The following is a 52,998-nucleotide window of genomic DNA, read 5'->3' on the forward strand; positions in this document are numbered from 1 at the left end:
AATTTGCAAGTTTCTTCCATTCGGCCTGTCTAACTTAACATGGGGAAAGAAACTAGATAGACCCATAAGTACTTCTGAAGATCCTCATAGAATCAACTTCTGAGTCGAGGATGTACGGCCGCATATATTGTCCGATTGACTTGAATTTTTCTACAAATTCTTTGTTTTTCCTAAGGGCCTCCATATATATTGGTTAGAATCGGTCCAAATTAAGATATTGCTCCCACATATATCATAGTCCGATTTAATTTTTTTCGACTTTTCTTTAGGTTCCGAAGAAGTTTGCAAATATTGTCCATTTCGAATCTGACCTAAGTCTTATATAAATATTACAAGGTGACAGATTTGGACTATATTTATGGGTATTTTCGAAAATGTTGGATGAGGTACCAGATATGGTGGACCGAGGTAATCAACTTCATCTTACTCTGATACATATAATGGAATGCAAATTAAAAGAAAAGCGAACGTTTGATTCCGATTTTATGGGAATAATTGTTAAGCAAAAGCTCAACCTTTTGTGGGGAAAGTACAAGAAGTGGGCCAAAAGATCCTTATATTGAGTCTATTGCCGGTTAAAAAAATTGGTTAGGAATAAATTCCGTAATATCGCCTCTAATATTGATAATACATTCATACAGAACAATACTTACAAAACCTTTTGGAAAAGAGTATATTGTGCAATATAGTAGATCCCTATAACGGCTTTTCGGGCTTGTAAAGTTAAAAAAAAAAACAAATTAATATAAATTAATATTCAAATGAAATAAACTATTCAAAATTAAAATTGTAATATTTCAACAAATACAACAGAAAACACTGTTCCGTTTGTTTTTTTAGAAATTGGAACACAGTATCAATATTGAATTATTATTAATTTTATTAATAATTTTAATATATATAATAATATACCATTATTATCTATAAAATTGCCATTTAATCCCCTGGAGCTATATTTTTGTATTTGCTTTACCCCAATGTTTTTGCAAACAATTTCATTAGTTTATATCTCAACAAGAAGATGATGCGGCAAATATGAAAACACAAAACGAATTTATGATTGCTGATTTTGTTTTCGGATTTGATGAAAGGTATTTGTTGAAAACGCCAAAGCAGATCAATCAATTTTACATAGAATTTTTTTTTTTCGGAGTTTTCTGAGTTTTATAAATTGTACGGCGTTCCTCAGCGTGGAACAGTATTGTTTTATTATCGGTTCAGGCAAGTAAGATTTAAGCGATTGAAAAAAAGGAAGCAGCGGATCAAAGTTGCCCGAGAACTTATCGATACCGAATGCATGAAGTAGCTTCGATGTGACGTAATTATGATATCTTAATAATTTCGGATAAGAATAAATGTATGGGAGATATAACTCAATCAAGTTTGATTAACTGCCATGGAATTTATGCCTGAGAACCAAAAGTAGCAGTCGTAAATCTTAGCAAAATTGTTCTTTGGATATAAGAATAAATACTCAATAAATATAAGAATCCAGGATAATGAGCAAAGAGTTTTCGAGATATCGAAATTAAATTTGGACAGATTAAACAGATAATCCTGAAGTACAACTATGTTTCAAGATTGCGTCAAATGAGAGTTATAGTTCTTGGCATCCGGGACGGCAAATTTCCTTAAACTGTTATTTCCAAGAGTCACATTTTTGAACGTATGAAACTATATAATCTGTGTATCCTAATATGTAGAGGGTACAGCCAGTTAGGACCCAGCAGTCGGATTACCGACAGCTATATAATCTGCTCTCATGACCGTTAACAAAAATACAGTATATAATATAATCAGTTAGTTAAGATACCATTTAATACACCTTAAAACATTTTTTTCCAATACAAGATTTCAAACGGATTCCTCTACGACTTGTGGTTTGGACTAAAATAGTCCGTCTGTCCATGTTAATTTGTAATCACTCTACAGGTCGCAATTATGGCCCGATCCTCACGAAACTAAAAATGGAGGTGGGGTTAAGGTCAGAATAGAACTGTATTTCTTTTGGAGATGATCGCATAATATTTGGGTTGAAATGGACCAAAAACTGAAAAATTTCTTGATTTTAGAGCTGCTCTACAGGTCGCAATTATGGACCAATCGACACGGAAGTTAGCATGGGGCTACAGCTCAGGACTGGGCAGAAGTCTTCCAATTTTGATGGTGATCGGGTAATATTTATTTGGTGAAATAGACCATAACATTTGTATTAAATAAAAGTCACATTTTTCATTAAACCGCGAATATTTTTAATATCGGCGAAATCACAAATAGACGAACAGGTCAATTCTGACCGTTATGTAGACGCCGATATTAAATATATTATATATAAAATATATTATATATATATATATATTTTCACTGCAAATTTCAGATCATTAAGCTCGTCTCGAAAGAGAAAACAAACACTTAAATCATAAAACATATGATCTTCGCCTTAATAAGGCAAAACTCAAAAATTCAGCCGAGCCTGGCTGTGGGACTTGAACCGCGGACCTCTGTGTGCAGCCAACTAGAAGTTGCCGTCTCTACGTTCAGAGCCATTAACCCGTCTTCCTAAAGCAGCACTAAAACAAGTGTATGCATTGGAAGCAATGTAGTTGTTGTGGACAAAAAATCCATCACTACAAAAACAAAAACGTTGCTGTGAAAAAAGATCTGCCAATAGAACTTGAGTCGAACCTGGAGAGTTTCTAGTGTATAATTCGCATATGCTAATTTGCAATAAGTTCGAAATATATACTACTTTCCAGAGAACGGCCCTTGTAAGCCATCATCCACATCAAATATGCCTGATGAGCCGCTTAACCAACGGCGAAACGCGTCGCATAGTGGTGAGTGTGTGATAGTGTCTATCTGGCTTTCCTTTTCACTGCAAATTTCAGATCATTAAGCTCGTCTCGAAAGAGAAAACAAACACTTAAATCATAAAACATATGATCTTCGCCTTAATAAGGCAAAACTCAAAAATTCAGCCGAGCCTGGCTGTGGGATTTGAACCGCGGACCTCTGTGTGCAGCCAACTAGAAGTTGCCGTCTCTACGTTCAGAGCCATTAACCCGTCTTCCTAAAGCAGCACTAAAACAAGTGTATGCATTGGAAGCAATGTAGTTGTTGTGGACAAAAAATCCATCACTACAAAAACAAAAACGTTGCTGTGAAAAAAGATCTGCCAATAGAACTTGAGTCGAACCTGGAGAGTTTCTAGTGTATAATTCGCATATGCTAATTTGCAATAAGTTCGAAATATATACTACTTTCCAGAGAACGGCCCTTGTAAGCCATCATCCACATCAAATATGCCTGATGAGCCGCTTAACCAACGGCGAAACGCGTCGCATAGTGGTGAGTGTGTGATAGTGTCTATCTGGCTTTCCTTTTCACTGCAAATTTCAGATCATTAAGCTCGTCTCGAAAGAGAAAACAAACACTTAAATTATATTGGATATATTTAGCGAAATATGTACAATGTGTGTATACAAAGGAAGGGGGTGTTAGCAAGAATGCTTATATCTCAAGAATGGCTAGACAGATTTCGACAAATTTTGTCAATTCAGAATGGCCTCTTGGCATAAAAGAATAAAATCTAAAAAAATCGCATGAAAGGATGCTAATAATGATGTTAATATGGATTTTGTAGAATTTTTGACATTTTCTTATTTTTTCATTTATTTTATCGCATGCGATTTTTTCAATTTGACTTAGTATTGAAATATATATTTTGTAATATTTTTCACCTTACAACACAGGTTGGGGTTGTTATATACAGCAAGGCTAGGCAAAGAGTATCCCTTGGGATATCTGTGTGTTCACCAACAATTGTGAAAAATAAATTGTTTTGAAATTTCTGTCAAATTGGTTTTGAGAGAATATTTAGTTTTGTTCGAGCAGTCGATGAAATATTGGACGATATAAATATATCTTACTACATATTTGAAACAAATATTTCCGAAATTATAAAAATTACAACTGTTAAGATGTATATATTTGATAGATTTATTTTTGACAGAATTTGTAAAAGGATTCACATATTAGGATAAGGAATTTATTTCATATTGACCGACAAATCAATTGTCCTTCTAAATTAATAGACATTTTCATATCCCCCGATTTCTATGAAATGACATGTACAGTCTTAGTCAATATTAGAAAAAATAGCAAGATGCGATGTTTATCATTCTGTTTGTAATTCATACAAATAGTCTTTTAGAACCCAACGCAGGAAATGAGTTTCTGATCAGCATAAAATTCTACGACTATTTGCGTATGCCAGCCTGTATTATTTTAAGAAGGTTAGCATGTTATGTCCGAAATTATTAAATAAAAATAACATCACAATTATATAAAATTTCTGAAATTGAAATAATTCTACAAATAAATCTCCGAATTGTCTGTCACAATATTAATTTTTTACCAACAAAGTTGTTTTGAAAACAGAAAATTTTAAATTGAAAATTTAAAGATAACAAATTATTTCTCACTCTGTAAAGAGAGGCAAAAAACACTTGCAATATTTTGTTATTTCAAAACACATACAATCACAAAAAATTTTTAAGGCTCTCTGCCTTGCCCTGATATACAGTCTGCAATTATCGTCCGATCCTCACGAAAAAGGCACAGAAGGGCTAGGCCTATTGTCTTCAAAGATGTCCGCAATATATTTAGGGGCCGAAATGGAACAAAAACGGAAAAAAATTCCTGATCATACAATTGAAGCAGTCGACACGTCTGAAAAGAGCGTTAAGGACATAACATAATTTCAAAAGCGGAATCTTCAAAATGGATTTGGACAATAAGGGGCTTGTAACATATTGTGGTGTTGTAGGGTATCACATGGTCGGCCCCGCGCGACTATAGCCTTTGCTTACTTGTTTTCATACTAATTTCGGCAAATGTTGGTAATTTGAGAAGAAACCATCATCATCAAAAAAATTAATTCCCATCTTTCGGTAATGGGTATAAAAGAGTAATATCTTTGACTATTCTGAAATCATTTTGCCCTCAATTATGAGGTGGAAATACAAATTCCAAATTACAGCTCATTTTAATGGAAAATATTGCTAAGCTCTTTAAAACACCGAAAATTCAGCTGAGTTTTCACATGAGGCTATTATAGACGTTCTTTATCATATCGGTTTTTAACACTCAAATTAAAGCCTATGGCTGAAAAATAAGAAAAATATGTAGCACCGACGGTAGGTGAACATCTATAATAATTTTGGCCATGAATATTTGTTTCTATTTAGAAATTACTATGCAGTCAATCCTTTTTTTTAGATGAGTCAGATCTGTGATCTATTATGCTTTAAAACCGGACCGGGCCAGCTAGTATTCATATGAAATACTACTTTGGCCCTTAAACGAATACACCCAGAGAAAAAATGACAACATCCGTGTATGAAATGACCACATCCGTGTATGATAGTGTATCAACCACGTTTGGTGTCAAAATGAGCACGCTGTTGTCATTTTGACACCGAGATTTTGGCAACGATTTCAACAACAGATGTGCATGAAATGAGCACATACGTGGTCATTTCGAGCACGCCCCGTTGTCAGATTGTCAACGCTTCGTTGTCAGATCGTCAACGCTTCGTTGTCAGATTGTCAACGCTCCGTTGTCGGATTGTCAACGCCCGTTGTCAGATTGAAATCAATGGTGGTCATTTTTTGATATCCGTTCCTTTTCCATTTTATACCCTTAGTAGAAGAAACGACATTTTTTGAAAAGTATTTTATTGAACGAAACCAATTACATAAATTCAATATAAATACATATTTGATTTAACAAAACAATTCGAATTACATATATTCAATGTATAGAAACAAATTAAATTAACTTAAATCTGAAATAAACTTTTCCATTATTCATAGGATATAAGTGAAATGGGTAAGTAATAAAATCTAAAATTGGTATTAAAAAAATTGTATCCTCATTCAGAGAACCAACTTCATACGATTGTAAATGGTAATCAAAGTTTTTAACTTTTACTTGGTTACATAAAATGTAAACATTTTCATTTTCAATTATTAAATGTTTAATTTTGAAAAGTTCAATTGCGGCATTATTTGTTGCTAAATAATAGTTTTTTTTATACCTAGTTCCCTTAAAAAAAATGTCATCAGACACTTTGCAATTTTGGTAATTTAAAACTGGCTTACTTTTTTTGTAACAATATTCCTCTTTTGCCAAATCTTCGATGGTATGCGTATTAATGATAACATTTGGTTCTAAGTTATCTTCGTGTTTTAATAAAAAATTGGAAAATTTCAATCCAGACTTAATAGATAATGAACGACAGGGATTTACTCTTGATGTAGTATTTCCTAAATAGGCTTTTGCTTCCTTGTGTTTAGCTTCGAATCTCATGCTCCAGAGATATTTAAGGGGACCACATTTTCGGATAGCTGTGGGATAGTGGACAAGAAAGTGGTGTTTCGGTTTTAACGAACCGTATAATGTTATATAAAGTGAATGGTGATCTCTAATTAATTCTTCCAATTTTATTAAATCGTCTTCTATATAACTTGGTCTTAAAAGTAAATCGATTATTTGTAATAATATTATAAAAACTTTCCAGTGATCGTTGGAGAAAGGAATTAAATCGCCTACCATTAAAGGTAAAAAATTAGTAAAACACATAGTTTCACTAGCTGTCATTTTTAAGTTATAGTTTTTCAATCTACATAAATCTAGTGGTCCAGATTTATTTCCCACTTCAATTTCTCCAAATTGGAATAAAGATTTTCTGCTGTTAATACAATCTAACGTAACAATATTTTCTTGAATCAGCCCGAGAATTACATTAGACATATCGTAGACACATATGCCCTCGAAAATGTCATGCATAATATCAAAACAAAAATTTTCAGTGACGTTAAAATTTGGTAAAGATTCGAAGATACACTTGTTTTTAATACCTGTTTCTTGAAAATTATTTTCCAATACATTTGAGTTGTAATTCTCTTGGTTTCTTAAACTATCTAAATGCTGAATTGCGTCGAATTGCATTTGGGACTTTTTTCTTCTACATACCCGGCAAAATCTTTTAGAGTTAAATGATTGCACGTAGCCTAAAATACTATTAACTGCTAAATTATCTCCAATAATTACACCTAAAATAAAATGCACCTTCTGAACACTTTGTTGAACACAAATTTCAACCCCTTCTTCTAGAATTTTTAACTCTTCTACAAGATTGTGAAATGAAACTTCATTTCCACGTTCTTTTAAATCCTTTGATGGTATAAACGCAGCAGTTAATATATAATCAAGTTTTGACAACAAGTGCTGTGGCATTGAAGGAAAGCTAATATAACAACCACATATGGAAAATGTATGGGTTCCAAGAGGATTATTAATTTGAAAATCATCCATGTAAAGGACATAGGGAATAACTAAATTGTACTGATATTTTAATAATTTAGTTTTATATAACTCACCGTTTGTAAAATTTTGTAAAACAGGTGAATTTAGGAATTTTTTGGAGTTTTCTAATGTCAAATCTAAGAGATTTGGAATTTTAAAAAGGGCACTTATCATGAATTTCAGTGGCATTATATAAATATTGGATAACTTTGGACCTAAACTGGGATTTCCGCTGATAACAATTTCCGAGACTTGATTGCTAATTACATAAACCTTTGGATCATCATAAAAGTTTAGTTCTTTTAAAATTTTTAAAAGTCTATATTCCGTTCTAGTTTCTTCGAAAGGATTTTTACAAAAGTTTAGTAAGTACCTTAAGTCTTCATAATTTGGATGATCAGTTATATATTTTTCAATTGTACATGAAATGGATGAAAGCAGAATTGAAACAGAATGTTGTATTTCTATAACATGATTTCTAGGCATATAGCTTTGACCATGTAATTGTAAAGACAGATATAAGGTTTTCTTTTTCAAAACATTTAAATCCTTTTCTATTGTATTGTTGTTAATAACAGTTTCACTGTTTGTATAATCATTTTCTTTTGATGATGACATTTCAACTGGCACATTAATGGCTTTAACCATTGGTGGAGCTTTTGTGTGATTCTTGTGAAGTTTTTCTAAATGAATTCTGAATGACGTAAATTTTGTAAATGTTTGCTTACAGTTGTCCTGAACGCATTGTACTTTTAAAAATTTAGTGGACATTAAATGGTCTGTTTTCAAATGAGCTATTAAAAGATTTGCCTTATCAAAATGCTTACGGCAACGAAAGCAAATATACATTTTGAATTGTACTTTAATTATTGTTGCAGAAATTAATAAGTGAAGTCAAATTAACTGATTTTATATCATATACAGTATTAATTTCATAAAAATATTTTTGGATAAAATCCATGGAATTTGGCAGGCATTTGGATATTTTAAAGAAAGTGCATGAAAAATTTTAAAACATGTATCTAAACATTCGAGGAACGATTGAAATTTTAACAAATTGTGGTTAAAAAAAACATAAAAACCTTTTATATTGAAATCGGACAAACCCTCCACAATTATAAATGGCTGTATAGTTAATCCAGCATTGTAATACTTTTCAGTGACTGTATCAATTTGCCTTTTATAATCGTTAATTGTCGGTAGTCGCAGTACGAAACTTTCCTGCGAATCAGCTATTGTTACTTTTTTTCGTAATTTACCGTTTCCACATTTAAACCTAGCAGGTGATGGTAAAACTGAATTCAACAGTATTGCGTATATATAATCTTGAGCATCTGCAACCGAAATATAAAATAAATATTACTTTTAATGTTTATGATAAATCAGGAATTAAAATTTACCTATGCTGCTTGCCGTCAAAACATTTGCGAAGAGTTGTTTGCAATGTTCGTTATGAATATTTTTCCCATAATAATTGTAAATTTTTTTCTTAAATTGGTCCCATTTAGAAAGTAGAAGATTGCCTTTCTGTGGATACATAATATCGAAATCAATGTTGACCTAAAACGAAACATTAGTATCCATATACAAATAAATAGCTCATGGCTACTTACCAATTCTGAAGCTCTTGCATCGGACAACTTCGTCCATTCAAGGAGAAATGTATGGCTACTTAAATTTTTTATATCTCTTTGCCGTATGTTAAAAGATCTTTTCCATTTTTCGCAGATCGATCCCCAATCATTACATTCTCTTAGTAAGGAAGCTTTCAATGAATTTTCAACTGATTCATCAATTTCGGGAACATCTTTGTTACAAAAATTAGGAGATGTGTGAGTTGCTGCTTTGCTTGTGCTAGGCTCGGAAATCAAAAGCTTTATTCTTTTGGACTTCTTGTTTCTATACTTGGCATAAAGTTTTCCGCTTGCGTTGTTCTTTCCTTTTCTTGAAATGTAATAATAATCCTAAAAATAAAGACATATTATAAGTTAAGAAACTACATAATCAGATACGTTGTTTATATTGTTAATCTTACCCTCATTTCGTTTTCAAGAGGAAAAACGGAACAAATTTCATCCAATATGCGCATATAGTCTTGAGTGTAAAGAGTAACATTGTTGGTTAAAATATCTTCAATAATTATATTAATTATATCATCTCTTTGCTCGTCACTTAATTTCTTATTAACGCTACTACATTCAAGCGCTAGTTTCCCCTTCGAGGTATGTGTTAACAATTCCGTTAGATCCTATAGGGTAAGTGTGCCTATGTTCGGCATGTCCCAGTAGTCGGCACTTTTTATTTTTAAGCCCAAATAAATGAAACTATTATAACTAAATATATTTTGTTTACTTCAAATATATCGTCAGCTATCTTTGTGTACAATTTCGCTAAGAAAAGATTATTTATTCTAATAAAAATTAAATTTTTGTCTGTGAAGGTCCTCAACAATTCATATTCTTAAGAAAAGTACAATAAAGACGTCGAATCAGTTTAACTAAACAAAAATATTATATTTTAATGAATTAATTTATTATTATTATTAATTATTCTTACAAAAAAATTGGTATGCCGATTGTTGGAACATGCCATACCGACAATTGGCAAGTGGTGCCGACTACTGGCAAAAAAGCATTGTTTTAATAAAACTACAAATTTATGAAATTTAATAAAAAGTTATTAAAACTTTATTTATTATTGCAGAAACAATACACAATTTCGAATCTGAATAAATTAACTTTGTAATAATTGGAAAGTTCCACTCAGAATGGTGAGCGATTAAAAACGCGAAAATCCTAAAAGTGCCGACTACTGGTACACTTACCCTATTAAATAAAAAAACTACATTAACTATGCTTACACAAATATTACTCTTACCTTACCTCTGACAAAATTCCTTTGGCTTTTGAGCAGTTCGAACCTGTAGTGTCGGGAGTACCAGGAGTACTTGCAGGTGTCTCGTTGCGTTTCCACCATTCACCTATTTTAGATGGAACTGACATAGTTTCGTCATCAATCCCGAGCTATTGTTATGACAATATTAATACTGAGTTCAACTCTGTAAAACAAATAATACGTACCTTTCGTTTTTTCCAAGCAAAGAGCTTTTCTCTGAATTCAACACGCAGTCCCAATGGTGGCACTGCTTCCTTTAAATCTTCTTTTTTCAAGTACTGCAAGCTGCGAAATGTTACATGTGATGCTAAAAGAACAAAAAAGAAAATTCTTTGTTAATTACACTGATTAACTGAAAAATTCATTTTTATTTACTTACCTTTTAATTGTTCAAAAAGCGACTCCATATTTATTCCTTTTAAGAACTCCCTTAACATATAATCGTCCTCATTGTTTTCCGCATCTTGACTGCTGCAATGGTTTGTATCGCGAACCACAACAATATTGCCATCGATTTCTAACAACTCACCAATGATATTTTGAGGATCTTGCGAATTATTATTCATTTTCAATAAATTTTTTGCACAATGCGTCCTTTCTCTTTCAATAACACGGAAAAAATGGTAAATATGCAGCCGATTGCACACGAGTAAAAAAATGACAACGGTGGTGCATGATTCATACACGGTAGTTGCTAAAATGGCAACGATCGTGTACGATTCATGCACGTCGGTGTACAAAGTAACAACGGTGGTGCATCATTATGCAGGTGGTGGTGCATAATTCATACACGACCGGTGTCATATTGACAACGACCGTGTGTGAATCATGCACCACCGTTGTCATTTTTTACTCGTGTGTAATCGGCTGCAATTACCAATATTACAAATGGACAAATTAAGCACGGCTGTTGTTGGTACCGAAAGTTGACCACGTCTCGGTGTCAATTTGAGCACGTTCGTGCACAATTCACCAACAGCCGTTGTTGAAAAATATAACAACGGGTCGTTGCGAAAATGACAACATACGTGCTTGATTTCGCAACGGGATTTTTCCCTCAGTGTATATATGTATTTCTGGTGTTTAGATAACATATAGACATTTGATTTGGATGCGGGAGGACTTTCCCTCTCTATTTTGGTTCACGATGCGAAGCAAATTTTACTTTTATAATCTGCAGTATTTTCCCTGTAAATATTTGTATACCCTATACCACTCTGTGGTCTGGGCAATATGTGTGCATTTGTTCGTAACATGGAAACGAGTTCACATTGTTTGGCACAAGGATAAACCCTATTCAAATTGGACATAATCGGTCAAAATTTAGAAATAGTTCCCATATATATCATCGTCCGATTTGCTTTTCATTGAACACCAAATGTGTAATATAGAATGGAGTTTGGCACATACGACCAGATTGCACCTAAAAAAGCATATTAAATTTTATCGAAATGGGTTCAGATATAACCTTAGCTCCTAAATATATATTTTTCATACAATTTGTTATTGTTTTCCCATACAGTCGTAATATGCACTCTGTGACAACGATATTTGGAGAAATATGACAAATACAGCTCAGAAATACCTTTGCCAAATTTTATCGAGTTCATATTTAAAACTAAAAAAAAGATTTGCTTCGCTTGGCCGAAAATGGTGAACTGCCGAATTTAGTTTTCTCCGATGAAAAAACATTCGTTGTCCAGCAGTTTGTAAGCAAACAAAATGATCGTGTTCACTTGCCAAAGAGGTCAGCTGAAAATGTGCACCTTCGGTTGGCCACCAGAACTCAAGTGCCGGTCATGGTGATGGCCGCTCGTATTAATCGACAGTGGCATCAGAATAAATGCCGAATATTATCGCGAAAATATTCTGGAGGGTGTATTAAAGCCTTGGGCATGCAAACATTTTGGCCACAGACCTTGGACATTCCAACAGGGCTCATCATCATCGGATTCAGTACGCTCCACCCAAGAATAGTTACAAAATGAGGTTCCTCGCTCCATTTCCATCGCATAATGGCCACCAAAATCTCCGGATACCAATTCGTTGGACTATTGTGCCTGGAATATTTTGGAGAGCAAGGTTGGCACTAAAAATAACAAATTGTCGATCACCTCAAGCAAGCGCTTCGCCGGGAAATGGCCAAAATACCGCAGAGCAAAATTCGGGCAGCGTGTGACGGTTTCATTGGCAGTTTGAAGGCCATAATTCGTGCCGAAGGTGACCAATCCGAACAAATCTAAACTTATTCTAAAATTTGGTGCTATTTCCGACATTTTTATACCCTCCACCATACATAGTATGGAGGGTATATTAAGTTCGTCATTCCGTTTGTAACTCATCGAAATAATCATTTTAGACCCAACAAAGTATATATATTCTTGATCAGCGTAAAATTCTAAGACGATTTAGCCCTGCCCGTCCGTCTCTCCGTCTGTCCGTCCGTCCGTCTGTTGTAATCACGGTACAGTCTACATGAATTAAGATAGGAAGCTAAAATTTTGCACAGATCTCTCTTTTGTCTGCAGGCGGACCACGATATCTTACAGTCCCCATATAACGGTACCCACCGATATTCGGTATTTTGATGATTTTACCCACATTTTTCAACGAAATTGTCTGAAAATCCATATAAGGAGTTCCTTATAGGTACTTTATACCTCGGAATAGAATCATCTATATAGGTCGACGATATCGTATAGCCCCCATAAAACGGTACCCCCCGATATTCGGTATTTTGATGATTATAGCCACATTTTCCAATGGAATGGTCTGAAAATCCACACAAGGAGTTACTTGTGATTACTTCATCCCTTGAAAGAGAATTATCTATATAGGTCGACGATATCGTATAGCCCCCATATAACGGTACCCCCGATATTCGGTATTTTGATGATTTTAGCCACATTTTTCAACGGAATTGTCTGAAATTCCACACAAGGAGTCTCTTATGAGTATTTCACTCCCTGAAAAAGAGTTGTCTATATAGGTCCACGATATCGTATATCCCCCTTATAACGGTACTTTCTGATATTCGGTATTTTGATGATTTCCGCCACATTTCCCAATGGAATTATTTGAAAATCCACACAAGGAGTTCCTTGTGAGTACTTTACCCCCAGACATAGATTTGTCTATATAGGTCGACAATAGCGTATATCCCCCCATATATCGGCACCTTCCAATATTAGGTATTTTAAAGATTTCAACTGAATTTTCAATGGATTTTATTTTTTTGAAAATTTTCTAATTCGTTCCAAATGGTGGAGGGTATTCAAAGTTCGGCCCGGCCGAACTTACTGCTTATTTACTTGTTTGCTTTCATTCAATAAAATTTAAAAAATGTAAATCATAAATCATTTCATAAGTAATTTCATTAATCTATATATATAAAAGAAATTTGTGTTAGTTACTACGCTTATTACTCAAGAACTGCTCTGATTTTAACGATTCAGACAAATTCGGAATTGTCTCTTAGCGGAAAAGGATAATATCCAAAAAATTCGCGTAAAAATGTGAAATTTAAACGTTTTCATTTTGACTTTTGAAATGTACAATAATAATGTTTTATTTTGCATGATAACTTTCATTTTGACTTACTATTTTTGAATGTACATTTGTAGTGTTTTTTTTTTTTTTTTTTTTTTTTTTTTTTTTTTTTTTTTGAATTCTAATATAATGCGTACTCTTTTTAGGGTGTTAAAAGCGGCATCGGACAAAACTGGTATTTATAGATTTTATGTATTTATTGTGTAAGTGAAACTATCTGAATAAAATCATTTCAGAAGAGGATAAACTATGAACAAAAAAAATTAATTTTTAATTGGTACGAACAGATTTTTTAATTCAATAACCTTTGTTTAATTGTCTCGATTTCTTGAGAATTGAATTTGCAGACGGGCTACATAGAATGTAGTACCGAATAATGTGGTGACAAAACTGAATAGATGATGTCGAAATAATTTTACGCGGTCACATAAAGGTCAAAGGATAATTACTTTTTAAAAATCACTAATAAATTAAAAAAGACTACCTAATTGCAAAAATTTTAAAATTGGGAAAAATCGAGAAAAAATTTCAATGGGATCGAATTTCAAAATTATAGTACGTTCTGTTGACAAACTTCGTAAGGACTTTTAGACATTTGCTATAAAAAATCAGTGAACAAGTCTTTTTTTAAAATGAGTGCGCAGTACAATGTTAAATGTCGATCTTTCATGTCTAAAATTGACATCTAGCTTTCAACTCCAGGACCTACATCGTGATTCAGCTGGAAGATGCGAACAGATTTAAACAAACAAAATTGACCGCCAAAGCCTTATGGGTTCATTTCAAAACGTGGGCCTACTTCTTTCATATGACAATAATCTCTCCAATGAGAATTCAAAATGCAAAATTCATTTAGACTGCAATCGGCGAAATGCCGAATATAACGGTTGTAAGTAAGAAAAGGATTTATATCCTTCCAGAAATGCTTCCTAATTTTCAAGATACCTTCAATCGATTTTGCAGGTCAAGATATGGGTCATAACCCCCAGATAAAGGTACAACCATGGTACAATGATATTGTAACTAAAATTGCCTTTATTGAATAATTAAGTAAGCTTTTACAGACAGAAATGCTTTTTTTTAATTATGTGAAATTTGGTTCCCGAGAGGTTTTTTTTATTGGTGTTATTGAGCAGTTTTTGTTTATAAAAGGTGATGGGAATACTCGAGAGTGCAGCAATTGAGAAGTATTGGTAGAATCGGAGGCTAGAGGTATTAGGACGGCAGCAGAGGAAGGTAAGTGATGAAAGAGACCAAAGCTGGTAAATTCCGGGTGATTGCAGAAGTACTTGTTGGACGGACTTCTAGTCATGGGCGACGGAACTTCCTAGCGTTGGAGCGAGACGGTCGCGAAATGGTGAAACTTCCAAGCACACCACTAAACAGCACCTTGTAATCTCCGCGATCCACACTTCTTTCCATTTCAAGCTATCCAATCTTTTTCTTTTTTCATCCAACACACAACTCAACACTCCCTTGTTACGTTCTCCTTTATTTTTCGTCCAACCCAAAAAAAAACATCTTATTTGCTTTACTGACTCATTGTTGTGGTACTAAAGAGAGTGAGATTAGTACCGAGAGATCTTTGTGATAGCGGTTGATTACAGCAACAACATTTTTATCATCTTTCTCTCCTTACCATTACATTGTTCTTTTGTATGACTTTGCATTTTCAAGTTCAAGGTCAATGTTAATTCTCTTTGACTTTTGGGGTTCTTTTTACATAGGGGGTCAATGCATACGTTGAAATAAACATTTTGAAAACACCCGAATTTGAATATTTTCTGAACAATTTTTTTGTTATTGAAAAGAAAACACATACATAAACAAATAAAGATGACATATTAAGCCAAGAAAATAAAAAAATTAAAATCATATGGTATCATAGCCCTACCTTGATATCATTGTACCATGGGTACAACCCGATTTCAAGTATATTTTAAATTCTAACAATATTTATAATACTAATTTCGCAAATGATGGCAATAATATGCCAAGAAACCATCCTTGCAAAAAAAATATCATAGTTTGGTATCAGCATCATATGATTTAAGATATTTTCGAGGTCTTGGCCATTTTTCAGTCAATGGCTGAAAATAAGATCAGGCTTTTCAAAATATCTAAAACCCACGGTAGGTGAACATTAATTATAATTTTTGCATGGATATTTATTTCTATTTTGAAATTACTATGGAGTCATTACTTATAATAAAAATTGTGCCGCTTACATAAGTCAGATGTGTGATTTACTATGCATTAAAAATTGGCATTAAAGATGTAGAATGTTATTATTAATAATAATCTAAACATTTTAATATCGTTGGTGCATTAAGATTCTATTCGCTTCGATTGCCTTTATGTATAAATATGTATATGTATGTCTTTATGTGTATGATCATATATGAAACATTGCTAAATTAAAGCATTGCAAAAAAATTTCTTAATCAATTATTTATCAATTAAAAAATGCTACCGATACAACTTTCAATATCATACAAAATGTCTGAACATGGAATTTCCAATAGATTTCGGGTTCTAGTTTAAAATGTCACGCCTTTCGTCGTGATATGATTATGCTAAGTAAGCAGTCCAACAGCTTTTGAGATAATCGGCAAAAAAAACAATCTTATATTTTCAAAACAAATTTAAACAATATATTTATTTATAGCACATAAATATCAAATTCTATGGCGTATGACGTTTGTCAAAAATGAACAATTAACAATTGGTTTAAAATAATTAAATTCATATTTGTTTATTGCAACAGGAAATCAGCGGATGTCATTTGTTAGCCATTTTTCAATTCTTAGAGACTACAAATTAATTACAGCGGAAAAAGAAGGTGTGTGATAACACTTAACTTGTATCAGTAACACTTACCTTGTATTGGACAATTTTGGAAGACTACAGGCCGCAAAAAATATGCTGCTTAAGAAATCTGCAGCTCCAATCGCAATAGATGAATATCTAGACATAAGTGTAAATAAACTGACTGATATTCTCGTAAACTCATTTGAAGAATGTTGTTTTATTTCCGAAAGAAGAAGTCTGCCTACAAAAACATTTAAAGGACCGGAAACTTGAAAGGTTGTCCGAAGACTTGACAATTGAGATCAACGCTAAAACTTAATCCAGAATACACAGCGACTACAATCCGAATATATTTTCTATATTTGCCATGCCATAAGCCTGATACCATCAAATTTTAGTTACAGCGCTGCAAATACTCATATATCAAATCTCCATTCAAGGAATGTTGAAGTTTTCTTTGGGATTCCGGAGAAAATTAAAGCACAAATGTTCAAAAATTAAATTACAGAAAATGTGTCTTATCTACCATTTTTGTGTTGGGTATTATAGTTAATGGGAGTTAATATTTTTACTCAAAGACATATCATACTTTTTCTTCTAGCTGCAGTAAAATTAAAATGTTTGGTGTTGTCTTTGGCCTTTTGAATTATGCTGCTAAAAAGGTTGAGTTCTACCACATTGGCTATTCCTGGTCCCTTTAAATTTTATTTCATAATACTGAAATCGTGCCCCATCGAAATAGCGTACGTCCATCTGTCTGTCTGACTGGTTGGTGCACACGATAACTCTCGAAAGGAGTATCCGGTTTTATCCTATCTTGACACATCGTAAAATTATTATCAAACTTACATCGAGTTCGATGTTGGCCAATATCCACCCACTCCTCCTGGCAGCTACCCCACTAAAGGTCAACATAATTTACCCAATCGATCAATAAAGGGTCGACCAATTTTGAGCAAACTTGTAGATCCTAATATTTTTGTCAGTGGTAGGGCAGGTAAGAAAATGGCACATCCTAATATTTCCAACAACACAAAATCATGTATGAAGATAGAATACATCCGCCTACTCCTTCTCGTTAATACTCCCCCCCCCCCCCCAAATTGGTCAACATTTTTAATAATTATACCTTTTATAAAATGTGGAATAAGAGACCGATTGTCTTCAAGTTTGGACCATCACAATATTGCGAAGATGAAATATATATGATCTATCAAGTATCTTCCCTACAACCGGTCAAACTATTGAATAATTATATGTCTCAGAAAATACAGTACAAGCACCCTGGAATTTTAACGTTGAATGGACCAAAAAGTTTGTAACACTTCGAAATATTGGTCATGGCTATAGACTGTTATATATGGAGCTTTCTATCTCGCCGAGCTGAGTCGAGTTCATGGCCAGTTTATTTTCCAATTGGTGTACACCGTCAGTCCGGCGAAATTTGGTACTTCTTGTTGTTTTTTCAATGCTAATCTATTTGTGGAGAAAAATAACAAGGTACAAAGAAGGGAAAGTCATGTTTTCCTTATAAAGCTACCAAAACAAATATATAAATACACGGTGAGATGAAAAAACTGCAACCAATTCCAAACTGCTGTCATTTCAAAGCCACTCGTCCGACAGATGTTAAAATTATTCCAGTGACAGCACATTATATCTACAAAAGAGAATTTTCTAGAAAGTTATTCGTGATGGAATTCAAGCATGATAGTGTGATTTTTTTATATTTGGCTGGAAAATCGCAAGTGGCTATCTTTAAAGCACTCCAGCATTTAAATATAAATAAATCGTTTGTGTCTCGTACCATCGCTCGTTACCGTGATGCTGGTAACGTAGTCCGACGTCAAGGAAGTGGGCGCAAGAAAACAGCAACATCAGCAGAAATGGTTCGAAAATAAAGAAGCGATTTAATCAAAACCCGCGTCGCAGTGGCCGAAAAATGGCTCGTGAACTGAGTATATCGCAATATTCCATTCGGCAAATATTGAAAAATAAGTTAGGGGTAAAGCCATTGAAATTCCAAAAAGTGTAAGAACTTAAACCGCAGCAGAAAGGAAATAGACTGAAAAGAGCTAAATATTTGCTTCGCTGGGCCAAAAGTGGTGAACTGCCGAATTTGGTTTTCTCCGATAAATAAACATTCATTGTACAGCAGTTTGTAAACAAACAAAATGATCGTTTTTACTTGCCAAAAAGGTCAGCTAAATATGTGCATCCTAGGTTGGCCACCAGAACTCAAGCGGCCATGGTGATGGCGTGGGCCGCCATAACAGCCGATGGTCGCTCTCCGCTGGTATTAATCGACCGTGGCATCAGAATAAATGCCGAATATTATCGCGAAAATATTTTGGAGTGTGTATTAAAGCCTTTTTGGCTGCAGACCTTGGACATTCCAACAGGACTCAGCAGTATCGCACTCAGCACGCGCCACCCAAGAATGGTTACAAGATGAGGTTCCCCACTTCATTTCCAGCGCACAATCTTCGGATAATGGACCAAAATACCGCAGAGCAACATTCGGGCAGCGTGTGACGGTTTCATTGACCGTTTGAAGGCCATAATTCGTGCCAAAGCTGACCAATTCGAACAAGTCTAAATTTATTCTAAGATGTGATGTTATTTCCGACATTTTTTGCTTCCATTCAATAAAATTAAAAAAAAATAAATAAACAATTATGGCAGTTTTTTTATCTCACCCTGTATGGAACAAGAAAGAGTTGCCCAATTTTGAGCAAACTTCCAAATCCCAATATTTTTATCAATGTTATGTCCACCAACAAAAGATCTTGTATGAAGATAGGATACATCCTCTTAACTCTTCTCATACCTACCCCACAAATGGTCAACATTTTGAAAAATTATACCTCTTACAAAATGTGAAATCAGAGTCGAATTGTCTTCAAGTTTTGCACATCTCTATATTTTTATTACCTAAATATCTGCTGTGAAGATGATATATATGTGTGGAGTGGTCCATCAAGTACCTTCCCTATAACCGGCCAAAATGTTGAATAATTACATGTCTCAGAAAATACCATACAAGCACCCTGGAATTATAACTTTGATTGGGCCACAAAGTCTGTAACACCTCGAAATATTGGTCCTGGGGATCGGGTTCTAATTGCGACCTGTAGCGTAGTTACAATATAACAGGACAGACGGACATACATAGATAGTTAGACTCAGCTCGGCGAGATAGAAGAACCCATATATATTTGTCTTGGACCAATATTTCGAGGTGTTATATTATGTTTGGCCCAATCAAACTTATAATACCCCCAGCACATAGTGTTGTAGGTTATAAAAAAATAAGTTTTATAGATATAGATTTCTTCAATATATTTCTTTGAAGAAAATCCCAAATAAGGCATCGTCGGATCATGCCACAACCCAGATTTTGTATTACAAAAAATAATCGTATAATTTTAAATATTATTTATTTGTTGTCAAAAAGGAGAAAAAACACCAACGAAACTTACATAACTACTCAATAATTATACCAAATTTACTTGTGACGGAGACGAAGACGACGCAAGATGGAAGGTGGCAAATAGCTTTCACTTGGTGTTCCACTGGCAGCGGGAGCCAAATATTGGCTAGATGGAGCAGAACCAGCACCATAAGATCCATGAGAAGCAGAACCAGGACCGTAAGAACCATGAGAAGCTTGAGAGGCAAAGTTCAAGGCAGGAGCAACACCACCGTTGAAGCTCTGAGAAGTACCACCCAAACTGTCGTATTGGCTTTGAATGGCTCTTTGGGCGTTGGCGGCATCTTCAGGGGTGCGGTATTTGACAAAGTGAACTTCGGGTTTGTGATTCACATTGTTGTTGACAGCGTTCAATTTATCAGCCAAACCAGCAAGATCAGGTTGTTTGTTGAGAACATAGATGGCGGTTTTTTGTTCAGCAGCTTGTTTGGCCAAAGCCAAGGCAGCATTTTCCAAACCATTATTTTCGGGACCCTTAATGAAAATAACGCGGAGATTCTGTTTGGCAGCATTGTTGAATTGGTTGGAGGCAGCGGGTTCATTGAAGTCAGCATCGTTGGCAGTGAATGTGTAGAATTCCTTTTCCAAAGCTCCACCTTGAGGAGCAAAAGAGGGAGTCACACTGCTACCGGCACCATAATTTCCAGCATCGCCATACGATGGTCCTGAACTGACACCAGCACCATAGTTATATTGGGCACAAGCGGTGGCCACCAAACACAAAATGATAAAAGAACGCATTTTCTTTCGAATTATTGCTGTCTGTACAAAAGACCGAGATGTGAATGATTTAAAAACTCTTCGGAGATGCCTTTTATACACAAACCTCAGATGGGATGGGAATAGTTTTTGTTTTATCCCGCACAACTATTAGAAATTTTGGCAAAACTACTTTTGCTATTTATTTTCCAAATTTACATAAAAATAGCCTCATATACTTAGCATAATTTTATGCTAGACGGAATTCTTTCGAATAGAACAGGTCTTGCGGGATAGATCGGTGTCCATTCCGCTTACGTTTTAAATATTCTAATAATTGAATTAAAATTCCTTTAAGTTTCTACATTTTTCGAATACCATTCCTCTTGAATTGAAAACTATTTTCAGATTGTTTTAATCGGATTCTTAAAATTTTGATAGATATAACAAATAGAAATCATTTTATAGATGAGGTGTAAAGAAGAATACTTGATTTGTTCTGGTTATAATATATTCATAGAAATTGATTTCTATTTCATATAAAAAGTATAAATATTATTTGATACTATGAAAATGTATCACACTAAAATGTAAACCTAAGACATATCTAAATATGTGATTGTATGACAGGCTTTAACAAAAAAAAAATCATCATAACATTACCTGAACATTATATAAATTTAAGAATAATTTTTGCGTATATAACTGACTAATATAGTGCAATCAACGAACAAATGCTTTAAATGGACCTTAAAAAAATTGACCCGGGAATCCCTTATTGGGATTTTTATCTACCAACCGTAAAATTTCCCAACCCCATGATTGTCTGCAGCGCAGTGTAATTGCTGACGATAGCGCAAAGTCCCCGTATAACGTTACCTGTTATTTAAGGTTGGATTGATTATTTCCATATCTAGTCAATTTTTTGGAGTTTTGGAATTCAGAATCGATAGTCATTTCTAATTATAAAAGTTAGGGACCCCATTAATGAAATGATGTCCTAGAGCATCTCCGTTCAACATTTGCAATTACGATAGAGGTCGCCAAATTTAATATGTGTCCTTGAAACTTTGCACAGGCTTTTATATTATTCTTAGTATGATTGATGTTACAAAAGGTTTATATTTGTTCTCATTTAAAAATTCGTCGACCAAATGTGCCCTAATTTGGCCGATTTGAGGTATTTTGAAGGGCTTAAAACCTTTCCATTTGTCAAAATATTATAACAAAAGTTCACTTTATGATTTATTTTCTCCAGTACCTTTTTCTATTCGTTATATCATCGTATTTAATAAAATGTTCAAACCTCAATTATTATTATAAAGGTAGAATCGCTTAGGTATAATAATACCACTAAAAATTCGTTCTTTTGTATGTTTTTGTTACAATTTCTACCTAATGAACTGTTATTTGACGTTTAAAGTTTTCAGTATTGCGAAATCAATACCGGCAATAACTGTTTATTATTGGTTCCCCTTAATTTAAAAACACATTGAGATTTTAGATGTTTTGATTCTTTGAGAAGTATTTTTTTAATCAGAATTGAAAATCTTGGTATGGCAACCATGGCATGTATAGAAAATATGCAAAATTTCTCGATTTTTTAAGTATTTTGAGTCAAATAGGCCCAGCCTTTCATCTAATCTGTCTTCCAATCAATGGCTGTGAAAATATTTTTTTTTCATTTTCAAAACAATAAATACATACACAAAATTGGCAGAAGTCGGACACACTTAGAAAAAAATTGTAATCAGCTAATAAAATAGCTCTACCTTACCTTTTAATTGTACCATGGATTTAAAGACTCTCAGGCTTGGAGTGAGAGTCAAGATTACGTCGTATACTAACTGTGCAACAGATATCTTCAATAATTTGGCAAATATAAGGATTTTAATTAAATCAAAAAATGGACGTAAAATTGGGCGTGGTCAGGTTTTTGCATAAAAACCTACCTCGGGGTAGGACGAATATTAAAAAAAAAAAAATATATCCAAATCGTTCCAACTCAACTGATTCAGTTACCAACGAACAACAATCGGTTTATATATACAGAGTGAGATAAAAAACTGCAACAAAGTCAAACGCCATAATTTTTACATTACAATGTCGGAAATTTTAGAATAAGTTTAGATTTGTTCGAATTGGCCATCTTTGGCACGAATTATGCCCTACAAACGGCCAATGAAACCGTCACACTCTGCCCGAATGTTGCTCTGTGGTACTTTGGCCCATTCCCGGCGAATGGGTTCTGGTGGCCAACCGAAAGTGCACATTTTCAGCTGACCTCTTTGGCAAGTAAACACGATCATTTTGTTTGTTTACAAACTGCTGGATAACGAATGTTTTCTAATCGGAGAAAACCAAATTCGCCAGTTCACCACTTTCAGCCAAGTGAAGCAACTCTTTAGCTCTTTTGAGTCTGTTTTCCTTTGTTGGGATGTAAGTTCTTGCACTTTTTGGCATTTCAATGGGTTTACTCCGTACTCATTTTTCAATATTTGCCGAATGTAATATTGCGATATGTTCAGCTAACGAGTAATTTTTCGGCCACTGCGACGCGGGATTCGATCAAGTCGCTTCTTTACTTTTCTTTCGACCACTTCCTTGACGTCGGGCTACGCTACCAGTATCACGGAACAAGCGGTGGTACGAGACACAACAGATTTATTCACATTTAAATGCCGGAGTGATCTAACGATAGCCACTTGTGGCTCTCTAACCAAATGTAAAGATATCACACTATCACGCTTGAATTCCATCACGAAAAACTTTTTTTTCTGGAAAACTCTCACCAAAATGCTATTAAACGCTTGTAAACAATATAATGAGCTGTCACTGGAATAATTTTATCAGCTGTCGGACGAGTGGTTTATAAATGACAGCAGTCTGAATTTGGTTGCATTTTTTTCATCTCACCCTGTATATACAGATAAAAAAGATTTTAAGATTTTACATAAATTAAAATAGTGGGCGTAAAAGTAGGCGTGGTTAATATGATTTTCTTAAAAACCCAAACTCGGGGTATGGCGAACGTGTGAAAAAAAAAATATGCAAATCGGTCCAGCCGTTCTCAACCGATTGCATTACCAACAAACAACAATTGATTTTAATAAATAGAAGATTATATTAAAATTGTAAAAATTCATGGCAAATAAAAAATTTACAAAAAATATCAGAAGTATATTTTTATTTATTTATTCATATTATTATTGGTATATTTTTATGATTTTTTTATTTTTCGTTTGCTTAATTTTCAGCCGTTTTTAGTTATAGATTTAGTAAATAACATCCCAGTTGGCTGATATGTCTAATAGGTATTTATGAAAGAAAAATCCTATCCCATCAGAAAATTCAAGAAACAAAAGCATTGGTCTTTGATCATGAAATTTCTTTAAACCTGTTTAACTATTACGCTATGGCCGAAGAATGTCACACTGAATTTTCAAGTAGTTTAGAATAGTGAAATTATCATAAAACTAAACATTAACTTTACCAGTTTATTAATTAAAAACGATTTGCTTTGTTATGCAAAAGTATATCTTGAAGTAAAGCATAAAATTATGCAAAATTGACGCAACTATTTTTTTTTTCTTTTGAAATCCAAGCATAACTCATCGCAGAAAACTAATTCTTAATGAATATTTTCAATTAATGGGATTATGTTGGACACTATTCCCGACTGATAGTAATCCTCAATTATTTTAGTATAAAAGTCTTACTAATAGAATTTCAAAATCATTCCCAATTCGAACAATTGTACACTCAGCAATAACTTCAGCGAAAATGCGTGCTTTTATCATCTTGTGCTTGGTGGCCACCGCTTGTGCCCAATACAACTATGGTGCTGGTGTCAGTACAGGACCATCTTACGGGGATGCTGGAAATTATGGTGCTGGTAGCAGTGTGACTCCCTCTTTTGCTCCTCAAGGTGGAGCTTTGGAAAAGGAATTCTACACATTCACTGCCAACGATGCTGACTTCAATGAACCCGCTGCCTCCAACCAATTCAACAATGCTGCCAAACAGGGTCTTCGTGTCATCTTCATTAAGGGTCCCGAAAATAATGGTTTGGAAAATGCTGCCTTGGCTTTGGCCAAACAAGCTGCTGAACAAAAAACCGCCATCTATGTTCTTAACAAACAACCTGATCTTGCTGGTTTGGCTGATAAATTGAACGCTGTTAACAACAATGTCAACCACAAACCCGAAGTTCACTTTGTCAAATACCGCACCCCTGAAGATGCCGCCAACGCCCAAAGAGCCATTCAAAGCCAATACGACAGTTTGGGTGGTACTTCCCAAAGCTTCAATGGTGGTGTTGCTCCCGCCTTGAACTTTGCCTCTCAAGCTTCTCATGGATCTTATGGTGCTGGTTCTGCTCCATCTAGCCAATATTTGGCTCCCACTGCCAGTGGAACACCAAGTGAAAGCTATTTGCCACCTTCCATCTTGCGTCGTCTTCGCCTCCGTCACAAGTAAATTTGCTGTATATGTTTTACTAGATTGTAAGTCCTATAGTCTTGTTGCTGTTTAAGTGCAAAACGAATAATAAACTAATCTATATCTTATATATATAAAATAAAGTTGTGTTAGTTACTTCGCTTATAACTTAAGAACCGCTGGACTGATTTTAACGATTATAACGATTCAAACAAATTCTGAATTGTCTCCTCTCCGAAAAGGATAATATCTAAAAAATCACGTAAAAATGGGATATATTAACATTTTCATGTTGACTTTTGAAATGTACAATAGTAATGTTTTATTTTGCATGATTTTTTTCAATTTTGACTTACTTTTTTCTAATGTACATTTGTAGTGTTTTGTAAATTTTTAGTTCGAATATCAATACCAATTTATTTAATTGACTTGATTTCTTGATGCATGGAAGTGCAGTACCGAATTATGTGGTGGCGAAACGGAATAGATGATATCGATATAATTTAACCCGATCACACCAAAGTTAAAATATATTGACAAACTTTGTAAGGATCTTTAAACATTTGCTGAAAAACCCAGCGAACAAGTTGAAGATTTTTTCAATTTGTTATGCTTCTTTTGTTAATTTTTTTCAATTTGTATTATCATATTGAATTCAGTGGATTTTTTGTGAACAAAATAAAGAATAATTTTTCACTATATACAATTTTCCACCAAAAAAATGAAATAAGTGCGCTAAGCTATTTTTGTGGTCTGGGCCACTTTTTTCATCTTTTGGCCCTTATTTGGCATATTTGTTTCTAAGGGGGTAGAGAACCTCTTCTCATAAAATTTGAAATTTTCAGAGTAGGGTCCATATTGGTCTTGACCACCTTCATAAATTGATTTGGTTAAAAAATGTTTTTATGCTACCCTGGGGTAGGGAAAAATCATACAGATAATTGCCACATAGGAATTCATTTAAGTAAAGTCCCCACATTTTAGTATCCCCAAGTCCACTTTCACATCTAATGTGTCGTCAGAAAAGAAAATTTTGTATTCTATTGAATTTGTAACCCCCAAGAGAATATTGGTTGGGCCACGTTATATAAATGTATCCCTGATTCCAGCTATGACTGTGGTCTTGGTCATCTTTTCTATTTCGAGTGTCTTTACCACAGTTTCCAATCGATTTTGCTGTATTTAGGCTATTTTCTGAGTAGAGAACCATCTTACAGAAAAATGTCAACATACGTAAATATTTTGGTACAGTCCCCAGGGCCGCCGATCTATAGTGATTTTTACCGATTGGCGGACGACAACACGGGCATTGTTTAATTGTCATTGAATTTTACTATAAACAAGAACATAGACTTTTTGGGAACGCTAATGCGCAATTTGAGGGGCTATGGTAATGAGTGTAAACGCGTAATTAACTTTGACTATTCAGAAATTATTTAGCCCTCCTTTCATAGGTATTTATTTCTATTTAGTCGAATCAATATTTATATTAAAATTTGTTCACCTTTATGAACTAGATTTGTGAAAGATAATGCTATATAAAATTTGCATTACAGACTAAAACTACGGGCCTGCTAGTTTAAAATAATAAAAAGTTTAAGTTTTTTGGTCATTGCATATAAAGGAAGAAAGTAACGGCCGGCTTGAAGAAGTATTTTAATATCAAAAACCATACGCACTGAATACATACTTTTACAATTCGACAAGCTGAACTTTCAAAACTTTTTTGATATTCAGCAAGCAGAATTCAATAAATGTTGATTATTACAAGGTAGGACATATTAACTAAATATAAACAATACAACTATGAAGCTAAGGTTGTCTAACTTTTTCATATAATTTTAATGTGAGAGAAGAATGTGGATAATAAATGGATCGCCACTTCTTTCTCAAAGTATTGAATTTCCAAAAGCTGTTTAAACAACATTTAATTTTTTTAATATTGTATAAAATAATTCATACACAAATACACTCTCAAAATATATGTGTTTTTGACTTTAAGGGACTATATAAATCAAAACAAGTAAAAAAGCAGTAAGTTCGGCAGGGCTGAACTGTGAATATCCTCCAACATTTAGAAGAAATTTGGAAATTTCCAAAAAAATAACACTTCCCAAAAAATTATGTTGAAATTTTAAAAATACCAAATATAGCAGTTATATTGGGGTCTATACGAAGATGTGCACGTGCATAGGCAAATTTTGCCATGAGCCATTACAATATTAAAATACAAACTTGAAAAAAATCCGTGAATAATGTTGCTAAAATCATGAAAATACCGAATATAGGGAGGTACTGATATGTGGGGCTTGTACGAAGGCCTGGACCTGCATTGACAATTTTTTTGACATAGACTACCCATTACGAAATCTAGGTACGCTATTTCAAACAACTCCAGTGAATAAAGTCCCCAAAATCGCCAAATATCTAATATCGGGGGGTACCGTTGTATGCGATATCCTGCATCTATATAAACAATTATCTTCCCGAGGATAAAGTACTCAGAAATAACTTCTTGTGTGGATTTTCAGACAATTCCATTGGAAAATGTGACTGAACTCATCAAAATACAGAATATCGGTGATAACGCGATATGGAGGCTATACGATATCGTGGACCGATATAGCCCATCTTCGAACTTGGCCTGCCTGCAGACAAAAGACTGATCTATGCATAATATTAGCTTCCTATCTTTATTCGCTTTAACTCTAGCGTGATTACAACATAATTATACTACGAACTTAATATACCCTCCACACTATGGTGGAGGGTATAAAAATGTGCATTCAGGTGATGCATATACCCTACTTTGAAAATTATTGTACCATATAGCATTATATTGCTATTTAATTGCTATTTATTTTTAGTTTTACAAATATTTAAATTCAACTAGTTAGAAAAAAAATTTAAAAAAAAAATTCTAAATGGAATACGATGTTAATTTCGCGTTTTATGAGCTTAATGGATATTCAAAATTTCGACCTTTTGTGGGGGAGGTACCAGAAGGGGTGGAACAATATATTCCATCTTAACACCAGAGCTTCTCTTTCCGTGCAGAAAAAAACTTTTTTTTTTTGAAAATTTCGACCGTTTGTGGGGGAGGTACCAGAAGTAGTGGCCGATATGTTCCATCTTAACATCAGATCTTGGGTTTATGAAAATATTGTAATGTGTGAAATTTTAAGACAATCGGGTTCTTATATCAAATTTTATAAGACTTATAATTATTCAAAATGTTTACCCTTTGTGGGGGAGGTACTTGATGGAGTGGGCCGATATTATCCATTTTTACACCTGACGTAGCACTGATAGAAACATTGGGATTTGCAAAGTTGGAGCAAAATCGGATTATCGTTTCTCTTTCTGTGCAAAAAATATATTTTTTAAAATTTCGACCTTTTGTGGGGGAGGTACCAGAAGGAGTGGACCAATATTGTCCATTTTCGCACCAGACCTAGCACTGACGATACTGACCGATATATTCCATCTTAACACCAAAGCTTGGGTTTAAGAAAATATTGGAATATGTCCAATTTCAAGACAATCGGACTCTTACATCACATTTTATGAGAGTGTTAATTATTCCAAATTTTGACCATTTATGGGGGAGGTACTTGATGGAGTGACCGATATTGTCCATATTCACACCTGACCTAGCATTGACGCAAATATTAGGATTTGCAAAGTTGGAGCAAAATCGGATTATCCTTTCTCTTTCTGTGCAAAAAATATATTTTTTGAAAATTTCGACGTTTTGTGGGGGGAGGTACCAGGAGGAGTGGACCGATATTGCCCATCTCCGAACTCGATCTAAGTTTGACAAAAATATTACGATGTACCAAGTTTCGACCATATCAGATGCTCCCTTCGAGAGTTATCGTGCGCACAAGCGAGATAGACGGACGGACGGACGGACATCGCTAGATCGACTCCAAATGTTCTGAAACGGATTTGGTCCAAATAGACTTAGGGTCTAAAACCGTTATTTCGACTAGGTACGTTTTGACCGTATCAAATGATATATACCCTCTGAGGCTGAGGGTATAATCAATGCAACATTTGTTTTGAGAGTAATTCTGACATTACAATCCTCTTTATTTTAAAATTTTTCCAGCTTAGGGCTTTTTCTCTTCACTATACCATGGGCCAACTGGTTATACCAAATTTGGAAATTTTAAATCAATTTTTTGTCAATTAATTTGTTTTATTTGCAATACAACAACAACAAAATTTTATAAACAAACAAGCTGAACCGCTCCACGTTGCTTGCCCACATATTAGTGTTTAATGCATATTTTTAGGAACCTAATATAAGTTCTAAACGTTTAGCTTTTTTTTGAAAAATACTAAACTTTAATTTGCCTGTTTCCTTTGTTTAAGCTTATTGATGTTTATACCCTACACCACAAGGTGGTCAGCGTATTATGTCTTTGTGCATTTGTTTGTAACATGCAAAAGGAAACGAGATAGACCCATAGTTCCTTTTGATGATCTGCATAGAATCACTTTCTGAGTTGATTTATGCATGTCAGTTCGTCTGTCCGTCCGTCTGTCCATGTATTCTTGTGAACAAAATGCAGGTCGCATTTATTATCCGATTGAGATGAAATTTTGCAAACAACATTTGTTTGCCCCAAGGACGAACCCTATTGAAATTGGAGATAATCGGTAAAAATTTAGATATTGCTCCCATATATATTTTCGTCCGATTTGCCTTTTATTGTGCACCAAACGTGTAATATCAGCCCGAATTGTATGGAATGTTGCACATACAACCAAATTAGGCCTGAAAATAAGTATGCCAAATTTTATCGAAATCGGTTCAGATATAGCTATAGCTCCCATATATATTGTTCATCCGATTTGTTATTTTTGTCCTCCGCAGCCGTAATATGCACTCTGTAGCAACAATATTTGGGGAAATATATCAAATGCAGCTCAGAAATACCTTTGTTAAATTGTATCGAGATTGGTTCAGATTTGGATATAGCTCCCATATATAACTTCGTCCGATTTACCTTTTATTGTGCACCAAACGTCTAATATTTGCCCAAATGGGATGGAATTTGGCACATACGACCGAATTTAGTCTAGAAGGTAGTATGCCAAATTTGGTGAAGATCGGTTCAGCTCCCATAGCTCCCATATATACTGTTCATCCGATTTGTTATATTTGTTACTCACAGACGTAATATGCACTCCGTAACAACGATATTCAGGGAAATATTTCAAATACAGCTCAGAAATATCTTTGCCAAATTTTATCGAGATCGGTTCCGATTTGGATATAGCTCCCATATATATTTTTATCCGATTTCAAATTATTTTGCACCAAATGGACAATACAAGTCCGAATTTAAAAAATACAAATGCTTCGGCATATTTAGTCCTTTGAACTTTAAATTATAATTATAATCATAGCGTGTAACGGAGCTCTACTAAATTAGCAAAGTGTTGTAGGGTATCATAAAGTCAGCCCCGCCCGACTTTAAAACTTTCTTTACTGGTTTCTTTCTGTTGCGGTGCAAGTTCTTGCACTTTTAGAAATTTCAATGGCTTTACCCCGAGTTCATTTTTCAATATTTTCCGAATGCAATATTGCGATATGTTTAGCTCACGAGCCACTTTTCGGCCACTGCGACGCGGGTTTCGATCAAGCCGCTTCTTTACTTTTCGAACCATTTCTGCTGATGTCGCTGTTTTCTTCCGCCCACTTCCTTGACTTCGAGCTACGTATCACACAAGATTTTTTCACATTTATATGCTGGAGTGCTCTAACGATAGCCACTTGTGGTTTTCCAGCCAAATATAAGGAATTCACGCTTTTTATCTGGAAAATTCTCCCCAAAATGTTTTTGTGTGCTTGTAAACAATATAATGTGCTGTCACTGGAATAATTTTAACAGCTGTCGGACGAGTGGCCTTGAAGTGACCGCAGTCTGAAGTTGATTGCAATTTTTTCATCTCACACTGTACACAATTTTCTTCCAAAAGGTTTGATATCTGTTGCGAGTTTTAAATTAAAATATTTAAACTACTTCATTGAAACTCTACGGAAAACGTAGACCAAATTTTAAACATATTAGTTTGAAAATGTGGCTAAAATCCTGAAAATACAAAATATCAGGAGATATCCTTATTCATAGGCCAGAATAGGCAATATTCTGCAGCAGGTAGAAACGATAATAGACTTATAATAAATTTTAAAATATTCTCATTAAACATTTTGCTAAAATCATCATAATACCGAATACCGGTAGCTATCGTTATATGAGACATATACCACCTATATGGGCAGATCTTTGCAAGACTATTTTAACGCATTGGACACACAAGCTTTTTTTTCAAAGTTTGTCTGAAAAACTGAAATCGGTTTTGATCGGGAGCTTGATTGGTTTTCACAATAAGACTGGCGAAAAGACGTTTACATGGTGGAGGGTTTAACAATGATATTAATATGTATGTACGCAGTTTTGAGAACGAAAAACGTGATTTCAATTCCTGTCAATTTCGTTTAACTGACGAACGTAAAACAGTGGAAAAACAGAAATGTTTAAATAGCGGCCGTAAGATTTAAAAGAAATACTAAAGAAATTTAGTTTTCTTAGTTGTTGGTTCCTCCTCTACGAACTTAAGAATGTGGTTTCTGATTATTATTTTTTTGTAGCTTTTAAATAACTCCTGGGGGAATGTCCCCATACAAAAGCTATGGAAACAAACTTAGCTCAATTAATATTATTCAGCTTCTATTACCCATTTGGTGCACAATTTACTTAAAATCGGATAAAGACATATCCAAATCTGAACCGATCTCGACCAAATTTGACAAAGATATTTCTGCGTTTTAATTGATATTTCTGAGTATTTCTGAGTTGAATTTGATATAATTTCCCCAAATATCGTTGTTACAAAGTACAAATTACGGCTGCGGAGGACAAAAATAACAAATCGGAGCTATAGCTGTATTTGAACCGATTTCGATTAAGCTTGACATACTTACTTTCAGGCCTAATCTGATCGTATGTGCAAAATTCCTACTATTTGGGCTGATATTACACGTTTAAGTGCACAATAAAAAGCAAATCGGACGAAGATATATATTGGAACTATATCTAAATGAAAATGCAATAAAATATTTATATTGCCATACCTCTATCCTTACTCGATTTAACATTTACGAGAATAGAGTCATTGGTTTTCTTCGTATTCCGCTTCGATGATAAGATAAGAAGTACCTAATATTGTCCTAACAGAAGTCCAAAGTGAAAACGGACTTTATCGTCCCTTATTCTCGACCTTCCTTACGGAGACGTCTCATATGTAGTAACATTTTCAGACCTTACACAAGTCAATAGAGACAGAATCGACCCAACCAAGGCCTACATAAGGTCGGTGTTGACAACAATTTGACAATAAACTTTGTATTATTTGCTCTATTGTAATTTGACTTCTCTTTGAATCAAATCACAGTATCTTTTGATTGCCAACTTAGTTGTCAGATAAACTTACTGTCCGACCTTATATAGACCATGGGATCAACCTTCGAGAATATCAACCTACCTTTTTTAATGGTTCCAATACCATTTTGAATAATCATTACTTTCATAAAATGTGAAAAAAGTCCCTTCGTCTTAATCGTTTGCTTTATTAGCGCCAACAAATTTGAAAAATTAAAAATCCAATAGAAGGCGAATAGTGTACCTATAATGATCCAAACTTCGTATTTCATAATATTTTTTTTTTTATCAAATGTACCCCACGCTCGAAATTAAACACATAGCTCCTTTACTTCGATTTGATCCATATATACTAGATCATCAAAATTTTCAAGTTGGCCTTATGGAAAATAAGTATACCAATTATTTTCTCATCATGTGTACTTTAAGTGTACAATTATTTTTCTCTTCAAATCTTTTTTGGCTTTAGCTATACCCACTTGCTGCCTTATCTTTGATTACCCTTCCCAGAAAACTATTACAAAAATAATCCATAGCCTATTTTGGGCTAATCACATCAAAAGACCAGATTTAATTATAAATATTTTTTATTCTTATTGTACTTAAACAGCAAAAACGCCATTACACTTACAACAGCTAGCGAAAAATATTTGCCAACTTTACTTGTGACGAAGACGAAGACGGCGCAAGATGGAAGGTGGCAAATAGCTTTCACTGGGTGTTCCACTGGCAGCGGGAGCCAAATATTGGCTAGATGGAGCAGAACCAGCACCATAAGATCCATGGGAAGCTTGAGAGGCAAAGTTCAAGGCGGGAGCAACACCACCATTGAAGCTTTGGGAAGTACCACCCAAACTGTCGTATTGGCTTTGAATGGCTCTTTGGGCGTTGGCGGCATCTTCAGGGGTGCGGTATTTGACAAAGTGAACTTCGGGTTTGTGATTCACATTGTTGTTGACAGCGTTCAATTTATCAGCCAAACCAGCAAGATCAGGTTGTTTGTTGAGAACATAGATGGCTGTCTTTTGTTCAGCAGCTTGTTTGGCCAAAGCCAAGGCAGCATTTTCCAAACCATTATTTTCAGGACCCTTAATGAAGATAACACGGAGACCCTGTTTGGCAACATTGTTGAATTGGTTGGAGGCAGCGGGTTCATTGAAGTCAGCATCGTTGGCAGTGAATGTGTAGAATTCCTTTTCCAAAGCTCCACCTTGAGGAGCAAAAGAGGGAGTCACACTGCTACCGGCACCATAATTTCCTGCATCACCGTAAGATGGTCCTGAATTGACACCAGCACCATAGTTGTATTGGGCACAAGCGGTGGCCACCAAGCACAAGATGATAAAAGCACGCATTTTCGCTGAAGTTATTGCTGAGTGTACAATTGTCCGAAATGGGAATGATTTCTTAACTCAAAAACAGTCACTTTTATACAAAACTATCAATTTCTGATATTTTGGACTAGTTTTGCTAAGCAGCCCTACCCAACTCTTTTGAAACTACAATATGCAATAGTTTTCTAAGATGAGTTATATTCAATTTCCATAATAATAGTTTCATGCTTTTTGCATAATTTTATTTCAGCAAATAAAAAACCGCATTCAATTCTTTGCCAGAGTGATATGCATTTTCATGAGAACATAACGAAAAATGGGAAAGCGTTCAGGTTAAAAGCCGGTCTTAATCAATTTTAAGATTACTGTGCTATGTCTAACTATTTGAAAATTAACATTCTTTAATTTGTTGTCTGGCAAAATGCCAATATAGTGACCCAATAGCAAAATCAGACACAGCTTAATTAGTTTTGAAAATTTATCATATTAATTGATTTAGTCGCTGATAACAATTTGTCAACGAGGTGTATAATTTATGCACCTATATCGGTGAAAAGACACAATTTTTTTAAACAAAAGATAAATGTATCAAACTAAACGATAAAATTAGCTAATTTGGCTTACCATGCATGAAGTTTGTTGTTATTTTAATGATTTAAATGCTAAAATAGTTAAAAAAAGACTGACAAAATATGTATTTATTAGTCTATAAATAGAAAATTGAAGCAAACTTGGCAAAACGTTTAGCAATGTTTTAAATCTAATGCAGCGACACATAAATGTAAGAACTTGACAAGATTTATTGTGGAAAAAATAGTTTAATATTAAAAATAAAATTTCGGAGGAGCATTGAAAATATTTTTTTTTTGACATATTATATTTGTAGATCTGCTAAACATGAATAGTGCTGTTAAATATCAAATAGTCGGTCCGCTTAATTATTATCCTAACTGATTTTCAAAATGTTTTTAGTTTCAAAATTTAATACTCATAAATATTGAAAGTCCATACCTTAAAAAAAAAATAGAAGAAACAAGTAAAACAGCAGTAAGCTCGGCCGGGCCGAATTTTTAATACCCTCCACCATTTGGACCGAATTAGAAAATTTTCAAAAAATTCAAATCCTTTAAAAATTCTTTTAAAATCTTTAAAATATCTAATATAGGAAGGTGCCGATATATGGGGGGATATACGATATTGTGGACCTATAAAGACAAATCTATGTCTGGGTGTAAAGTACTCACAAGAAACTACTTGTGTGGATTTCACGACAATTCCATTGAAAAGTGTGGCTAACATCATCAAAATACCGAATATCGGGGGTACAGTTATATGGGGGATATACGATATCGTGGACCTATATAGACAATTCTTTTTGAGAGGGTAAAATACCCACAAGGAACTACTCGTGTGGATTTTAAGACAATTCCATTGAAAAATGTGGCTGATATCATCAAAATACCGAATGCCGTGGGGTACCGTTATAGGGGGGCTATACGATATTGTGGACCTATATAGATAATTCTCTACCGAAGTATAAAGTACCTGCAAGGAACTACTTGTGTGGATTTTCAGACAATTCCATTGAAAAATATGGCTAACATCATCAAAATACCGAATATCGGGGGTACCATTATATGGGGGCTATACGATACCGTGGACCGATATAGCCCATCTTCGAACTTGACCTGCCTGCAGACAAAAGAGAGATCTGTGCAAAATTTTAGCTTCCTATCTTAATTCGTTTACACTGTAGCGTGATTACAACAGACGGACAGACGGACGGACGGACGGACAGGGAATAACGAACTTAATATACCCTCCATACTATGTATGGTGGAGGGGATAAAAAGTCAATCAAGGATCTCCCTCTTATTTCGAAAGAAATCTATTTCGGGTCTTTTCAAACGTCGTATCGTCAACTTAAAAGAGTTTTCAATCTCAAATTTAGTCACTTCCTTCTACGTTGTTCAGTGTTAATAAACAGCAAGAACATCATAAACAAGTAAGCAAAGGCTTTAGTCCTGCGGGCCGACCATGTGATACCCTACAACACTGCAATATGTTACAAGCCCCCTTATGTCCAATCAATTTTAGAAGATTTCGCTTTTGAAATTATGTCGAGGAGCACTGCAGAGATAATACCCATAGCATTCTGACCAGGAACATTTGCCCAATACACCTAAGTATAATCAAATAGTCATCCAAAATGCTAGGCTTCTTCGCTGTTTTTAACTCTCTTCTCAGGTAAAATTCTGTGTCAATTGGTTTCAATTGTAAAATCACGAAATTTTATCTGGTTTTGGTTAATTAAAGCCTCTAAATATTTTGCGACCATCTCCAAATGCATGAGGCCCCTCTGTATCTCCAAATTTAGACTCATCTATATGATTTGTTTGTCTACGATATTTGGTTACATTCGTCAACGAAGTCAGCATAAAAAGCCAGAAGTTTTCCATTTGTATATTTTGGATTTCGTCCGGAAATTAATGTTGGTATTTGGTATTTTTCATACAAAAGTAGTGGTCCATTCTACCCGTTGACCAAAATTCTAACTAATTCTTCTAACTAAAATCAGGAACATTTTTAGTTGTTGGTCCATTTCAACACCTAAATCTAGCTCTTCTAAGCCTAACTCTACCCTTGTGAAAATTTTCGTGAGGATCGGACGATAATTGCAATCTACATATATTATAGCCCCAACCTGTGTTGTAACTTGAAAAAATATTACAAAATAAACACTTCAGTATTATAAGTCAAATTGAAAAAATCGAATGAGATATAAAATATGAAAAATAAAAAAAATCTCACAAAATACTACAAAATCTATATTAACATTATTAATAGCATATTTTTATGCGATTTATTTAGATTATATTTTTTATGACAAGAGAGCATTCTGAATCGACAAAATTTGTAAAAATCGGTCTAGACATTCCTGAGATATAAGCTTTCTAGCTAACATCCCCTTCCTTTGTATATGTCCATTGTATATATTTCGCTATATATATCCGATATATTTACTATCGGGATCTACGTAACGGTCAGAATTGACTTCTTCGTATATTTCTGATTTCGCAGGTATTAAAAATATTCGCGGTTTAATGAGAAATTTGATTTCCATTTAACACAAATGTTATGGTCTATTTCACCCAATCAATATTACCCGATGAACACCAAAATTTGAAGGCTTCTGCCAAGAACTAAACTCTAGCCCCATGCTAACTTCCGCTTCGATTGGTCTATAATTCGACCTGTAGAGTAAATGCAAAATCAGGATTTTTTTTAGTTTTTGGTCCATTTCAACAACTAAATATTATGTGAACTCAAAAGCAAAAGGCTTCTATTGGTGCCCTAACCCCACCTCCACTCTAAATTTCGTTAAGATCGAGTCATATTTGCGATCTGTAGAGTGATTTCAAATTAATATGGACAGACGGATGGACATACATAGCTAGATCGACTCAGCTCGGCGAGATAGGAAGATCCATATATACTTTCCTATGTGGGAAACCAATGTTTCGAGGTGTTACATAATGTAAGCCCCAATCAAACTTATAATGCCCCCAACATATAGTGTTGTAGGGTATAAATATTATTAGGCATGGTTACATTCTTGATTCTATCATAATCATAGCTCTGTTAAAATGTAAATTTAGTCCACTAGTTCCCATTACTTGTATCAAAATTAAGAAACGTGTGATAATATTACTTCCTTCAAAAAGTGGCCAGCATTTTTGCATGTATTCCAAATGTATAAAATTGTCCTAATTTTTTCAAAAATGTAACGATTAATCCAACTACATTCGATTCAAAATAAAATAACATTAACTTATATCTAAATTTTGAATAATTCAAATGCCTTAGTACAAAAAAAAAATAGCTGAAACTTTACATTTTGTGTTTCGATCTTGTTTATTTTATGTTAACAAAGACTTTTCGATACGACATTTTTAAGGTTTTTGACCCAAATTTAATCCAAGTGAATTGAAAATGTATATTTCCGGTGTTAATTAGGTTGGTTTCTCCTTACTGAAACTGCTTGTGTAGATCCGCTAGGCAATAAATGATCCAGATGATCGAAGTCTCAGGGTATTTATCTGCCGGCTGACTTATACTTTCTAACTTGTTATATATGTGGTTTAACCACCTGCAAACAAATATTTAAAATTCTCACAGAAAATCCCCCTGTCTCCAAAAAAATCTATACAACTCATTTTCTGGAATATATTGTTTTGAAATAGACCATGCAAATGCTATACAAGATAAAGCTTTCCCAACCTTACCCCTTTGAATTAAGGATCCCCCATTTTTGTTTCCAACAAACCATTAAACAAAGGATAACTGTTTTAAAATAAATAATACGTTTTTTTTTTTTTTGTTTTGAAATATGAGTTAATATAACAAGTGATTTTATCTCGATACAGCTCTTCTTCCGAAAGAGTTTAATTGGTCTCTATTTTAATAATGCATTTGCGAAACTATTTAAAGTATTTTATATTGTTTTGAAATTGCCTTAGTATGGTATAGTTGAATCGGTTCCAATTATGCATCATTCTAACAAGAGAAGCTGTCATCATCAATGTATTTTTGTGTGTATGTATATCTAGTATGTTGAGTTTGACTCTATATATGTGCTAGCTAATGTTGTGTCATATGATTTATTTTATTGCCAACCATTTAAATTGAACAGAACTACAAAATTAATTGATAAAATAATGCAGTGATTTTGTGGGTTTTTTAACATTTTAATTTTAAGCAACATTTCATAATATTTGCTATTTCTGATCCATTTCATAATGTTTTGTATGGGTATGGTTGCCCGAATGATATACCATACACCAAGATGGTTACATAAGAAAATGTAAGACCATTTGTAATACCCTACACCACATAGTGGTAAGGGTATTATGTCATTGTGCATTTGTTTGTAACAGGGAGAAAGAAGCGAGATAGACTCATAGTTACTTTTGAGGATCTTCATGGAATCACTTTTTAAGTCGATTTATGCATGTCAATCCGTCCGTCCGTACATCTGCCCATCTATTCTGGTAAGAAAAAGGAGATGGCATTTATTATCCAATTAAGACGAAATTTTGCAAACAATGTTTGTATATTTCAAGCACGAACCCTATTAAAATTGGGGATAATCGGCTCCCATAGATATAGCACCCATATATCTTCAACCGATTTCAGGTAAATTGGGCACCTAATGGCTAATATAAATCCAAATGACCTGTATTTTGGTACATCCCACCGAACTCAGCCTGGAAGCAAATACATTAAATTTGGAGAAAATCGGTTCAGATATAGCTATAGCTCCCATGTATATGTTTCATACGATTTGGGGTTTTAAGTCCCTCACATGCGTAATATGCACTCCAGAAGAATGATATTTGGTACTCATATCAGATATTGCTCTAAAATACCTCTGCCAAATTTTATCGAGATCGGTTATAGCTCCCATATATATCTTTATACCAAATTAGGTTTATTGTCCACCAACTGGCTAAAATCAGCCCAAATGGACGGAATTTTGGCAATTACGATTAAATTCATCTTATAAAACAGTATTTTAAATTTGGTGTAAATTGGTTCAGATATAGCTATAGCTCCCATATATATGTTTTATCCGATTTGGAGTTTAAAGTCCCTCACAAGAATTCCACAACAATGATCTTTGGTACCAAATATCAGATACGGCTCCGAAATAAATGTATCAAATTTTCACAAGATCGGTTCAGATTTGGATATAGCTCCCATATATATCCTCAACCCATTTCATGTTAATTGTGCACCAAATGGCCAATATCAGTCCAAGTGACCTGAATTTGACATATCCGACCGAATTAAGGCGCAAGTACATTAATTTGGTGTTTAAGTCCCTCACTTTCGCAATATTCATTCGACAACAATTATATTTGGTACCAGTTATTAAATACAGACCAGAAATACCTTAGCGAACTTCGATTATCATCAGATTTGGACATAGATCCCACAAATATTCTCAACCGATGTCGGGTTAATTGTGCACCAAATGGCCAATATCGGTCCACATGACCTGAATTTGGCATAACCGATCAGAACATGGTCCTATTTGAGACATTTTCATGAGCGACACAAGTAAAGTTCCTGCTTATTTGGTTGGAAATTGTAACAAAAACAAAATGCCAAAAATCAGATGGTACTGCTCCATGACAAATCATTTTTTTAAAATAAGAAATTGGGACTCCAAATTGCGCAAATTATTATAGAAACCTGTAAATGCCGTACAACGGAATATATTCCTATATTTGGGGATTATATCTACACGCGGACCAATAAAGATCATCTCCTAGACATAAATGAAACGAAACTTAAAAAAATCTGTTTATAATGAAGCTAAAATCATCAAAATACCGAATATAGTGAGGTATCATGGGGCTGTTTTCTGTCCTAGGCTGTAGTATTCATTACGAACTTCAAATACCAAATTTGAAATAGTTTCCGTAAATAATGTCGCCAAAATCATAAAATTGCCGAATATCGGGAGGTGCCGCCATATGGGAGTTATACCAAGACTTTCTGTCTTATGCTGTAGTATCTATTATGAACTTCAAATACAAAATTTGTAACAGTTACGGTTAATAATGTCGATAAAATCATTAAAATACCGAGAGGTACCGTTATATGGGGGCTACACGAAGACGTTGACCTTCATGGTCCATTTGCTGTCTTAGGCTGTAGTATCCACTACCAACTTCAAATACCAAATTTGAAACCATTCCGATGAATAATATCGCTAAAATCATCAAAATATCGCATATCGGGAGGTACCGTTATATGGGGGCTATACGAAGACGTGGACCTACATGGCCCATTTTCAATACCAAAAGTCCTGCAGACATAATACACATTTGAGTAAATTTTATCAACTTACTTCATTTCGTTCGGAAGCTAAAGTGATTTCCACAGACGGACAGACGGATAGACGGATGGGCATTGTTAAATCGACATAGAATTTTATGCTGATCTAGAATATATATATACTTTGTGGGGTCTAAAATGTATATTTCGAGGTGTTACTATACCATACTATGGTGGAGGTATTTTGATGATTTTAGCCTACAGTCTGAGACAGAAAATGGGTCATGTAGGTCCACGTCTTCGTATAGCCCCCATACAACGGTTCCCTCCGATATTCGGTATTTTGATGATTTTAGCGACATTATTTACCGGAACTACTTCAAATTTAGTATTTGAAGTTCGTAATGAATACTACGGCCTACGACAGAAAATTGTATGTGCAGGCTTATGATAAAAGTTGCGTATGCAGGTCCACGTCGTCGTAATATATGGCTAGATTCGGTATTTTTAAGATTTAAGCAGAATTTTTAATGGATTTTAATTTTTTGAAAATTGTCAAATTTGTACCAAATGGTCAAAATTCGGCCCGGCCGAACTTACAGCCTTTTTTTTTAATATAAAATCAACAGTTGGTTCATGCCTGACTAATTTTCCCGTACCACTGTGCGGTGAATAAGATTAGAAACTAGTTCGTATGACATTCTAAATAGAATGTATTAAGAACTAATGAGAGATTTTTAGAACAACGGTCGGTTGCATTTGATGACATTTGATAAATAAGTTGTCGGGTTTTTTCTTCGTTCCTGCTATTCGAAAATATTCTTTTATGTTGAGGGTGGCCCAAACATTTTGAGTATGTGTGTGTGTGTGTGTGTTAGTTAGCAAACATTATTTAATTGTTTTCCAAAGAACTTCCAGTTTGATATAATAAAATGATTTCAGCCATCTTTGTTATTGTTTTCTTAGGCAATTACCAACGAATACCACCTACTTTGCATAATGTTATGCAGGGATTACTAGTCAATTTCAAAAGAATCTTTTTTGAAGAATCAACAATTACGTCCGGCACTGGTTTTGGTACCAACATGACAAGTATGAATTCTGGTTTAAGTGCCGGCGTGAAATGTATAACTTTCGTTTTTATTGCATCTTGTGCATACCTATATAAAGGAACTGAAATCAGTATCCGGCATCATTCAAACTTCGAATAATCAAAAGATTTTAATCGTCGCAAAAGATGCGTGCTTTCATTGTATTGTGCTTGGTGGCTGTTGCCTGTGCCGACAAATTGGGCTACAACTATCAACCCGTTGGCCACTCCGCAAGCGGATTATCCTTTACACCTGGCGCCAGTGCTTCGTACAGTGGTTCTTCTTACAGTGGAAATGCTGGCTCTTCTTTCGGTAGTGGTAGTGGTTCTTCCTTCGGCGCTGGTGCTGGTTCTTCCTTCGGTGCTGGTGCTGGTTCGTCTTATGGTGGTAATTATGGTGCTGCCAGTAACACAGTTGGTTCTTTCGCTGCTCCTGGTGCTACCCTCGAAAAGGAATTCTATACATTCACTGCCAACGATGCTGATTTCAATGAACCTGCTGCCTCCAACAACTACAACACCGCTGCCAAACAAAATCTCCGTGTTATCTTCATCAAGGGCCCCGAAAACAATGGCTTGGAAAATGCTGTCCTCGGTTTGGCAAAGCAAGCTGCTGAACAAAAAACTGCCATCTATGTTCTCAACAAACAACCTGATCTCTCTGGTTTGGCTGATAAATTGAACTCTGTCAACAGCAACGTCAACCACAAGCCCGAAGTTCACTTTGTCAAGTACCGTACCCCTGAAGATGCCGCCAACGCCCAACGTGCCATTCAAAGCCAATACGACAGTTTGGGTGGTACCTCTCAAAGCTTCAACGGTGGTGTTGCTCCCGCCTTGAACTTTGCCTCTCAAGCTTCTCATGGATCCTACGGTGCTGGTTCTGGTCAATCTTCCTACGGCGTCGGCTCTCAAGGAGCCTACAGCACCAACTCTGCCAGCTTTGCCCCATCTGTTGCTGCTCCCAGTGCTAACTACCTACCCGCTTCTCTTTTGCGTCGTCTCCGCCACAAATAAATTAATTATTAAAATTTAATAATTCATTTATTTAGTCTGGAGTATGATTAAAATCTTGAAATTTTTTTTGACCTTTTTTTTCGCGAAAAATAAAATTTTAAATTTTCACTAAAAATTTGCTACATTTATTTAATATTTTAAATGGGGTGTGGAGTATAGTGGTTATATACGATCTTAGAATGTTGGCAGGATTCGGGAGCAAAATAGGGAAAAGGCAAAAGACTTTGCACAAATCAAGTTTTGATAACTCATCAATTGCAGGTATGCTGAGCACTGCCATCTATCTATATTAATGAAAGAGTAAAGTAATTGACTAACTGACAGACTGACTGACTTTAGGATTCATCAACGCCCAGAGCGTCACACTTTGTACGAAAGGGTCAGATAAGGCTGGGTTTTTGAAAATTGGTACTAGAACGGAACGAAAAATATTAAAAGGTACTAAATATGGTACCGTTGGTATTTGAGGAAGCAGTTACTAATGGAGTGCATGATAGATGAACCAAGCGTTTTTTTGAAATTTACACCATAATTGTACGAAAAATTCTAATATGTACTACATTTGATACCAACGGTTGAAGCTAAAAACTTGATATTTGTAAGGTTCAGAAGTAGATTCGATGTAAGGAGGTAGTTTTGGAAGTGTGTACTCATGTACAGAAAAGTATGGGGGTATGAAGGAAGCTTGGGAAATGCGTACGTGTGTGTAGTAAGTTGCACTAAATTTGGTAGATGAGCTGTATTTCTGAAATTTGGAATGAAAGTCACTGGCGGAGTGCAGATACCAAAGATTTATAGGAAATTCGAACTTTAAATTTAGAAAAAGTTGAAATCTATATATATAAAGAGGAAAATGTTTGTTTGTAATTTATGGACTCGAAAACCGCTGAACAGATTTTTTAAATTCCATTTTGAACTGGAGATATAGCATCAGAATCGGAGCTACCTCCCAAAAATATGCACATATCTATTGATCGATTACATATACAGTCTCCAAATTTGGAATGCATAATGGAATTTTAAACAAAAATGAATTTTCCTAATTATATTGAAATCGGTTCAAATTTGGATATAGCTCCCATAAATATTTTCGGCCGATTTCATGAATTTGCTGCATTAAACACGCTGTGTAAACAACATTTCAATGACATTTAGAATGTCGGCGATTTCATGTATTTGATGCACCAAACACGCTATGTATCTCTAATTTCAATTAAATTTGGAATGCTTGACGGAATTTTAAAGGCATATACATTTGTCAAATTATATTCAAATCGGTTTAGATTTGATGTAGTTCTCATATTTTTTCCCGCCCGATTTATTTGATACACAAAACGATATGTGTGGTCGATTCCAATGAAATTTGGAATAAGTGACTAAATTCGGTAAACAAATAAATTTGCCAAATTATATTGAAATCGGTACAGATTTGGATATAACTCCCATATATATTTTCCACCGATTTCGTTTATTTGGAACACCAAACACGATATGTATGTTCTATTCAAATGAAATTTGGAATGAGTGACGGTATTTGAAAAGAAAATAAATTTGCTAATTTATATTCAAATCGGTTGAGGTTTAGGTATAGCTCCCATATACATATATATATATGTATATATATATATATATATATATATATATATATATATTTCGGCCGATTTCGTTTATGGTATACCCCAAACACGATACGTATGTCCGATTTCAATTAAATTCAGAATCTGTGGCGGAATTTGTTAAAAATAATAAACTTGACTATTTAATTAGAAATTGGTTAAGATTTGGTTATAGCTCCCGTATATATTTTCCGCCGATTTCACATATTTGACTCACCAAATACGGTATGTACCTTCCAAAATGATTGCCGTTTCCAGCACGCGTGGCAGATCGTGTATAGGGACCGTTCGTGTATGGGGACTAAATTTTCTCATGGTCAGTGTTACAATAGTAACGTTTTTTTATACCCTCCACTATACTATGGAGGGTATATTAACTTTGTCATTCCGTTTGTAACTCCTCGAAATACTCATGTCAGACCCAACAAAGTATATATATTCTTGATCAGCGTAAAATTCTAAGTCGATTTAGCGATGTCCGTCTGTCCGTCTGTCTGTCTGTCTGTCTGTCTGTCTGTCTGTCCGTCTGTCTGTTGTAATCACGCTATCTTTCGAACGAATTGAGATAGAAGGCTACAATTTTGCACACGTGTTTATTTTTCCAGTAGGCAGGTTAAGTTCGTTTTCACGTTTTCATATAGCCCCCATATAACGGTACCTCCCGATATTCGGTATTTTGATTATTTTAGCGACATTATTCACCGGAATTGTTTCAGCTTTGGTATTTGAAGTTTGAAATGGATACTACAGCCTATGACTGAAAATTATCTGTGTTTCAAATTTGGTATTTGAAGTTCGAAATGGATACTACAGGCTAAGACAGAAAATTGTCGGTGCAGGTCCACGTCTTCGTATAGCCCCCATTTAAAGGTACCTCCCGATATTCGGTATTTTGATGATTTTAGCGACATTATTCACCGGAATTGTTTCAAATTATTCACCGGAATTGTTTCAATATAACGGCTATATTCGGTATTTTTAAAATTTTAACAGAACTTTTTAAGGATTTAATTTCTTGAAAATTTCTAAATCCGTTCCAAATGGTGGAGGCTATTCACAGTTCGGCTTACTGCATTTTAAATTGTTAATTTTTGAATTTGTTTTTTTTTTAAACAAATATTCATATAAAAATTTTGAATGCATATAAAATCAAAAGGGGTAGCGAAGCGCACCGGGTTCAGCTAGTATTTTACTAATCTTCAAAAATGGAAAGCAAGTTAGATATCTGAAGGGGGTTTTGCTAATGTATACTTACTGAGGGACTAAATTTGTAACAATTGGGTTTAGACAAAATGAATGAATCTGAAATTTTGTATTGGGGTCTCTTTTGGTAGTTCGTAATGAAGAGGTTGTATTAGAAATGTGTATTAAAAGTGCACGAAAAGTACTAAATAGTATTACGTTTGTTACAATTACAACATTTCTCAGAATGTGAAAATGAATACAGGATGAGATGAAAAAACTGCAAACAAATTCAGACTGCATTTCAATGCCACTCATCCGACAACTGTTAAAATTATTCGAGTGACGGCTCATTATATTGTTTACATGGGTACAAAAGCATTTTGGTAAGAATTTTTCAGAAAAAAAGCTATTCGTGATTGAATACAAGCGTGATAGAGTGATTTCTTTATATTTGGCTGGAAAAACACAAGTGGCTATGGTTAGAGCATTCCAGAATTTTAATGTGAATAAATATTTTGTGTTTTGTGGACGGAAGAAAACAGTAACATCAACAGAAATGGTTCGAAAAGTAAAGAAACGACTTGATGGAAACCTGCGTTGTAGTGGCCGAAAAATGGCTCGTTAGCTGAACATATAGCAATATTCCATTCGGCAAATATTTGAAAATGAGCTCGGAGTAAAACCATTGAATTTCTACAAAGTGAAAGAACTTACACAGCAACAGAAAGAAAATAGACTCAAAAGAGCTAAAGAGTTGCTTCGCTTTGCCGAATGTGGTTAACTGCCGAATCGGTTTTCTCCTATGAAAAAACATTCGTTGTCCAGCAGCTTGTAAACAAACAGAATGATCGCGTTTACTTGCCAAGAGGTCAGCTGAAAATGTGCACCTTTGGTTGGCCACTACACCGTGGCATCAGAATAAATGCCGAATATTATCGCAAAAATATTCTGGAGGGTGTATTAAAGCCATGGGCACGCAAACATTTTGGCCGCAGACCTGGACATTCCAACAGGACTCACCCTGTACATAGGTTGCGAATAAGAAACGTTGTGCCACATTGTTTCATAAAGGTTATAGTCTACTTACTTTGAAATTTCTCAAAATTAAAGTACCTTGTGTAAATGGTATCGTAACTAAATAACTTATTACCTTAAATGCAACAATTCTAAATATCTAGCAAACAAGTTACAAAGTATCAGTCGGTATTGCCGCCAGAGATATACCCTCAGCCTATGTTCGATTATCTAAATATATTTTGACTAGTGTTAAGGTTATTCAAACGTTTGACCCTCTATGGAGCAGATCCCGAAGGAATGGGCCAATATTACCCATTTCCTATCGGACCCAAAATATGATATAAATATTTCGACAGATGTGCCAAGTCTAAATGGAATCGGATGTTAATTTGGCGATTTATGAGCTTCATGGGTACTCAAAATTTCAATATTTTGTGGGTGAGGTACTTGATGGAGTGGACCGATATTGTCCATTTTCACACCTGTCCTAGCACTGACGCAAATATTAGGATTCGCAAAGTCGGAGCAAATTCGGATTAGCCTTTCTCTTTCTGTGCAAAAAAATTATTTTTTTTTGAAAATTTCGACCTTTTGTGGGGGAGGTACCAGAAGGAGTGGGCCGATATTGTTCATCTTAACACAAGACCTTGGGTTAATATAAATATTGAGATGTGTGAAATTTGAAGACAGTCGGACTCTTACATAACATTTTATGAGAGTTGTAATTATTCAAAATTTTGACCATTTGTGGAGGAGGTACTTGATGGAGTGGACCGATATTGTCCATTTCCACACCTGTCCTAGCACTGACGCAAATATTAGGATTTGCAAAGTTGGAGCAAATTCGGATTATCCTTTCTCTTTCTGTGCAAAGAATATATTTTTTGAAAATTTCGACCTTTTGTGGGGGAGGTACCAGAAGGAGTGGACCGATATTGCCCATCTTCGAACTCGATCTAAGTTTGACAAAAATATTACGTTGTAGCCAATTTGGACCAAATCGGATACTCCCTTCGAGAGTTATCGTGCGCACCAGCCAGCCAGACAGACAGACAGACGGACGGACGGACGGACATCGCTAGATCGACTTCAAATGTTCTGAAACGGATTTGGTCCAAAGAGACCTAGGGTCTAAAACCGTTATTTCGACTAGGCACGTTTTGGCCGTATCAAATGATATATACCCTCTGTAGCCATATGGCTGAGGGTATAAAAAGGTAAAGTACGCAATATATGTTATAGCTGTCAATAAATAGCAATTGCTTTCGGCAAAAATTTCAAATTTTTCTTTTTTGTTTACAATGTTGGAAGCATTTTTGACTTTGACGGAGCACGCCACGACTGCAGCGTCCAATGTTTTCAACTATTTGTCTGTGGTTTCCTTACTTTCAAAATGCTTACTATCGAATCCCTTCTAGAAATTAACAAGTAAGCAAAGGCTACAGTCGGGCCTGGGCGACAATTGGATACCCTATAAAACTACAAATTACTGTAAAGTGTTTACAGGTCTGTAGCCCTTTTGACTAGAATAAAGATATAACGACGAAACATCCCCATATCCATATCTACAAACCAAAATTAATTGTTGAACCTAGTTGCTCTTCTTTTGGAATAATCATCATAAATCTGAAGCCAATATTTTCAAAAAACATACGATCTCTTAAAAAAAATTGGTATTTGACGAAACAGATGTTTCTACTACGTCAAATGCCTATTTCGGTTATTCGGGAATTACAGATATTTCACATTTAAACATTTTGTTCTATGTGTATTGATTATTTTATTCTTGACATAATGTCACACCTGCAAAAATTGTTGTATCTTGGCTATTCTTAAATCTTCCAAAAATCTTCCTTGTATTTGCCTTATGCCAATCTTCATTATTTTAGGCAAATTTAACGAGTTTCTATCCTCCACCATACTATAGAGGGTATATTAACTTTGTCATTAACTTTTGTAACTCATCGAAATAATGATCTTAGACCCAACAAAGTACACATATTCTTGATCAGCGTAAAATTCTAAGACGATTTAGCCATGTCCGTCTGTCTCTCTGTCTGTCTGTCTGTTATAATCACGCTATCGAATTGAGATAGAAGGCTAAAATTTTGCACACATGTTTATTTTGCCAGTAGGTAGGTTAATGTAGGTCCAAGTAGGTCCTCGTTTTCATATAGTTCTCATATAACGGTACCTCCCGATATTCGGTATATTGAGGATTTTAGCGACATTTCTCACCGGAATTGTTTCAAATTTGGCATTTGAAGTTCGAAATGGATACTACAGCCTGAGACAGAAAATTGTCTATGCAGGTCCACGTCTTCATATAGCCCCCATATAACGGTACCTCCCGATATTCGGTATTTTGAGGATTTTAGCGACATTATTCACCGGAGTTGTTTCAAATTTGGTGTTTGAAGTTCGAAATGGATACTACAGCCTAAGGCAGAAACTTGTCTATACAGGTCCAGGTCTTCGTATAGGCCCCATATATAAGTACTCAACGAAATAGTTTGAGATGTCGTATTTAAAGTTCGTCATGGAAGCTACAGCCTGTGACAGAAAATTGTCTATGCAGGTCCAGGCCTTCGCATAGCTCCTATATAACGGTACCTCCCTATGTACGGTATTTTGATGATTTTGGCTACCTTATTCACCGTTTATTTCAAGTTTCGAATTTGAGTATGGTAATGATTTGTGACAAACAATGCCAAGGTAAGTGCACGTCATACAGGCCCTAATATAAGGGCTATATTCGGAATTTTTAAAATGTTAACAGAATTTTTGGAATCTTCTTCAGAATCTTTTTCGAAATTTTTCAAATTCGTTCTAAATGGTGGAGAGTATTCAAAGTTCGGCCCGGCCGAACTTACTGCTTTTTTACTTGTTTATTAATAAAATGTAAAAGCCTAAGATGAACATTGAAAAAAATATATCCAAATCGGTGCATGATTTTGTTCCTATAAGTAACGATTTCGTACATTTTTGTGACACGGTACCAACTTACCCTTCAAAAACGATTATTTAAGAAAAACATGTTTTAAAACAAATAGTCATGCGGTGATTGCCATGTGATTCCTACAACACTACAATATATTAAAAGCTCCCTTATGTCCAAATTCATTTTGGAGAATTTCGCTTTTGAAATTATGTCACGGAAAACTGCCCAGATATTACCTTAGCATTTTGACCTAGGACATTTGCCCAATATTTAAGCACTCCGTCGTGCTGTTAGTTGTTGTGGTCCATTTTACTGCTAAATATAATCCAATGGCCATTCAAATTCCTAGAACTCTTCCCTGCCCTTAACTCTCTTCTCAGATGTGTCGATTGGCTTCAATTGTGTGATCAGGAATTTTTTTCTGTTTTTGGGTCATTTGAACCCCTAAATATTTTGCGATCATCTCCAAAGGCAAGAATCCCCTCTGTATCTCAAAATTTTGACTCATCTATATGATTTGCTTGTCTACGATATTTGGCTACATTCGTCAACAAAGCCATTATAAATATGACAGAAGTTCGCTTTTTGTGAATTTTGGATGTTGCCTGTAAGTTATTTTCAGCTTTTTGGTAGAATGCAAATGTTGGCATTTTTTTTTACAAAAAAGTAGTGGTCCTAACTTCAGGCGAGATTTCGTGCCCCTTAGTTTGTGTTTGTGACCTTTATAACGGCTGCAAAATCAGGAACATTTTTAGTTGTTGGTCCATTTCGACCCCTAAATATATTGCGGACATCTTTGAAAACAATTGGCCTAACCCTTGTGAAAATTTTAGTGAGGATCGGACGATAATTGCAATCTGTATATAATAACCCCAACCTGTGTTGAAATGTAAAAAAAAATATCAAAAAATGTATACATCAATATTATAAGTCAAATTGAAAAAAATCGCATACGAATAATAAAATATCCGATATATTATTCAAACTTGGTTAAAAATTAAAACTCTTTTTGATATTGATATTAGCGGCGATTGATATTTAAGTGTAGAAAAGTCACACCTAAGGCACATTTTGGAAAACAATTTGTTCTGTTCATTTTCGGTGTACTAGAGTCTCAGTCGGGTTTTTCTTTGTGTGTTCTTCAAATCTCTTCAACCTAGTGCCTTCCTGACTTTATTTGCAATGAAATTCCATTTCTATTTACCCTGTATTCAGATTATTTCAACTCAAATCGAATAAATAATAGGGGCAACCATAAATAAACAAAACATTCACAAAAAAACAAAAGATAAACATTTCGAATTTGAGAGTGTCACCTCTTGCGAATTATTCGCTGTCTGCAACATAAGAATGATATATTACCTTTAGACGATTTGTTATCACTGTATAATTCACAATATACGCAAACTCAACTCACTCGAAATTCAAAATAGATAATAAATCTTCAAAATTTGAAAGTAAACTTTAAATCTGATGGCAATTTTTAATGCCAAGAAATCGGAAAGAAATAACATTTTCAATGTCATTCGAATATAGCAAATCTACCACCGACGATGACGCCGCAGAAAATATTTTCTGCAAAAAGAAATGACGTGATCTACTGGCCTGCGAACTGCTAATGCATTTTAAATCTGTTTGTCATCTTTTGCTGGGGTCACCCAGACGACATTGTGAATGTCTAATATGCAAGAAATAAATCAATAAAATTAATCTCGATAGTTTTAACATCTGGTTGGGGTTTAATTAAAACGAATAAATATTAATATATTGGGAATTCATTATTGAATACAAATCCAACATTCAAATGTTTTTTTATGAATCAGAATAGGAGGAATAGGACTAAAACTAAAGTTTAGGAAATGCATTGCAAAATGTACGAAATGTTGTGCTATTGGACGAAGGATTACAGTTCTAGTGTTCTTGAATATTGCTCTGCCAGTAAAATAGAATAAATTCTTATAAAAATTATTACACGATTAAAAAATTTGTGATTAAATGATACGAAAAGTTAAAGAAAAACATTAATATTTTGTTTTTAAGGGTTGGCAAAAAGAAAAAATGCAAAAGAAATCCAGGTGATTAAAAAATAGCGCTACAAAATTGTGTATTAGTGTTTTTTTAAGGTTTATATACAGTCCCCCCCCTCCCCCCCCCTTCTTCAACATTTTTTTTTTAAATTTTCAAAATAAATTTCCTAGGAATCCCTTAATTCATGATATATAGTGTTTCCAGCAATATTATACAAGGATTATTTTATCCGAAAATAATAAACTTCAAACAAGTCACAAAATGTGTATCTTTAAACGGGCTCGCACCAAAGCTAAAATCTTCTGAATTCTCACTTTCACCAAAATACCGTCTTGTTAGAATGTCCAAGGTCTGCGGCCAAAATGTTTGCGTGCCCTAGGCTTTAATACACCCTCCAAAATACTTTCGCGATAATATTCGGCATTTATTCGGATGTCACGGTCGGTTAATATGAGCGGAGAGCGACCATCGGCTGTTATGGCGGCCCACACCATCACCATGGCCGGCGCTTGAGTTCAGGCAGCCAATAGAAGGTGCACATTTTCAGCTGATCTCTTTGGCAAGTTAACACGATCATTTTGTTCGTTTACTAAACTACTGGATGAATTCGGCAGTTCACCAATTTCGACCAAGCGAAGCAACTCCTTAGCTCTTTTGAGTCTATTTTTTCTGTTGCGGTGTAAGTTCTTGGAATTTCAATATTTGCTGAAAGGAATATTATGATATGTTCAGCTCACGAGTCAATTTTTGGCACTGCGAAGCGGGTTTCGACCAAGTCGGATGTTGCTGTTTTCTTCCGTCTATCTCCTTGACGTCGGGCTACGCTAGCAGTATCATGGTGACGAGCACACATTATTATTATTCAGATTTAAATGCTGGAGTGCTCTATCGATAGCCACTTGTGGTTTTCCAGCCAAAAATATATATAAAAATCACGTTTGAATTCCATAATGCATCATCTTGATGCATAAGATACATGAAGTCAGCCTAAAATATATATGGGAGCTATATCAAAATCTGAACCCATTTCAATATAACTCGGCAAACAAATTTAGACCAAATTCCATCACACATTACCTGCAAAGATAATTTTCTGTCATGGATTGTAGAACCTTTAACGAAAATTCGTTACGAAATTTAAAAATATTCCGATGATCAATTTCGCTAAAACCATCAAAATACCGAATATAGAGAGATCTAGTTCATGG

General features: G+C 34.7%; 5 protein-coding genes across 5 annotated transcripts; 2 read left to right on the forward strand and 3 right to left on the reverse strand.

Moving 5' to 3' along the window:
- Window positions 1-8,348: 8,348 nt before the first annotated feature.
- LOC131805460 (uncharacterized) lies at window positions 8,349-11,332 on the reverse strand. Its single transcript, XM_059128634.1, has 5 exons — window positions 10,647-11,332; window positions 10,453-10,574; window positions 10,255-10,395; window positions 8,986-9,620; window positions 8,349-8,932 (listed from the first exon to the last, which is right to left on the reverse strand). Exons 1-4 carry the CDS (start codon window positions 10,831-10,833, stop codon window positions 9,390-9,392), a joined length of 681 nt encoding a protein of 226 aa, XP_058984617.1. The 5' UTR covers window positions 10,834-11,332; the 3' UTR covers window positions 8,349-8,932; window positions 8,986-9,389.
- Window positions 11,333-20,076: 8,744 nt separating this feature from the next.
- LOC101898339 (uncharacterized) lies at window positions 20,077-20,890 on the reverse strand. Its single transcript, XM_005189950.4, has one exon. The coding sequence runs from the start codon at window positions 20,859-20,861 to the stop codon at window positions 20,136-20,138; it is 726 nt and encodes a 241-aa protein (XP_005190007.1). The 5' UTR covers window positions 20,862-20,890; the 3' UTR covers window positions 20,077-20,135.
- Window positions 20,891-24,586: 3,696 nt separating this feature from the next.
- Window positions 24,587-25,298, forward strand: LOC131805444 (uncharacterized). Its single transcript, XM_059128602.1, has one exon. The coding sequence runs from the start codon at window positions 24,603-24,605 to the stop codon at window positions 25,296-25,298; it is 696 nt and encodes a 231-aa protein (XP_058984585.1). The 5' UTR covers window positions 24,587-24,602.
- An 8,038-nt stretch (window positions 25,299-33,336) lies between these two features.
- On the reverse strand, window positions 33,337-34,136 carry LOC101896257 (uncharacterized). The gene has a single exon (XM_005190984.4). It carries the CDS (start codon window positions 34,069-34,071, stop codon window positions 33,376-33,378), a length of 696 nt encoding a protein of 231 aa, XP_005191041.2. The 5' UTR covers window positions 34,072-34,136; the 3' UTR covers window positions 33,337-33,375.
- Window positions 34,137-42,061: 7,925 nt separating this feature from the next.
- LOC101895804 (pupal cuticle protein 36a) lies at window positions 42,062-43,118 on the forward strand. The gene has a single exon (XM_005190981.4). The coding sequence runs from the start codon at window positions 42,134-42,136 to the stop codon at window positions 43,001-43,003; it is 870 nt and encodes a 289-aa protein (XP_005191038.2). The 5' UTR covers window positions 42,062-42,133; the 3' UTR covers window positions 43,004-43,118.
- Window positions 43,119-52,998: the final 9,880 nt, after the last annotated feature.

Source organism: Musca domestica, unplaced genomic scaffold (assembly GCF_030504385.1).
Source record: "Musca domestica strain aabys unplaced genomic scaffold, Musca_domestica.polishedcontigs.V.1.1 56, whole genome shotgun sequence".
NCBI classification, from domain to species: domain Eukaryota; kingdom Metazoa; phylum Arthropoda; class Insecta; order Diptera; family Muscidae; genus Musca; species Musca domestica.

Coding starts and splice junctions, on each gene's coding strand:
- LOC131805460 (XM_059128634.1), bottom strand. CDS start 10,833: ATGAATAATAATTCGCAAGATCCTCAAAATATCATTGGTGAGTTGTTA. Junction 10,396..10,452: donor TTGCTTGGAAAAAACGAAAG/GTACGTATTATT, acceptor TCATAACAATAG/CTCGGGATTGATGACGAAAC. Junction 9,621..10,254: donor CCAAAGGAATTTTGTCAGAG/GTAAGGTAAGAG, acceptor CTTACCCTATAG/GATCTAACGGAATTGTTAAC.
- LOC101898339 (XM_005189950.4), bottom strand. CDS start 20,861: ATGCGTTCTTTTATCATTTTGTGTTTGGTGGCCACCGCTTGTGCCCAA.
- LOC131805444 (XM_059128602.1), top strand. CDS start 24,603: ATGCGTGCTTTTATCATCTTGTGCTTGGTGGCCACCGCTTGTGCCCAA.
- LOC101896257 (XM_005190984.4), bottom strand. CDS start 34,071: ATGCGTGCTTTTATCATCTTGTGCTTGGTGGCCACCGCTTGTGCCCAA.
- LOC101895804 (XM_005190981.4), top strand. CDS start 42,134: ATGCGTGCTTTCATTGTATTGTGCTTGGTGGCTGTTGCCTGTGCCGAC.